Genomic DNA, 70,175 nt, shown 5'->3' with positions numbered 1-70,175 from the left:
TTTTTAAATTTGAGTTTACTTAAAAATATGTATAATCACAAGTTATAATGGTTTGTGTGTCCATATCTGTGGTTACTTTAACTTATACTTCCCAGAATAGTGCGAGTATAGTTTCAGTTGTCCCACTATAGCAAGTGGCACAGACATATTGATCAATAGCCTTTTTCTGCTCAACCTTAGGTTAGAATCCCAGGGAAAATTATCGACCATTGTGCAGGTCTCATGGATTCTACTGTCAAATTGCTTTCCAAAAGTATTTGCCCAGCTGTGTTTAACCCAGCATTCAGTGAGTTTATTTGAGTTCAATCACCCTGTAGTAATTTTAAAATATCGACTATATAGGTGAGCAAAACAGAAAATTGTTTTCATTTCTACAGAGCGTGAACAGATCAATATTTGAACAATTTTTATCTAATGCATTTATTTTGAACAGTTTCTCTTCTCAATTTTTTTCTAACATATACTTAATATTTTTAAAGTAGAGAGAATCATTTCTGAAAACAAGGCAAAGATCTAATGTTTTCTATAGAAAAGTTCTGACCTACATTCAAGGAGGTACTTTTATGATCACTGTTAGCAATTTGTAAGACTCCATCTTGATTTATGAGAACCCTCAAGCAGATTTTCTATTTATTCATACAGTGCTTTCTCTCTTCTGTACCCTTGTTGCCAGGCCTTGACATCTTATTTCAGCTCCTCACCAGCCTTATAATGGCCCTTGTCCGTCTTTCTTATCATTCTCATCTCTGCTCCTCAGGTGCCACGTTTAGAGAGCAAAATGGATTGTTCTTTAACTGTTAACAAAACGCTTTTTGTGGTTGCTCTTTCCATCCAGCTCCAGATTCTATTTTCTGACCATATCTGGGAAATACGTTTCAACACACCTTAAAATTCTAGGAGATTATTGCTCTTTCCCTGGTGCAGACTCAAGTTAAAGGGATAAAGTCTTAGGCAGAATTGGAAGGACATAGAGATTTCGATGTAGGATAGAGGAGGTAAGTCTGATTTTAAAGCCACCCTCCGCTCCAGGTTTATTGAGATACAATTGGCATATAACATTATGTAAGTTTAAGGCATACAATGTGATGATTTGATACACATACTAGTATGCATTGTCTAATGACCATAGTAAGGCCCCTGGAATCAGTATGCTGGCCTGAGCAGCTAGTTGTTTTCACCTCGATTGACCTACGTGGGATGCCAAGCTGTAAGACAGGGTTGATTGAATGAAGACATAAAGCTGAGTTGCAGGGGCGGGTGGGTGGGTGGGAAGAAATCAACCAATGAACTTGCATACATGTATGCATAACCCACGGACACAGACAATAGGGTGGTGAAGGCCTGGGGTGGGGGAAAAGGTGTACATATGTAATACTTTCAACAATAAAAATTAAGAAAAATAAGCTGACTCGGCACATTCAAATGAAGGATTAAGATATTTTAATAACACGAAGCTTGAGGTTTTCCTGCCATTGGTGTCTCAACGTTGGGCTAGAACGCCCTCTCCTGGACAGTGTTAGAATGAGCATGGACCATGTTTCTGGTTCATCTCTTCCAAGGCTGAATATGCACTTGATTTGTTTAATATAGATTTAAGATATTATTCTATGGGGAACATTAATTTAATGTTCTTCTCCATGTTTCATATGCATAACTCTCTATCAGTTTTAAAGGGTTGTCCTTTTTCCCCCCTGGGGCGTTGATTTGTTTATTTTTGTTTTTTTTATTTTTCGACCACAGTTTACATTCAATACCATTCCACACCAGTTGCAGATGTACAATAAAGGGGATGGAAAACCATGCAGTCCAAAGCATGGCCCTCTGCTGACCCAAGCACCCACCTCGGCCAGACCCAATTATCTTTTCTTTTCAGCTTCTCTCCTTCTCCTTCTCCTTCTCCTTCTCCTTCTCCTTCTCCTTCTCCTTCTCCTTCTCCTTCTCCTTCTCCTTCTCCTTCTCCTTCTCCTTCTCCTTCTCCTTCTCCTTCTCCTTCTCCTTCTCCTTCTCCTTCTCCTTCTCCTTCTCCTTCTCCTTCTCCTTCTCCTTCTCCTTCTCCTTCTCCTTCTCCTTCTCCTTCTCCTTCTCCTTCTCCTTCTCCTTCTCCTTCTCCTTCTCCTTCTCCTTCTCCTTCTCCTTCTCCTTCTCCTTCTCCTTCTCCTTCTCCTTCTCCTTCTCCTTCTCCTTCTCCTTCTCCTTCTCCTTCTCCTTCTCCTTCTCCTTCTCCTTCTCCTTCTCCTTCTCCTTCTCCTTCTCCTTCTCCTTCTCCTTCTCCTTCTCCTTCTCCTTCTCCTTCTCCTTCTCCTTCTCCTTCTCCTTCTCCTTCTCCTTCTCCTTCTCCTTCTCCTTCTCCTTCTCCTTCTCCTTCTCCTTCTCCTTCTCCTTCTCCTTCTCCTCCTCCTCCTCCTCCTCCTCCTCCTCCTCCTCCTCCTCCTCCTCCTTCTCCTTCTCCTCCTCCTCCTCCTCCTCCTCCTCCTCCTCCTCCTCCTCCTCCTCCTTCTTCTCCTCCTCCTCCTCCTCCTCCTCCTCCTCCTCCTCCTTCTCCTTCTCCTCCTCTCCTCCTCCTCCTCCTCCTTTTCCTTTTCCTCTCTCCCTCCTCCTCCTTCTCCTTCTTCAAAATAATTCTTTATTGTTGAAAGTATTACATATGTCTCCTCCCCCCCCACCAATGACCCCCTCCAGCCTGCCTCCACCCCCCCACCCCAGGCCTTCAGCACCTTATTGTCTGTGCCCATGGGTTATGCATATATGCATACAAGGTCTTTTGTTGATTACCTTCCACCCACCCACCCACCCTGCCCCGCCTTCTCTCTGAGATTTCCCACACTGTTCCATGCTTCCATGTCTCTGGATTCACTCTGTTCATCAGTTTATTTTGTTACTTAGATTCCACATATAAGTGAGATCATGGGATATTTGTCTTTCTCTGACTGACTTATTTCACTTAGCATCTCAAAGGGTAAGAGAGTCTTCTTTTTTACTGCTGCATAGTATTCCATGGAATAAATGTACCAGAGCTTTTTATATCCATGCATCTACTGAAGGGCACTTGGGCTGTTTTCAGATCTTAGCTATTGTAAATTGCGCTGCTAAGAACATAGGGGTGCATACATTCTTTCTGATTGGTGTTTTGGGTTTCTTAATATATATTCCTAGAAGTGGATCACTCAGACCCAGTTATCTTGACATCATTGACTATATTCCCTATCCTGCAGACCACATCTCTGTGGCTCTTCTGCAACTACCAAATTGTACTGCTTAATCCCTTCACCTTTCCCACCCAGTGCCCCAGCCCCATACCCTCTGGGAACCATCAGCTTTTTTCTTTGTATCTATGAGTCCATTTCTATTTTGTTTATTCTGTTCACTAGTTTTCACATATAAGTGAAATCATATGGTAATTGTCTTTCTCTGACTGGCTTATTTCATGGTTGTCTCCAGCGTTGGCCCATAAAGTCAAATTATTAAAGGAAGAAGCCTTACTACATGAACCTTTAACAATATAATTCAAGTCTAATTGATTTGATTTTTGAATACTTATCATTTTTAATATTACACAAGACATCCAGGTACTAAAAGTCCTAACTTACCTATTACACTTTCAATTTAAAGGTAGAGTTCAGTTGGTGGAGGTGATTACTAAATCATGTTTCAAAAGCTAGATATGAATCTGTATGGAATGGCATTCCTATGTTACTTGACTGAGGGTATAACATGTACACAGGCATTAAAAGAAGAAATAACCATGTATATTGCAGCAACTGTAAGCAGTTTTACATAGAATGTAAAATTTAAGGTTGGGGAACAGGTAGAAAGCTTCTAGAAATTTCTAGCTTTTCCTGAGGTGCCAGAGAAGTAAGATCCTCTGAAAGGGGTGTCGGAGGTGAAAATAAGATCCGTTCTGTACTGATTCTATTGCATTAGCCACTGCCCTGACCATATGGGCTCCTTATCTGAAAAAGACCATTAGGATGTCTCTTCTAGGCTGTGACAGCTAATCTCTCTCAAAGACACAAAAACAACAGCAGTCATGTTGGCAACAAGGATGCTGTTTATTAAGCATCTAATACGTTTGTCTTCTTTCTAGCCCCTTTCCATACAGTATGGACTGGCTCAATGAATAAAAACTCAATTATAAGAACTACCCAGAGACAGGCATTTTCCCCATTTTACCCTTGAAGCAATGGAGTTCAAAGTTACATAGTGGGTATGCGTGTAGCCGTGTTGGCTTGCAAACTTAAACCTTTGGTGCTTCAAAGGCCATGTCTTGACATGCGTCCTGAAGTGTGATGCCCCAACAACCCATGCGCATCCCATTAGGAAACAACAAGAGAACCTGCTCTCTCAGTTTGGCTTCTCTTCTTTCTGCAGAATGGAATGTTAGGTTGGGAAGGTCAGGTTAAGATGTAAGGGAGATGCACTGCTCAACCCACAAGACCACGAGGTCCTTTCCTCACAATGTAAACCAAACTAGGGAAAAAGTCTGCCCTATCTAGTTTTTAGAGAATAGCCATTGATTTGTCTTAACATTAGTTCATGACTCTACCGTCAACTTCAAGTGCTGTAAGGATATAAAACTTCATTAGAGATTTACTGCGAGGCTGAGATCTAGTCTCGGGGATATTCTGCATCCCTTCTCTAGAAAGGCCTTTCTGACTTCTACTTGGTGTCCTTAGAATAGCTTCAGGGAGGCCAGCAACAAGTGAGAGCAAAAGTTAAACCCAAGGGATTAGACTCAATTAGGTCTGTCTCCTTAGACCTCCCTGGACCAACCCTGACGTGGCAGGGATAGCTGTGCCTAAATTTAGGTTTTGTGTCCATCCTTCTGGGACAAAGCCTGCTATTTCCTTCTCCACTGAGGGAAGTGAGAAGGTTATGAGTCCAGGTGGAATTCTCTCAAGCCCTGAATAGAATGCTTATAAGTGCCAGGCCTCAGAGGTATTTGCAGAACCCCAGGCTCTTGTTCTCTGACACTACCCAGCCCAGGTAAGAGCATCTTATAAAGGGGAACTGAGGAAAGAAACAGGGGTCATCAGGAAGAGTTCCCAGGCTGTAAGGATGAACAGATTGGGACACTTAGGTTGTGCTCCTGTATAAGTCTCCAAGATAAGATTGAGAAGGAATTCTCTCAGAGTGGGACTGAAAGGGGTGGAGTCCACAAAACCAAACTCAAGGAGGCTGAAAAGGCCTCTAATCTACCTACAACAGTGCAAGTCCCTCTGAAAACATCTCTGGGTGCTTTAAGTAGGCACAATATTTTCTTCTCATTCAACATAGGTAGGCACTGTGTTAGCACAGGGATTACACTAAAGAAAAAGACAAGGCATGCTTTCTGTTCTTATGGAACACATTCTGTTTGGGGAAACACACATATAATCAGGCAATTCAGAGCATTACGTGTGCAGTACAAAGACAGGTACCAAGCAGAGAGTAAGTGTTGGAGCAGGCTATTTAAAGGTGACATCTAAGTGGTGGCAAGGTGCATAGGTAAGGGATTAGCCAGGTGAAGAAGATGAGAATACTTCAACAACAGGAAAGGACATAGGTAATTCTCAGAAGCAGAAGACCATGATGCCATTAGGAAATGGACAAAATTCAGCCTTGTTGGAAGGTAGTAGGCAGGATGAGGAATGGTAAACGCTATGGTTGATGTTGGCAAATGTATCTGGGTAGAACTCAGGTGGGAGGTTGTCCTTCCGTAATTCCTTACACCCTCACAGTGACCTTGAAAAGGAGGTACAGTAGCCTCCTTCTGTTGTGTTTAAGGTGTGAGGGCTGCTCTGACTAGGGAGACATAAGATAAGGAGTGTTGGGATCATAGGGAAGAATGGGTGGTCACCAATGCTCAGCCTCCTACCCCCTAGCAGCTGAAGGACATCTCTCTAGTTGTGAGTGCCCTTTTCAGCTTCATGATGTGTTCTAGGAGATGGATGGGCAGAGGAAGAGATTAAAGGAGATGACATAACCATCCAGGAAGACAGCCTTGTATACTAGTATTTTCAAGTATGGGGAAGGAAAGTGAGAGATAAAGGGTAAAAATAAAATCTACCTCCTTGAGGCCAGTTCAGAGGATTGAGGATATTTGACTTGAATCTAATAATGTCTGTGATGTAGTAGAGGTCTGAGGCCTGATTGCTTTCAAGAGAACTCATACGCCCATAATTCATTATGCATACATTTAGCCTCATATTTAATTTGGGCTGTGAGATCCTTCTACAACATGACTTTTAGGTCCAAATCTAGAAGGGAACAACTGCCCCAGGGTGTGACTCAGTAGTGATGGGACACAAATGGCATCAGAAGGGAAGACAAACTGCTAACACAGTTTCCTCACTAACAGGAGAGTAATTTCTACAAGCATGGGAACAGAAGGCATAGTCACTTGGCAAGTCCTGCCTATTTTTCCATTTTAGGGACTCTTGTTGTTCTGGAGTAAAACAACATTCTCCACATGATTATACTTTTGCTTAGTATAACATCAAGTTGTTATAAAAGCCAGTTAATAACTGGTAAGGGTAAAGTAGACAAGTCCCCTTTTATTGTTCTTAACTTTTTCTGACCGAGTTATTTTGCTTAGCATGATATTCACAAATGGCAGTATTTCATCTTTTCTTATGGCCGAGTAGTATTTCACTTTACGGCTACTGCCAACACTGTCTCTATTTCCATTTGTAGTGATCTATGAGAACCTTGAGATGGACAAAACACAGCTTATGGAGAGGAATTCTGTGGGATAAAGTCACCACAACAGATGTACATAGGTTGCCATCCTCCCAGCATTATGGCTCCCTTCAGAGATAGACATTCCAGAGTTCTTTGAAGTTGATTGGATGTATTTTGGGTTTTACACATTATTCTAAAAAGATATAATGCTTGGTGTTATTGTGTCAGATTAAATGAGAATGCATTTAATGACTTCTCTAGGTCACAGTGGTTTAAGTCTGCTGTGGAATGAAGTCAGTTGTATTTATTAACGAGATAAAGTAACTTGTCTAAACTCCTATTACCAGGATCTGACACCATATCTGGAAAATTCTAAAGCCCAGACCACTGACTACTCTGCTCTGTTCAACCCAACTAGGTTCAAAATGTGGAAGACAAAGTTTCTTCCCTTCCTTGACATTCCTGTAATATACATAGGAACACATTCTGGTATCTCTTAGACCCTGAAAATAAATACACTGTAAAAATGACATGACATAATAAGTGCTGAATAAAATTAACTGCTATTTGTATTTCTCAACATCAATGTGTCTCTTCTTTCAAGGAGTCCTCACTTTGAAACCAAAAATGATCCTGAGAGATACTACCAAGTTTTGAAGAGTTAAATGACTGAATAGGTACCTGTCTGCCTTTGGTCATTTCATTCATTGATGCAAGAACATTACTCCTTGAGAACCATATTATAAAAAGGTGCTCAGCTGTTTCATCAAATACGTATTTTGGCCTGTGCTTGGTAAAATTGTGAGCACTATAATAACAATAATATGACACCTACACTGTCACATTTTGTAATTTCCTCTGAGAAAGAAGTTTATAACATCTTATCAATGATCCTATTCTTTATTATAGGACTTAAGAATAAAATCCTCTTGTCTTTTATTTCTAGAAGAAAAGTTCTACTGCATTTTTGGGCCCAAGTGAGAAGGTTCATTTATGAATAACTATGCTCACTTTTCATAATGTCTGCTCGGTTCCCAGCTCCTTCCAGCTCACTGGCATCCCAGGGCTGGAGTCTCTGCACATCTGGCTCTCCATCCCCTTCAGCTCCATGTACCTGGTGGCTGTGGTGGGGAATATCACCATTCTGGCTGTGGTAAGAGTAGAGCGCAGCCTGCACCAGCCCATGTACTTCTTCCTGTGCATGCTGGCTGTCATTGACCTGGTTCTCTCCACTTCCACCATGCCCAAACTGCTGGGAATCTTCTGGTTTGGTGCTGGTGACATTGGCCTGGATGCCTGCTTGACCCAAATGTTTCTCATTCACTGCTTTGCCACAGTCGAGTCAGGCATTTTTCTTGCCATGGCTTTTGACCGCTATGTAGCCATCTGTGACCCACTGCGTCATACCACAGTGCTCACTCATACTATGGTGGGTCGTTTGGGACTGGCTGCCCTCCTCCGGGGTATACTCTACATTGGACCTCTGCCTATGATGATCCGCTTGCAGCTGCCCCTATACAAAGCCCGAGTCATCATGCACTCCTACTGTGAGCACATGGCTGTGGTCACCTTGGCGTGTGGTGATAGCAGGATCAATAATGTCTATGGGCTGAGCATTGGCTTTCTGGTGCTGATCCTGGACTCAGTGGCCATTGCTGCCTCCTATGTGATGATTTTCAGAACTGTGATGGGGCTGGCCACCCCTGAGGCCAGGTTCAAAACCCTGGGGACATGTAGTTCTCACATCTGTGCAATTCTGATCTTTTATGTTCCCATTGCCGTTTCCTCCCTCATTCATCGATTTGGTCACCAGGTGCCTCCTCCAATCCACACTCTATTGGCCAACTTCTACCTCCTCATTCCTCCAATCCTCAATCCCATTGTCTATGCTGTCCGCACTAAGCAGATCCGAGAGCGGCTCCTTCAAATCCTGAAGATACAAACTAAGATCAGATGATTACTCCTTCCCCCTCTCTCAAATAAGTGCATGTGTTTAAATATGGGCAGCTTTCCAAATGGGAACTTCAAGAAGTCTGAGATGCTAGGCCCAGTGGTCTCCAGCTTTAACAATTCTAAAGGAATGCTAAGAATGTACAGCTCTGAATTCTAAGAGTAAAAGATATTTGTTTAATAACTATAGGATATTTGAGCCATGGAAGGTAAAACAAGGGCAGTATCAGTAACAGAAATAGCAATTAATGTTTACTCAACAATTACATATCGTGTAATTCTTACAAACGTCCTGACATCTTATGAGGTAGATAGTATTCACATTTGACACATGAAGAAATAGGACAGGATACTCTTGCTTTATAAACTGCACACAAAGTTTAAGCTGCCTAGATCAAATGGTTTGATTGGAGTTATAATGTGGTGTTATATAATACTTTCTACTCTCTTTTCTGTGCATGCTTTAATATAAGTCCTAAAAATCTGAGGTCAGCCTAGCCAGCGTGGCTCAGTGATTGAACATTGACCTATCACCCAGGAGGTCACGGTTAGATTCCCAGTCAGGGCATGTGCCTGGGTTGCGGGCTTGATCCCAGTGAGGAGTGAGCAGGAGGCAGCTGATCAATGATTCTCTCTCATCATTGATGTTTCTTTCTTCCTCTCCCTCTTTCTTCTTCTGAAATCAATAAAAAATATATTTTAAAGTAAATAAATAAATATCTGAGGTCATTTCATTAAAATGGTCTGAGCTACAAGAAAAGCATTTTTTGATTTAAGCATTTAATGATCAAGATGCTGCTAGAGCTGCATGTACTAATAAAGAATGAAATATTCTAGAAAAAAACCCCGACCTATATGCCTGACTGGCATGGGGAATTCCACTTATGAAAGAATGTGGCCTGGAAAAAATATCAGCTCAGTGAGGGAAATGAGACAAAATGACCACATCTCAACATTGTTCTCGCATTTTCTCTGCAGGCCTGATCCCATCGAGTGGCCTGAAACTTGTGAGGGCTCCATGGAAAGAAACACCTTCTCCTTCTCACAGAAACACTCCTTATCCCCTGGGTCCACCTGTAGGATCCCTGATCAGAATGTGCTTTTGTGAATGGGTCACAGAGTAAGATAAGGTTATGAGTTCTAGCATTTATAGGAACATTGGCTTTACCTTCCAGGTAGAAAATGAAAGGGCGAGGGCTAGGCCCTCCACCTTGCCCCAGGGTAAAGGCTACGCCCTCCACCTTCCCCCAGGGTAAGGGCTACGTCCTCCATCTTACCTTGGCCACGTGTTGGGCAAGGAGCTTCTTCACGGAAGTCTAAGACTCTGCTAGCCACACCCAGGAACGGGACATCGACTTGTGCCTGGCCAATCGGCAAAGCACAGTCCTTTCTCCTCCCTTACTCCAACCCCCCCTATATAACCGGTCTCTGGGCGGGGTTGGCCTCTCTCAGCCGCTTGGCCTGCAGTTGTGTCAGTGAGTCTGGTGGACGGGAGCCGAGCTAGCTCGAAATACAGATTCTTATGCTTTTGCATCGATTGGCTGGCTCCCTGATGTGGTTTCTTGGGAATCTTGAAATCTGGGCATAACAGAAAACAGAAAATATATATAAAGCACTGAGCTACTTAACTTCCATGAATTGAAAATTACTAACGTAATTCTATAACTACACTGAAAGGGCAGGAATTACTCTCCGTAAATTTCAGATGAAATTGACATTCCCAGAAGTGGTAAAACAATTAATTGCCCAAGGTAACTCAATTTATAAGAGGTAAAAATTAAAAATTAAGCCTTTAAAAAAAACACTCTAGATACTCTTTCTCTGATCCTCATTTCCCTTAACTGTGAAAGAGCTGGAAGGCCTTTTCCTCAAGGTCTGAATGGTTGTGCATTTAATATTTCCAACACAGCGGACATTAGCTGTTCCCCTATTCCCGGAACTGGGAGTGCACAGATCAACAAAGCAGTCTCCTCTCAGTGTTCCCTTCTCAGAGGGACGACAAAGGGCAGAGCTGGATTCATTACAAGTCTGATTACAAACTCCATAACACATTAAACAAAACAGGCAAGAAGACATTGAGATTATTGGGCTTTGGGTATGCAAAACGCTATCACTGGGCATGATACAAAAGACGGTAGTCAAGTGCAGAGGAAAGACCACTACGTAACAACCACAAAAGTGACTTCTGGTTTTGCTTTGGGTATTCCAATTACTTGCTCCACAGCTGGGATATCCAAAATGTATGATCACTTAGGGTTCCAATTATATTCACATTTCTTCTAATTCCTCTAATTTCCATTTCATCATTCCATCATGGTGCTTAGCTTTCCTGAACCTTATGTCTGAAATCAATTAAAAGAAAAAAAAACCATGAAAAAAAGAAACCATGGAACAGATGTAATAGAAGCCATAATTTTAAAATATACTCAATATTAAGACTAAAATATAAGTAAAATTTAATGAGATGTAATGTGAACATTCACTTCTCATTTTTTAGTGCTGCTTTTCATTCAAATATAAAATAAATATATGAGAAACATAAATTTGGAAAGTCAAATTAAATGCTCACTTAAATGTTGTTTGTATTTATTGGTTAGTTTTCTAGCAATGGATACCTTAAAGAAGGATGCATGTAGGGAGCTGGAAGTAAAGAATCTCATGACAGAAAGCCAAAGATCGTAAGAAATTGATGTGTCTCTATCTAAATCCTGACCTCAAGAGACTTGTTACACTGACCCAACTCTAAGGAGAATTATTCTGTCGAATGGAAAATTTGGCCGTCTTTTATAATAAAGAGACACTTTTTGTGAAGAAGCAACTGAAATCTTGTAGACTGTTTTCATTGGGTGGTATTGTGGCTGGGTCCTCGTGGCACAAAGTGAAATACTTCCCTGGAGTCCTAATGAAAAGTAGCTCAAGCGAAAAGGGCTGTGTGATTGAAAGTGGATGTGTGTCAACACTTGCATGTACATTTATGTACAAATGCAAACACACCTACATACAAGACTGACACTGGCCCTTATGCCTAGGTGGCATGTTCGAATAAAGCTTTGGTCTTATTATATTTAATCTTTCTTATTATATTCCAAAGGGTGGGAAATCAAAGATGTTGAAAGCCCATGCTTCTATAGAGAATACCTTTTCTCTGTATCATTGTTCTGTTATCTGGAGTTGCCACCCTTTTGGGAATGCTTCTTCTTCCTCTTGAAACCCTTCAGCCATGGTATTGGGTGTGGTGAGTTTAAGGCCACACCCTGTTCATGAGGATCCACTCTTGCCATTAATGCCTTAGCAAGAGGCAGGTTGAATCCCAGGGGGAAGTGGTCCATCTGTCCCACTGACACTGTCACAGTTTAGCCTCACATCATGCTCGGGCTATTTAGGTGGCACCTCCTTTGCCTTCATCTGATTGCCCACTTTTCCTATCAATGTTCCACATTGTTGTTTATTTATGCTTACGCTCTGGCCTGTTCTCTGAATTATCCTAAAGAGTTTGAACATTTAAGTACAGCAGTTTTGGGGACTAGTTCTCCCACAAGTTTGAAGACTGGACCTTCTAATAGATGATAAGCCTAGTAAATTGGACTTCAATCACCCACCTCCATTTTTAGGAATGTGATGGGTCAGGTTGAGGAAGACATGAAGCATTTCCCCACCCCCCCCAAAGGAAACAAAGGCCTCTCACCAATTACTATCACTAGTAACTATGTCTCCCCTGAGGACCTGGGGCACTGGGAGCAGGTAGCATCAACTCCTGATTTTTCATATTTCCATATGTCTCTATATCCTTTGCCATTATAAAATTAATTTTATATCTTGTGCTTGTTGCCTTCTTTCTCTTCACTTTATTTCTGCACTGTGATGCTGCCCAGGCAGAAGTCATGACCTTTAAAATATGAACCATGCACCTCATTTATTTCCTGGCCTCATTTATTTTCATTCTTTTTCAAGTACTTACCTTACAACTCTACCTTCTCTGGTTTATTCTCTGGAGAATATTTTGTCTTTTCGTATCTTTGCCCTTCCCTTAGTTGGAAAAGCTTATCTTCCTTGATCCCCTTACACTCTATTTTCCTTATTTATTCGAATAGGACTTTATAACAGAGAGTCATGAGAAATATTGAAACAGTGAAGCCTACCTCAAGGCCCCAGGCAGGACTGAGGAACTGGACTGAACAATGGGGTGGACTTTGAGAGATGAAGTATACTATCAGTCTGAAGAGTTCTACAACAACGAAATGAATTATGATTGCTAGAATTCGAATCCTGACTCTGGCTTACTAGCTTTGTGACCTTCTCTGTCCCCCAATTTCATCTATAAAATGAAGATGTAATAATGGCAGCTACTCTAGAGGGTTATGACAATTGAATGAGATCATCTTTGGGAAAAGCCTTTAGCAAGGTGCTTGGCACATATCAGGCTTTCACAAATCTAACTAATCTAGGTGTTTCCTTTTCTTTTCAGGATGCACTCTACATTCTTCTCACTCTGAGGTACCCCCTGAGGACTTGAAGAAACAGAGATTCTTTATCCACTAAGCATTTGCCTCTTCCTGCAATCTGGAAAACCTCAGGGGCCAGAGCACAGAGAAAAGCCCGTCTCTGGAGGAGTTACAGTGTTTGGCTGTTGGGCAAAGGCCAAGGGGAGCTGGGGTGTCCATGGAAAAAGCAGGATGATAGAAAACCTAAAGAGGAAAGAAGGCTCCCAGCGGGACATCTTTGAAAGTGGCAATACTTCTCACCATGACTCTCTGTTTTTCATGTTTCATCTTAAGCTGCTATTTCAGCTCCCCCTGAAGGATCCTGTATAAATCTTCATTCTTTTGAGTAAAAGACGTGGACACATCAGAGGACGTTGAATAGAGAAAACTCCAGGGATGTGGGTAATTGACCTGGGACTGGGTGATGGGCTGATGAGTCTGAAAGCCAGTGTCACCCTGGAAAGGAGAGATAAGCCTTCCACTCCATTTAAAGGTCTGGGCAAGTCGGGTGGGTACTTGTGATGTCAAGATCACCTTCTGGAAATGACGAGAGGATGGGAGAGAGGGAGAGAGCAGGGGACATATGACAATTTTGGTTCAAAGCTGAGAGAGAAAGGGGTAAGTTCCACCATGGTATAATGGAGAGACAGTTTTCAGAGACCACAGGAATTATAAGGAAAGAAACAGAGCAGTAGGCCTGATTGGGAGTATCTTTATTTGGTTGTAGAGGGGAGGCATAAACACAAAGGCTCTGTAATATGCATTACTGCCTTTACTTTTAAACAATTTTACTTTAGATTGTATATTTCCCATCCTTTGATGAAAAATCCTCACATCTCCTATGATTCTTTTATTGGAGTTCAGTGACTTATCTAAGCTTTTCTTCAGTGATTGGCCTTCCAGGTTTTTATGTGAATGTCACGGCAGGGCTGAAGGCAGAGGCTGGTTCTGGGTTGGAAGTGTCTTAAGAGAACTCTTGATCAGAGCTTTCTGGAGACCATCTTAACAACCAGGAAGCAACTGTGTCTATATCTTGCTCTGGGTAGTGGTCATGTGTGTTCACTTTATAAAACATTATAAAGCTGCATACCTGAGATTTGTGCATTTTACAGCATGTAAAATTAAAAAAAAAATTGAAGGAGTAGGCAGTAATGGGAAATGTTTTGGATAGGTCAGGTAAAATTTAAAAAATGAAAAGAAATCAGTAGATTGGCAACTGGGCATGGATGGAGATCATTGTTGATCTTAGAAGAAACTTCTCAGTAACAATAGATTGAAGAGTGAAATAAAAAAAAATATGACCAACAAACCAAATGTCCTATCATTTAAAAAGACTAATAAAATATATGAACCTCTTAGCAGAATTAATTCAGAAGAAAAATTTTTGAGGAAAATAAAAGCCTCAAAGGAATGAAAAATATGACCAGCTAGAATTTGCCAGAGTGCCGAGAGGAGGGATGAGCAGTGCACAGAAGAAGAAAGGTAGATTTGTACAGGGCAGCCATCCAGGAGAGGGAGGTCCTGGAGATCCTGGCTCAGAGGCAGGTGTCGGGGGTCGGGGGTGGGTAGAAGGTTCCTCAGGCTCTTTTCCAGCCCTCTAAGCAGTGATGCTCAATTCTGAGTGTGTGGCATCCAGAAAACACACAGCAGTCTTAAGGATAACCTGAATAATTTCTGATAACCTGACAGCTCTTCACTTCCATTCTATATCAAAAAGCTTTCCTTTGTCTTCTCATGATCTATCACTGAAGATGTCTATTTCAGTGACTATACACATCAAGGTTTTTTGTTTTTGTTTTGTTTACTTAAATATATTTTTATTAATTTCAGAGAGGAAGGGAGGAGAGATAGAAACATCAATGATAAGAGAGAATCATTGACTGGCTGCCTCCTACACTGGGGATTGAGCCCACAACCCGGGCATGTGCGCCTGACCGAAATCAAACCCAGAACACCTCAGTCTGTAGGCCAACACTCAATCCACCAAGTCAAATCAGCCAGGGCACCTCAAGGTTCTTTTAATCTGACCATGAAGCAGAGCTTATTACTTTATTCAGTCTATTCCATTATAAGGCATCTCTTATGTTTAGGCTTTGTTGTTGTTAGTGGTGGTTTGTCCAGTTCAATAAAGACCATGGTTTGCAATCATATCCCCCAAATTCTAAAATAATAAAGCTTTATTGTAATTTGGAATGTCTTTGTAGCTTATAAATCACGAAAGTTATTTATATTGAAGAATCATAAAAACCTATTGGGGGGGCATCTACAAAGGAGCCCTGAAGTTTTATTTGCAGTTATTTAATCTATTAAATGAACCTAGCTCAACGAGGACATCCAGGCTGAAGTAAAGAAAAGGTAAGGATTATAAATATTTCCAGATAGTTTATCATCTCCTATGAAAAATTATGTTGTTTCCTTATGACCTTGATGTGAATTCACCAATTCATTTTTTTAACCAGAAGGATGTTTCATTCATCTTTTGTATAGCACTATACTGGGGATACAAAATATGACATGTTCAATATCAGGAAGTTCATTGTTTCATTCAAAAATATTAAATATCAGGAACTGAACACACAAAGATAAAAAACTTCTGATTTCTCATTCATTCATCTGTTTGCTATAACGAGCACACATATCTTCTTTTAATGGACTTGCACACCACAGCCATGTATCACAAACTTGGTATAAGGTATAAGTCCATGACCAAGGCACATATGATTGAATACAATAAAGTCAAGGGTAGAGCATTGGAATTGTTAATTTAGGTCCCTCAGAGGTCCCTGTGAGATTCCATGAAAGCTCAGAAGGTACATAATTTAGCTTTGACATGGAATGGCGGAGGAAGTAGAGCCCAAGAGACTTCCAAAGGAGGTAACCCATCAGTCAATCTTTGAATGATGAATAATGAGGTGGATGGGAGGTGGGGCAAGATAACTTTATCAGATGTAAGTTTTCTAGTTCTGAGCTGACAATACCACCAGGCTTTCTTAACACCACAGCTAGGAGTAAATCTCAGAGGATTGCATCCTTTTCTTACATCATTTTATGCATTAACAGGAAAACAGTCTCATCTGTGATGCTGGGGACACCCTACAACCACACAACGGAAACCCCTGCCACCTTCTTCCTTGTGGGTATCCCAGGTTTGCAATCTTCACATCTTTGGCTAGCTATCTCGATGAGTGCCATGTATATCATAGCCCTGTTAGGAAACACCCTCATCTTGACCATAATCTGGATGGATTCCACTCTACAAGAGCCCATGTTCTGCTTCCTCTGTGTTCTGGCTGCTGTGGACATTGTTATGGCATCTTCTGTGGTGCCCAAGATGGTGAGCATCTTCTCCTCAGGAGGCAGCTCCATCAGCTTCAATGCTTGTTTCACTCAGATGTATTTTATCCATGGAACCACAGCTATAGAGACAGGGCTGCTGCTGGTCATGGCTTTTGACCGCTATGTAGCCATCTGTAAGCCTCTACACTATAAGCGTATTCTCACGCCTCAAGTGATGCTGGGAATGAGTATGACCATCACCATCAGAGCTGTCATATTCATGACTCCATTAAGTTATATGGTGAGTCATCTACCTTTCTGTGGCTCCAACATGGTTCTCCATTCCTACTGTGAGCACATGGCTGTGGCCAAGTTAGCATGCACAGACACCACGTCCAGTAGCCTTTATAGTCTGATTGGTTCTTCCATTATCGTGGGCTCCGATGTGGCCTTCATTGCTGCTTCTTATGCTCTGATTCTCCAGGCAGTCTTCAATCTCTCCTCAAAGAATGCTCAGGTGAAAGCATTAAGCACGTGTGGCTCCCATGCGGTGGTTATGGCTCTGTACTACCTACCTGGGATGGCATCCATCTACGTGGCCTGGCTAGGGCAGGACATAGTGCCTTTGCACACCCAAGTGCTGCTAGCTGACTTATATGTGGTCATCCCACCTGCTTTAAACCCCATTATCTATGGTCTGAGGACCAAACAAATACGGGAGCAAATATGGAGTTTGCTGATGCATTGTCTCTTCGACCACTGCAATCTGAGTTCATGAACACAGTCTATTCAGGTCTTGAGCATTCTAGCCTACTTCAAATATGTCTTAGAGATCTGAGGAGATGGTTTGGTTCATCTGGTGCCATAGGAGTTCTAAGATGAAACTGTAAAGAATATCCTTGTGTAACTTTTCAATTTCTAGCAAGAATGTGAATAAAATGGTTACTTTTTTTTGACAACATGTTTAATGGTTTCAATCAACTGGTATCTGAATTAGAGACAAATTTGGGCAGAAAAATAGATTTAGGGTTTTTCTTTTCTTAGCTTCTGACCCATATTTCCAACTTAATATCCTACCAGTAGCTCTGCAAAAGAAGCCAACTGTTTGGCCTCCCCACACCTGGCTCATTTGATCAGAATTGTTCATTTCCTCATGTGATTATATGGAAGCAGCTATTAATATGACTCTGTCTTCTGGCCCATTGATGAATCCATTCAACTTGGGCCATGTGCCCACCCCTGGTCTAGAGTCCTTCTCCAATAAAAATGGATTCCAATTTATCTCAGATGTAAACTTGGGATCACTGATGGTGGCCATTTTTCTAACACATGAACTTGGAAAGAGAAATCTGCTCCATAGCAGAAGCAGCAGATCTATAAGATGGGATGAAGAAACTGAGTCTCTGGTTCTCTGGTTTCAATTCATTTTGGATACTTGAATATACCTTTATAATTAAGTCCTGTAAGATCCTGCTATATCATTTTACTACATCCCCACTGTTAAGCTAGTTGGAGCCAGCTTAACATAATCATAAGCTTTTTATTTTTAAGCAACAGAGACCAAGGCAATGTGAGTTCTGTTTTGGACATCTTTCACTTTCTTCCCAGTCCTGCTTGTGTAACTTAACTGTAGACACAGAGGAGAGGAATCAAATATAAAAGGTCTTTCTTCTTTTGAACACCTCTCAGGAGGTGTGCTCTGGGATGAAAAGGTTAATAGAAAACAATAGCAATATTAATAATAAAGCTGAAATGTTACTACTCTTCTCCAGCTCACCAGGTACTTGTTTTTATATTTTACCTTTTCAGAAAGTCTTAAAGTGAATGATCAGTATAAGCTAAAAAAAAAAGTTTCATATGTAGGAGTACATATATTTAACTCTGATACATTTGAAAATCTTAATAAAAGATAATTTCCTAATAGTGTTGATAACAATTGTATCTAAATATTATATCTCCTTTCTACTGATGGGAGAACCAATGATAATTTATAGAGGGTATTAAAATAAAGGATAGCACATAAGAGTAACATGTTGTATATATTTAAAATATATACCCAATAGATCTCTTTTAAAAAAATTATTTGAACTTAGAGACAGAGGGAGGGAGAGAGAAACATTGTTTTGTTGTTCTACTTATCTATGCATTCATGGTTTTTTTCTTGTATCTTGTATGTATCCTAACTGGGGATGGAACCTACAATCTTGGTGTATTGGATGATGCTCTAACCAACTGAGCCAACTGGCCACGACTACACAATAGATTTCTAACTCAATAATTTTAGGTACTATTAGAACTGCAGTATAATGATCATTCATGTGATAATTCTTCCAAACAGACATGCTGTATACATACCTTTTGCTAACATCGGACTTGTCTGTCTACTAGGATATATTCTGTTTCTGAATACTAGTGGAGCAGAAATCAGCCTCTAAAAATCTGATAATGGCCCTAACCAGTTTGGCTCAGTGGATAGAGCATCGGCCTGCAGACTGAAAGGTTCCAGGTTCGATTCCAGTCAAGGGCATGTACCTCGGTTGTGGGCACATCCCCAGTAGGGGGTGTGCAGGAGGCAGCTGATCGATGTTTGTCTCTCATCAATGTTTCTAACTCTCTATCCCTCTCACTCCCTCTCTGTTAAAAAAAAAAAATCAATAAAATCTATTTTAAAAATCTGATGATGCATTGAGCTCCCAGAGTAGTAAAAAGAAATTCTCCTCCTCTTGCAAACCCGTAATATAAAAACAACTCAAGATGAGGTAGTTAAGCATATTTGATAAGATTTCTATTTTGAAAAGTCACACTATTCTTTCTTCATAAACAAACCAAAGAATTGACTGTATCTGATAGAAAGAAACAAGGCACAGTCTAGCTTGCACCCAAACCAGAAATGTCTTCATAGCATTTCCTTTAGAAGCCTACCCTGCAGCTTTGTTTCATTCACATTAGTATTCCCTGAAACTGGGATCCACTGTTGGCACTCAACTCTTTACTGAACTATATCCTTTCCAAAGTGGACTGGTTCCCTTCTATGGCTATTCCCCCAACAGAAAATCCCATGCTTTCCCCAATACATTCAGTTACAACTCCTACCCTATCACATGAAGCAGTGTGTGCTCATTTAACTGGTGCCTGTGATTCACAGCAGACTCTCAATGTTTAAGACAGTACAACCAATCCTGCTTGAAAAAAGGTAGACTAAATTTCCTGTGAGTTGTAAACCTGATTTGCCCTCTGTCTCTTCCTTTTGCAGAACTCAAGCACTTCACCCTTTTAGTAGCCTTTCCCTTCAAGGCTCAGGCACTGCACCCCTTGGTTTCTGTCAGTAAAACAAAAATAGGCAAATCTCATGCCTGAACCCTGCCTTGTGGTGAATTATCACATCAAATTGGAGGTGCCAGGGTAGACATTTTCAGGGGATATGCAGGCACTCTACCCTCCCCACATGGCTATCTGCCTCTTCCCCTTCCAGAACACTTTTATAATTATTCATCAAATTAGTTTTTGAATAAGATTAAAACTAAATATCATCTAGTTTTGAGACAAGGGGAGCTTATTTTTGCTTTGATTCTAGGAATAAGATAGAAAGTTCCCTCACTTGTTTATCAAAACACATACACACACACACACACACACACACACACACACACACACTGCTACATGGAGGGTACAATGGTGAATCAGACAAATAAGGTCTTGTCTTCATGGGGTTCTTAGAAGATAAGTGCACATCAATACCCTAAAGAAAAGGGTTTTCATATGCTTAAAAACTCCAATCTTCTTGCCTGGTCTTAATAATCAGAAAATATGAAATAAACGGTATGACATCATTTAACCTGTAATTCTTCTAACAAGCAATCATAGCTCCAAAATCAGCTTATAAATGAAAAACAAAAACAAAAACCCAACGCCCCCAAATAGTACATAACAAATTAAGCCATCCCACTCCTTAGTTCATTCTAGGTTTGAATGAATTGATCAACTTTTCTCTGACCCTTCCAAGGATTGTCCTAATAAAACAGTAAAAGAACAATATTGACTTTTCCCTAGCCTCTTTTGCTAAGTGTCTATGGACATCTAATGGGAAGCACTTCCTACAGATCTATCAAGTCTGTAAACAATTCCCCAGGCACTCTACCCTCCACATGGCTACTTGCCTACCTGCCGCTTCCCCTTCTGGACCACTTTGAGTGTCCCCCACAAAAAGACACAGAGCCCCTCTACTTTAGGTCAGCTCAGCACTTTGCCAAGACCAGGTTGGGTGGCTTAATAGTCCATTCCCCTTCTGCTAATGCTTAAGAAGTGACTTGGAAGCGTGGTGGGCAGAATGAGTTTATTTTTCCATTTTGGCCTTTTTTACCTCTTTCATTTATTAACAATTCAAGTAGAAAGACAGTTTTTGCTATTATTTATTACAGGAGTAACTTTGCCTCTGTCCATACACCACCTAGTATCTTCTTTGCTGCTCATTCCTACCCCAACATCACTACCTTCACGTCTAAAGTACATCAGAAGTTGTGTCTTAAGTCATGGTGACGATATGTGATGTATATGTTACAGCCCCTCACAATAGGCAAAGCCATGAACTCTTCATGCTAGTCTTGCAGTTCATTTCTTGACACAACCTTCCCACATCACACTCTTAAGGCCTGCAGTGAGTTACTTTAGCCACACACAGCAATCACTCATGTGTCAATAGCACAGATACACAGTCTTAAGTTCCCCTTCACTATATATACGGCTCCCAAACTGGCTTTCTGTGCCTAGTCCTACTCTTTCCCTCACACCGCCTCCTATTTCTCCTTCTGCCACAGATTTAGAGAAGAAATAGGCAGGGAGAATATGATGTAGTTACCAGAACGATTCAGACTCCCTTTGTGACACAAAAAGATCTAAACTTTAGCTCAACTAGCTTGTGGGCGAGTGAGTCTTTTTCCTGGGCATTTTGTTTTTCATTTTAAATTATCTTGTCTCTATCCTGCAGTCACAGTCCCAATTCTAATCCAAACAAGACAAACGTACAACAGATACACAGTATATTACAGTAGCCCAGAGTTTGCCCTGGTAGGGCCACGTTCTGTCTAAAGGGCTCTGGACTGTGAGGTGAGGCCCTGAGACAGAGGCCCTGCTGTCAGATGCTGGCCGAGAATGTGAGATAGGAAGGTAACATGGGCAATATTCTCAACTTGCCTTCCTCTGTCCCTGAGAAAGGAACACAAGTATGGGATGGATCTGAGATCCTCACAACAACCCTGTGAGGTAGGAGAGTATACAGCCACTCCACCCATTTCTCCAGAGGCTGAAAAATCTTTCAATCGGGTGGGAAGTTTCAGACCCAAATGTAATGAATGACATGCAGACATGTGACCTGAGAAGCGAGTCTTGCCAATCTTGTTTCCTTCGAATGTGAGAAATACGTTAAAATCTCTACAATCTTTTTTCAACAGCTTTGTGAGAAATAACTTGCTCTATTAAGGCCATCTCAGTTTTCTTATCCATAAAGTGAAACTAAAAACAAGGCTCACAGGTTTTCTGATCCTGCCACTCAGAGAAGGGCAGGGCCAGGACACAGGTCTCCCTGGAGTCTGAGACAGTGGTGTGCCCAGCTCGTGCTGAGGGATGGCCACGGGAGTGGTCTAGACGATCTGCAATGAATGCCTCTAGTTTGCAGGTCGGAGAGCAGGGCTCAAACATTTTGCTCATCGGCAGCAAACCTAGGGGAGGCCTCCCCCGACTGGCCTCAGCAGAACAGCCAACTCTGGATGTGAGCAGGATTCTTTGCCAACAGGTTTCCAGAAGGTTGGATCTACTTCATTGTCCTTCGTGACTTAGTTATGGCACCAACAGGGACTGAAAAAGAGGGGCCTGAGCTACAGAAAGGACAAGTCGTCCTTGTGAGAGTCACTGGGATCTTCACCGTCAGCCCTGTCACGCTTCCCTCACAGGGACAATGCTCATGTGACTGCGCCTCACCTCCTTCACGAGTGGTTTAGAGAGAGGTGCGGGCTGAGGAGCAGCAGACCACTGGGCCAGGCAGAGGAATCCCAAATTCTAGGCTCAGCTCAGTTTCAGGGAACCCTTGTCAGGGGCGGGGCCCTGTAAGACCCCTGGGGCTGAGGTGAGATTCCGTGGCCTCTGGCTGGATGGTGGGTCTCAGTCCTTTCCTTCCAGGGAGCAGATGGCCAGAGGGGCAGTGTTGTTGGCACCGATGCTGTAGCAAGGACTAAAGTAGGGCAGGAGGCGCCCAGGAAAGGGGTGGTGGGGGAAAGTGAAAATGTGCGAGCCATTGTCGGTCACGTTGTAGAAGGAGATGTCCTGGGCCTCATAATCCAGGAAGACACCCACCCGCCGAGGAGGGACTGGCAAGGGCAGGAGGGGGTATTCATCAGTGCCTGCCCGGTACTCATTGCCCTTCCTCAGCCTTATCACCCAGAAGCCATAGTTGGGGGATAAATAGACCACCTCCTTCCGGTCGACATCTTCCTTGCACACTCCCAGGCCCCATTCAGACCTGTCTCCCACCTCCACCTCCCAGTAGTGCCGGCCTGAGGAGAGGCACTGGCTGCCCAGGACGATGTTATAGCGGTAGAATCTCTCAGGATTGTCGGGCAGTTTCTGGTTGGTGTCTCCATAGCGCACACACTTTCTGTCTTCAGACACGATGAGGCGGGAATAAGCAGTGTCTGGATCAAGGCGCACATCAGCTAGGGAAAAAGATCCTGGTTGGCAATGCTGGAACAGAGCGAGGGGCCATGGGCGAGGTCTCCCTGATAAATACAGCCCCGGATTTCTCAGTGATGGGTGGGAGTGGGGCTAGTTGAGGCATCCAGAGGACACTGAATGGTTTTATTTTTCTGGGCGGGGCCCCTCCCACTGCCCATCACAACCTCCACCAGCACTCATTACCTGCATACGTCTTCAGGATCTCTCTCAGGCCCGGCACCCGGCAATCTGTCTTCAGTTCCAGGGAGACTGGTTCTGGCCGCTGGAAGCTCCAAGACTTACTCCTAATAAAGGAGGGGTAAGCCTTGGGTCAAGGAGTCTTAGCTCAGACACATGGACCTTCCCGTAGTACAGGAAAGAGGGGGTTGGCAGGAAGGTGCCATTCCCCAGCATCAACAAGCAAAGCTGTGATGCTTATTCGACTGAGAGGAAGGTTTGTGGCACAGAAAGAACATTCACCTGATACGGGGAGAGGAAAAGGTGTGCCACAGTCAGAGCTTAGAGACTAATGGACAGACACATCTGTAGTGTTTTTCCCTCCTTGAGAGATCTGACACCACATATTTTATAACTTTTCTGAGATTCTTATTGATAACACTTGAAATGAATTTGATTAAATACAAAGAAAAAAGAAAGGTGAATAAAGCTTCTTTGGCCAATGCAAGGAAAGAGGGAGAGGATTATGGAGCAGCCCCTGGTTCTCTACCGCATGGGTCCCTGTTTCTTCCCCACTTCTGGCCAGGCCCCACTATCCCCCCTGGGTCTGCCAGGGGCTCCAAGGATGGGAACGTACCTGTTTAAGACCTCCCGAATACCCTAGAAGGAGAAAAAAGTGCAGCACATGAGTATCTGCTGTTCCTCGGAGGGACCACACAGACACTGAGCGCTGGGAGGGGGTTTCTCTAAGGGCAAGGGAGGCGCAGAGCTAGGCTGGAGAGAAGGTGTGCAGAGGAGGAAGGGAGAAGCCTACAGGAGGGGAGGATAGGCTAAACTGGACTGGCTGACTCTCAACTCTTTGGCCAAAGGAGGACTGGTATGATGCCAGAGCTGCCTGAGCACCGCCCCACCTACCTGCCTACAATGGGTCAGGTCATCCAACCAGGCAGGGGCAGGAGAAGTGCGGGGATGGGGGTGGGGGATGGCTATGGATGCACTCACCTGCAGCATCCAGCGGACAGGCCTCTGAGACCGCTCTTCCAGCTCTGCGATCAGTCGGCACAGGACCCGGCTCTGCTGGATGAGCGCATCGTGATTCAGCTCCAGTTTCTGTCTCGTCTCCCGCTCCTCCCGCTCCAGGCTGGCGAGAGCTGAGGCTGCCTCTACCTCCAGCTGCTGACCCGGTGGCTTGTGCTTTAGTAATTGCCGATACTTCTCAAACTCCCACACGATACTCTGCTTTCGGGTTTCCACCTGTATCTGCACAGCCAGGATAGGAGAAAAGCACCGATATTGTTCATGCAAGGGCCGCCAGGGACTGTGCGCGCACACACACACTCTGGAATGTTTTGGTACCAACTGTATGCCTGGCACTGTAGAGGCCAAGATGAAGGCTACTATTTTTCTTATCTTCTGTTCTCACATGCTTCTGGGGCCCTATTACCTATCCTTATTGACTCCAGTAGGGCCCAGGATATTATCTTGGTACTATGTGCTCTAGACTATTTCCTATTTTCAGAATGGTATATGCTATTTTCAAAATAATGACCAGAGCATTACACTTGAGCCTCTAAGGCAGTGTAACAACTACACTGGTAGATGCTTTTGCTTCTTACTGGTATTATCTCAGTTCAATATGTTGTTTTTGACTGGTTCAGTGTTACCTTCTGCTGATCTAAAGTTCTGATAGTTGGGTAGTTACGGCCTCAAATTTATTTCAGAGGTGATTTTCCAGTGTATGTGAGGTGTGTATGAGGACATATGAGGGCACTAGGCCAGAGGTTATGCCTACATCACAATCAGGAAACTGGAATGAGAAGTCCATGGCCTGCCTAGGGCTGCACAACCTGTGGAGGAAGCTGGTATGAGGATCCCTGGCTCTGATTTCAATCCCCACATTCTGCTTCATAGAGATGAGGAAGTCACCATGGGCCAGCTCCAGGACAACACCGGAACCACCCAAACTCCTTCCCCAGGCGGCAACCTGCCTTCCAGGTGGCAGTTCGTTTCCTCTCACCAACTTCCAGCTTCCAGGCCTCTTCTTGCTCTTTCCTCAGGTGTTCCAGAGCCTCGTGGAGTTTCCACTGAAAGAGATAAAAACCTCAGCCGGCTGATAACGAGGCTTGCTAGGTAATGGGGAACAAAGTGTCCCTCAGGTGATGAGCCAGAAGGAATGCTGGGAGCAAAGGGATGCCCAAGAGGGAATGGAATCCTGCCCACATGACATCCAAGGTAGCTCTCGTTCTGAGAATCATTTCAGCTCCCACAGTCTCTAAGTTTCTGCGGAATGAAAGAAAATGTCTGTTTCCAAGCTTGCCAGACCTCCTTGGGCTTCCTATCCATGCCTCTTTATACTTATCTTCCACATTACCCTATGGCAGTGATGGTGAACCTATGACACGCGTGTCAGAGGTGACACGCGAACTCATTTTTTTGGTTGATTTTTCTTTGTTAAATGGCATTTAAATATGTAAAATCAATATCAAAAATATAAGTCTTTGTTTTACTATGGTTGCAAATATCAAAAAATTTCTATATGTGACACGGCACCAGAGTTAAGTAAGGGTTTTTCAAAATGCTGGCACGCCGAGCTCAAAAGGTTTGCCATCACTGCCCTATGGTCTCCTGAAACCTTCCTATTCAAAGTGTGGTCCAAGTGGGTCGACAGCATCAGCACCACTTGGAAGCTTGTTAGAAATGCAGAGTCTCGAGTCCCACCCCAGACCTCCTGAATTAGAATCTGAATTTTGGCAAGAATTTGGGGTGGTTCAAATGCTCATTAAAGGTAAGAAGCACTATCCTAGAACACTCATGCAAGACATTACTACTGGAAAGCATGAAGTATTCTGATGATGATATTAACCATTTTGTTAAAAAGTTACCAAGTGCCACACATACGCTTAAGTACTAAATATACATTCAGTACTCAACCTCTTGAGACTGGTATTATCCCCATTGTACAGATAAGAAAACTGAGGCTGAGAGAGAGAGAGACATACTCAAATCTGTTCAGCTAGTAACTGGTTGGGCTGGGACTTAACACTGCTGTGTAACTCCATGCCTATGTGATACTGCCTCTCTATTCTAATACTCTCAAAATGAGCAAGTAAATATTTTTAATTGTGTAGAAATTCTTCTCACATAGAAAAACAGCTAATTCTGGGAATTTGTCTTACACTCTTACCTTCTAATCTCAATGTCCAGAAAAGAAATTAAGACTAGTATTGCATCACAGAGTTATTGGCATAATGATTCTGTAAAGATATGTCAACATGGACAACTGAAGAAAGTATAAGAAGCTGGAAGTCAATGAGGGTGGATAAAAAAAAGGAATAGCAGGTATGTCAGAGATGACTCCCCCTGCAGCCTCCCCCTCCACCCCTTCCCCCCTCAAAAAAATGGCTTGAAAGAAGAGAAAGAATACTGGCCCAAGAGCAAGACCCGAGTCATATCCTTTGATCTTCCTTTAACTAACTTAAGGTAAAATCAAACCTAAATGACTCAGCCATAGTTTCTTCCATGATCTCAAATTTCTAAGCCTCAGTTTTGTCTATAAGATGAGGGGATTAAAGGGACTCACAATGTCAAATGACTATTTGTGGCATTGCTAGGAGTTTGCAGGTTCTGATAGCTGTAGCCTTGACTACCCCATACCAGATTCATTCAAGGCACCAAGAGCTCCAGCTAAACCAGACTGCGTCTCCTTCAAATTCTCAGTAAGGAAGCATCTTTTGGTTAGGCATTAAGCCATTTTGGGGTTAGGGATGGGGCATGGAAGTGGGAGGGAAGGAAGTCAAAGGAGGTCATTGATGCAAGGAGATGTGGCTCTCTATCAGGTCCCAAGGCTCGGTGGGCATGAGGACCAAAGGAATCAGTTCTCATTTTATCTCTGGGGCCGCTGGTCAAGTTCCTAATTTAGACACAGCCAACTGAGGGGCAGAGAAGAGATTGGGGTAGCTAGCCTCAGCCCCCCACCTTGTACTCCCAGGCGACATCCTCCATGGGCACGACGCTGTGGGCCTCATGCTCAGAGGACCGGCTGCAGGTCTCACATGTGATCAGGCCGTCCTCTTTGCAGAACATCTTTAGCTGTTCTCCATGGAGCTCACACACATCACCCTTCAGCCCCATTCCTGGGTGCAGGCCTAGCAGACAGACTTTTTCTACCACATTGGCCAGCTGCCAATTAGGCCTCAGGTTCCCTGGTTGGACAGGAGTCCGGCAGAGGGGACATGTGTAACCCCAGTTCTGGGATTCCCCTGGGACCTCCCAGAGACCAGCGAGACAGGTGTGGCAGAAGCTGTGGCCACAGTCAATGCTCACGGGCTCCCTCAGGTAGGCCATGCAGATGGGACAGGCCAGTTCTTCCACGACGGCTTCCACCAGTGCTGCCGGATCCATGGCTCCTTTTCACACTCTCCTGGGAACACGAACAAAACCAGGCGGAGGTACTGAAGGCTGAGAAGAAGAAAAGAAAACAGGTAAGAGGCAAATGTAACAGGGGAGCAAAGGGATCCATAAATGGGAAAATTCGTGTGTGGAAGAAAAACAAGTTCTTCCTTTCCATCCTTCCTCGGTCCTTTATTGACCCTGCTTAGTAAGCACTGGCCTTCCCAACTGAAGTTCTGACCGGGACACATTACTCACACCACAGAGGGCCATCCGGGGATGCTGGAGCAAGCGAATGAGGGGAACTCTCACTTTTCATTCATTCAGTCATCTCTGACCCTCCTCTGGGGTCATGAGACCCACCTCAATCATGCTCTCCAAATCAGCATTATTCCTCTTGAACTTGGATAAGGTCACAAAAATGGGATGTTTCAGTACCTAAAATAAGGCCAGAAATACCCCTAGTCTCACTCTGGGGTATGTTTACATGTATACTTATATACTTCAAGGGGCAAAAAGAGGCTATGCCAGAAACCCATTGCCTACATGCTCAACTGGTTTCTTGTGTTGCACACTAAAGTGTAAAGTACAAGAGAACCAGCAATCCTTTCCCCACACCCTGTAAGCCCCTGCTCCCTTCTCCACACCAGCATTCATGGAGATGCTGACACTAGAATATTAGAAGGAGAGAGAAAACAACAGCCCTTGGCAGATAAAAACAAAGGTCATCTGATGGTAATCAAACCCATATAACCGAAGTCACTACCCCAGCAAGAAACCTGAGATTTTTGCCAGGGCCACATATGGGTAAGTAACCTACACAGCCAATGGCGTGCTCTTGGCACGGTTGTCAATATCTACTCCTTCACTTTGCAAGTTTGTGTTAGTAGCTAGAGTCTGTACATGGAAGAGCCATGTTGGTCTTAGTAAATGCTGTATCCTCAGCACCTAAACAGTACCTGAAATGCAGTTATGACTGAATAAACTTTTCTCAAATAAATAAACCAGCTAGACATAGGAAATAGTTCCTAAACTCAAAATGCTTTTTTATAATTTGTTAGAAAATTGAGAGCATATACTAATCATAATAGCAAGCACTCTTTGAGCACTTACACTATCCTGAGCATTTTACATGGGCTAGCTTATTTCACAACCTTAAGGAGAAACCATTATTCTACTGTTCTCATTTTACAGATGTTTGGTCCTGGGCCCCACCATTCTATCTTGGGCAAATTACTAACCTCTACAGCTTCAAGGCATGATAAAAATTCAAGAGAGAGAGACATCACTGTGGTTTCGAGTAGTGCAGGAAGTCTTTCTGGAGGTAATGAAAAAGCGAGCAGGTGGTCCAGCCTTCTCAATGGCCTCCCTGTCTCCTGCTTCCCCTCCCCCCACTAACACTACCAAACTGTGGGATCTAGTACCCTGAAACCTGTTTTATGAAATCACTAACCCACTGAAGAGCCTATCCTGGCTCCCCAGCACCCAGGCCAATAGGAAGCTCTTGTTCTTCATCCTTGAAACAGCACCTGTGTCCAGTCAAGCAGAGAGAGAAACTTCCACACTTTCCTACAGACAGACCCCTGCAGACTTTCCTGGTCATTCCACCCCACTTGGGTTCCTGCTGTTCTCCCAGCGTGAAATGACTTCTCCATGATCCTGTTCGACACATCACTGGACATGGATGTGGTTATTGTCTTACTTGCCCACTAGAAGTTTCAAGAGGATAGTGACATCACCAATTTTGTTCAGGCCTATATCCCCAAGGCTAAGAACAATGCCTCCAACATTTTTTTTAATACGTAAGAATTAAATGCCACTGTTGAGGTCCAGCTGATCCTAGGTTGGAAGTGGGAAAAGTGTCAACATCCTCACCTAAGACAGAGGGGCACCAAGAGCTCCCACAACACAGGTTGAGATCTATGATTGAAAGCTACCAAGATCAACAGAAGAATAAAAAAAAAAAACAGAATGGAAAACTGGTGGGAGTAGGGAAGTGAGGGAAAGAAACAGCAAAATGATAAATCAAGAAATGCGGTGTAAGTATATTACTTACATTTAGTAGGACCAAAAAAAGATTTCAGCATGAAAAAGTTAAAAGCGGTGGCCTCTGTAAAAAGGATTTAGAGGTATTGCTCTTAGGATGTAAAACCTGCTTCACTGTTTTCTTTGTTATACATAAGTTAGTTCGACAGAACTTCATTAAACATTTAATTGCTTCGAAATTGCCTTTGGCAGGGCGGGGAGTCAGTCTGGGGAAGACCTTGGAAAGGAGGGGGCGGAGCTTGGAAAAGCTTTGCAAGGAGGGACCTGAGAGGGGTGAGGGGTGAGTGGAGGCGGCGATCTTCCGGGTTCGAGCAGAGGGGCGGGGGTGGGAAACCCCAGGCCCCAGGGCGCGGGGCGGGGCCCCAGGGCAGCGGCAGAGTGAGGAGACCTGGCAGGACCTCTGGCTTCAGCAGAGGCACGGCTGTCTCCCCACCTCCCCCCTGAGCCCGGACTGGCGCCCCGCGGCGACCGCCGGAAGTGGAGCTGCCAGGTTCCCACGGCCGAGTGTCCGCAAGGTCAGAAGCGGCTGGACCGCAGCACTTACCGCCCGCGGGCAGACGGTCCCCGCTGCCGCCGGCTCCTCGCCCTCTCGCCGGCTCTTCGGCCTGTCGCCCGCCCTCAGGCCCCGCCCACGGGGCCGAAGCCAATGAGCGGCGGGCAAGGGCCCGGCGCCGGAATTCGTCCAGCCGCATCTTTGTGGAAGCAGCCAATCACAGTCAGGGACAGGACAACCCTAGCCAATCGGAGGAGGGGACGGGCCTCGGCACGCCTCTGGGCATGCCTGTTTTTTCTCTGCTATCTCGGTTTTTGGGTCCCTTTCCCAGCTCAGAGCCCTTGGAGGTGTGAAAGGGCCGGGAGGCTGTCGCCGGACGCATCGAAGGCGGGGGCTCTCGGAGGTGGGCGCCCAGGCTCGGTGTTAGCGGCGGCCCGGTCGGTTCCCGGTCCCAGGAACCCCTGACGGGCCACGCTTCAGCCCTGGCTGACCAGCGGCTCTCCCGAGCGAAGCTCGTTCCTTCCGGGTGCCGAGGCCTAATGCTGTTCATGTGCCAGTTTCCTGTGTTAAACTCCCCAACATGTGAGATCAGCCATGCTTGGCTCAGTGACGCAATTTAGCGCAGGGCCGGGCACATGGCGGGGCTCTGCCGTTTGCAGCAAGACGAGCGACCTCTCCTGGCTCCAGGCGGCGGATCCTGGGTTCTTATAAAACCCCCTCCTGCGTATTTTAACAGGCACATTTTTCATCACTATTGCTGCCACACGCCTTAAAGTTAGAAGCAGATACTGGGAGCTGGTGGAGTGAAGGTGAAATGGATCCCTGATCACAAGCTGTCATTAAAAAAAATTAAAGTTTTGTTAAACAACTGATACCCCTCCCTCACCCAAACAGACACAGACTTATATACAGACATACAGCTTCTAAAGGGAGTGAATTGGATTTTTCTTTGGACTCCCTGCACCTTGTCCTTTTCCTGATATGTAGGTGTTTACTGAATAAGCAAATAAAGGCACATCCAATCTACATGGAAAATAACAAGGAAATCCTCCAAGTGAAGCTCATTTCCATTGTTTGGATTTAAACTCTTTGGGTCCTCAGGCCAATGTCAGGGCCCAGGACATGGTTGAAATTCGGAAGGGTGAGGCCCGGAAAATTCCTGAAACAAATGGGGGAGGAAAAAAAAAAAAAAAAAAAAAAAAGAAGAAGAAGAAGAAGAAGAAAAGAGGTAACTGAGGTCTGAGCTGGATCTTCTGTTTCACCTGAATCTGGAGAAATGGCTGCCATGACAGAATAGGGAGTGGGTTCATTGAAACAAGCCACTTTAAACATTTATTTTACACCAGCTTTTTGCAACACTTTGTGCTGGATGCTGGGATCACAACTGAGGCACACAGTCTCTGCTCCTAAAGATCAAGTTAGTTGTGTTACAGGGCAGCAAGGAGCTCAGAAAATTCCAGGGCAAGTGGAATAGGGAAACCGAGACAGGAAAGTTAAAACAAAGCCAAACAATCTGGGCAATTTGTAGCCGGTTTATAAATAACAAGCCATTATCTTCCCCAGCCAAGGACACTTGAGAGCAAATGGTTAAAAATCTCCCTAAGGAGAGAATGCAGAAAAGGAAGGTGAAAGGAAAGGCCAGTTTTACTCCCTAAGCAGAAAATCCAGCAGTTTCAATGCTTGACAAGATAAAATGGCCAGGCGCTTCTCATGAATTCTGGGAAGGCCACAATACAGTAAAAAGGGACCTTGATAATTAATCTGTGTCAAAATATTCAGCAGAGGAATTCTGAAACCTATAGATAGAAGGATTTTGATGGTTTCAGGTATTACATTTAATCATTTAATCCATTTTGAGCTTATTTTTGTATATGACATAAGAAAGTGCTTCAGTTTCATTTTTTTCTATGTGTCTTTCTAGTAATCACTTACTGAAGATACTGTCTTTACTTCATTGTATAGTCTTGCCTCCTTTTTCATAGATTAATTGACCATATAAGTGAGTTTTATTTGGGGGCTATTTTGTGCCATTGACCTATATACATTGTATCTGTTTTTATGCCAATACCATACTGTTTTTTTAATTGAATTTGTTGGGGTGACATTGGTTAATAAAATTATATAGTTTTCAGGTGCACAATTCTATGATACATCATCTGTATATTGATTGTATTGTGGGTTCACCACCCCAAGTCAAGTCTCCTTCTAGTACCATATGTTTTGATTATTGTAGTTTTGAAGTATAATTTAACATCAGGGAGTGTGATACCTTCCATTTTGTTTTTTCTCCAGATTTCTTTGGGCTATTTGGGGTCTTTTGTGGTTCCATATAGATTGCAGTATTAGTTGTTTTAATACTGAGAGTACCATTGGTATTTTAATAGGGGTTGCATTGAATCTATGTAATGATTTAGGTAGTAAGGACATTTTAATAATGCTAATCCTCCTAGCTGATGAACAAGGTATATTCTTCCATTTATTTGTATCTTCTTTAATTTCTTTCTTCAATATCTTACAGTTTTCAGAGTACAGGTTTTTCACTTTCTTGGTTAAATTTATTCCTAGGTATTTATGCTTCTGATGCAATTGTAAGTGGGGTTGTTTTAGTAGTATCTCCTAATTATTCATTATTTATGTATAGAACACAACAGATTTCATATAATCTGTAACCTGAAAGTTTGCTGAATTAATTTATTAGTTCTAATAGTTTCTTGGTGGACTCTTTAGGATTTTCTATACTAGGGTATTATGTCATCTGCAAATAAAATTTTACTTCTTTCTTTCTAATTTGAATGCCTTTTATTTCTTTTTCTTGTCTGATAGCTGTGGCTAGAATATTCAATACCATGTTGAATAGAAGTGATAGTGATAGTGGGCATTCTTGCCTTGTGAAAATATTGAAACAAAAATATAGGGATAGAGTATTATTTTAAAAGCTGTACCATGGTCTACCTTACTCAGTATTCTTTTTTAAAAAATATATACATTTTATTGATTTTTTACAGAGAGGAAGGGAGAGGGATAGAGAGTTAGAAACATCAGTCAGCTGCCTCCTGCACACTCCCTACTGGGTATATGCCCACAACCAAGGTACATGCCCTTGACCGGAATCGAACCTGGGACCCTTGAGTCCACAGGCCGACGCTCTATCCATTGAGCCAAACCAGTTAGGGCTTTACTCAGTGTTCTTATTACTGTAACAAGAAAAACACTGTTTGAAAAGTTCCTTTGGAAAACAGCCATTTAAAAAGGGAACCAGCCATTTAAAAATGGTGCGTGATGTTGCTACCAAAAATGTAAGGGGACCTTCCCATTAAACATGTCTCAATTGAAGTAATAGAAATGTGAGTTATGAGTGAACATCAACAAGAAGACCAATAATCTCTGCATTAAGAGTGAATTAAAAAGGATCTGTAAACCTCCTTCTTTAAATATGCACATCAGTGTCCATCCCCCCCTACCTAAAAGGAGGGTATAATTACTCAGAGGTATGAAAAAAGATAATTCCATAATGTTAAACGTTTTCAGTTAAACAGAAGGAAAAGAATAAAGTGGTTCCATCAAGATCAGGACTCAGGAAAGATCTCCTTAAGCAAGGAAGTTTAAACAGACACCTGAAGGCGAAGTATTAATCAGAACAGGGAGTAAAGTTAATGTCCTTCCCATGGGTAAAAATATGTGAAAGCTGAAAGGTGAGAGAAGGCTTGGCACATTGTAGCCATAGGATAATTTTGGTACATCTGGGACTCCATATGCAAAAGGGAGGTAGACTTGCTGGTGATGGGATATAGACGTACACAGAGGTGACTCATGGAGGCTTATGAGCTGGGGTAAGAAGTATGATGCCTGATGTTGTTACCAAAACTTTTCATTCTATGTCACTGGGAAGACACTACAGACTGATTTGTGCTTTGAAGGTCACACTGGCCACAGTGTGGAGAGTGAATTGGTAGGAAAAATATTCAGGGAGGCTGGCCAGTGAGCGAGTTATTCTGATGATCTAGGCAAGAGCTTATTTTGACTTGAACTGGAGTAAAGGCAAAGGAGATGGAGAAAAATAATCGAATTCATGAGCTATCCAGGAGGAAAACAAAGAAGATTTGATGATTTTTAAAAATTATTTTTCAATTGAAGTATAATTTCAATATCATTTTGTATTGGTTTCAGGTGTGGTTAGACAATTATAGACTTTACAAAGTGTTCCTTTGGATTATTCCAGCACCCACTTGACAGCATACATATTTACTACAATATTATTGACTCTTTTCCCTATGTTGTACTTTACATTCGGTGACTATTTTATAATTACCAATTTGTACTTCTTAATCCCTTCACCTCTTTCACCCAGTCCCTCAATGGCCCCTCCTCTCTGGTAGGGGGAGTTCACTGTTGGGGGACTGGGCCTACTCTCTGTGTCTTCAATTTTGTTTGCTCATTTATTTTATTCTTTAGATTACACATATAAGGAAATCATATGGTATTTGTTTTTCTCTAATTGACTTATTCCACTGGGCATAATACCTTTTAGGGCTATTCATGCTATTGCAAATGGTAAGATTTCATTTTTTTTATGTCTGAGTAATATTCCATTGTATATGTACCACAGCTTTTTTTATTCACTCATCTGTTGATGGGCACTTGGGTTGCTTCCACATCTTGGCTATTGTAAATAACACTGTGATAAATATAGGGGTGCATATAGTCTTTCAAATGAGTGTTTCTTCAGATAAATCCCTACAGTGGAATTGTTGGGTCATAAGGCAACCCATTTTTTAACTTTTTGAGGAACCTCCATACTGTTTTCCATGGTGGCGGCATCAATCTGCATTTCCACCAATAGTGCACAAGGGTTCCTTTTTTTTTCTGCATCCTCGCCAATATTTGTTGTTTGTTGATTTATTAAGGATAGCCATTTTTTGCCGAGACCGGTTTGGCTCAGTGGATAGAGCGTCGGCCTGCGGACTGAGGGGTCCCAGGTTCGATTCCGGTCAAGGGCATGTACCTGGGTTGCGGGCACATCCCCAGTGGGAGATGTGCAGGAGGCAGCTGATCGGTGTTTCTCTCATCGATGTTTCTGGCTCTCTATCTCTCTCCCTTCCTCTCTGTAAAAAATCAATAAAATATATTAAAAAAAAAAAAAAGGATAGCCATTTTGACAGGTGTGAGGTGATGTCTCATTGTGGTTTTAATTTGCATTTTTCTAACAATTAGCCATGTTGAGAATCTTTTCATATGTCTACTGGCCATCTGTATGAAAAGGACTTGGTGCTTGACTGGATATGTTTGGAGGGGGAGGTGAGAGAGAGAGACAGGGAGAAGGAGGAGAAGATGGCTTCTAGATTTCTGGCTTGGGCAACAGAATCATTTCCGTGACAAGGAACAAAAAACACACACTGGGGGCACAGACTAGGCAGCAGGTTATATGGGTCTGGATCTCAGGACAGAGAAGAAGATAATGAGTTTAGTTGGAGGTGCTGAGTTTGAGGTGCCTTAGGGACACCTAAGTGGTGATGTCCTATAGACATTGCCATGCCTTGACTCAGGATGTTGGTCTGGATTGTTTGGGAGATAAAAACTATGGGAGCAGGTGATATTGCTCCCACTCCACTCATGGTTACCATGTAGAGAGAGAAAGACAGAGGGTCAACCAGGGTCATAGCCTTGAAGAACTCCAAGTGACACAGGTGTGCTTTCTAGTAATGTGAGAAGTAAAGGACAGAGGGACTCTCAACTAACTCCATCTTGTTGACATTTGTGTTCAATCTCTTCTAGCTCCAAAATACACATTTTAAAAACTCTCCTTTGATCTATCAATTCTTCACATATTGCCTATTTTACTGCTTCTCTTCATGTATAAAATTATTTAAAAAGTTATCTACATCCATGTTCTCCATTTCTTCCCAACATACTCCTCACTCTACTTCATTCAAGATTCTATTCCTACCAGCTTACCTCAACACTTATCCCAAGGTAACCAGTGACCCTCTCTATTTTCAGTCTATAAACTGCCTGATCTCTCAGCAGCCTCTGCACTGCTGCCCTCTCTTCCTTCCCAATGTATTTTCTTCCTCTGGCTGTTGTAGCACTATCTCAACTGGATTTTCTCCTATGCCAGTGGCTCTTCCAGTTGTTTTGAATAATAATAATGAGCACAAACATTCACTGGAGAGTTGCTAGTATTTTATTTTTCTCTTCAAACTGAGGCTAGGAGTAGTCATACCATTAGTAAGTGGTTGGGCTTGGATTTGGACACAAGTCTGAGTCCTACATATAAAAACAACCACGCTACATTACCGTGTGTGTGTGTGTGTGTGTGTGTGTGTGTGTGCGCGCGCGCGCGCGCGCGCGCGCTGGAGAACAGAAGCCAGCGATTAGTGGTTCAAGGAAGAAAGAGTTGTCTTGAGAGAAAGGGAGAGCTAAGGGGCAGCATAGTACTGTGGAATGAGTTGCTTCCTTAGGACCTTAAGGGGCTGCAACTCCCTAACACTACCACAAGAGGGCAGTATCAATAAGTGAGAAGCTGCCTGAGCAACAGCTCTGGATACCCTTGGATAGTATATTCTGAGCGTGAGTGAGAATATCCTTGTCTGTGTGTTTTCTAGTGTGTGCCCACACTGCCATTCCAGTAGCTCCGGGTCATTTCTCTTCGTCTGTCCAACCTACGGCACTTGCCTTCCCTCTAAGTCTCCTGAGCTGGCCTTAGAATGGTAACAGAGCGCAGCCCCTTTGGGTAGAACTCAGGGCTCAGCTTTCCAGGGGCACCTGAGCAGAGCATGGCTCCCAGGGAGCCTGGAGTAATTCACTCTTCATTATCCCTCATACTCCCTAGGGTTCCAGAAAAGCTATATATGGGCGGTGGCTTTGGACAGAGATACTGTAGGTGAGTGTGTTAGGCTCAGCTCAGGTAGGGTAGGTGAGGCTTGCCACAGAGACCTGTAGGATAGGAGGCATTTCTGAGGAAGCCTGGCCTTTGCTGAGAAAGCCCGGTTGCTTGGAGAGTCTGCCTGCTCCTACACCTCCCAGATCACAGAGGCCTGAATTCCAGACCTTGTTCAGGGACCTACCCAAAGAGGAATTTCTTCAAACCACTGTGAGACCTCTTCCGAACTTCCAACTCCCCAGTTCCAGCCTCCCACCCTTCACTGAAGAAACAAGGCAAGCGAAATTAATTTACCCAGGAAAAATATGTGTGGTGGTGGTGGTGGTGGAGATTGGTAATGAAGAAGGAAACTGATGGCTGGAAGGTTAAGCTGGAGCCACACTGCGCATGGCCTTTAATGCAGACCAGGTGATTTCAACTCTATCTCGAAGGCTTTGGGAGTCACCTGTAACTTACTAACTAGGAGCCTGACATGGCAAGTTTGCTGTGTAGGTGGCAGTGACGTGAAAGGTGGATTGACACAGACTGGGTTTAAAGTCAGGAAGGTGAGATAGGAAGCACTTTTCATAATCAGAGCAGAGTGGATGATGTAATGAGGTTGGGAGAGAGAGAGGGTGTGTTAAATAAGGGAAAAGGCCGTAATAGATTTATTGGTAAACAAAATCACACCTGGAGGTGAAAGAGCAGAGAAATCAAGCTGGGACTAGATGGGTCTAGATGACTTGGGTCACAGGGTGTTACCATTCAGAAAAGGTCCTCTTTGGGGCAAGATGGGTATGAGGATGGTCTATCAAGTAGACGTATGAAGAGGCAGCAGGTTATATGGGTCTGGATCTCAGGCAGAGGCTTAGAGCAGAGTGGTCTATGTAGAGAAAAGAAATTGAGCCTGGGATGTTGTGGGTTCACGAGGGAGAGTAGTGGAGGGAGAAAGGTGTGCCTGTGGACACCAGATTGCACCACCAACCACATGGACTGATGTTATTTCCATGTCTCAGGTGCACCTGGTTTACATGTTACACCCCAGACAAGCAGAATCTGGGTCTGACTGTTATGTGGGCCTTGAGAAATCCTGATGAAAGAGTCTGTTCTTTTTTTTTGAGTTTGTTCTTTCTCGGGACTAGAAAGAACAGTTTTTCTTCACCCTCATCTCCCTGAGAACTCCAGGTTAGCTCTTCCCAAACTTCTCAGATTAAAAACAAACCAGCTTGGGAGAAGGGTATGTTTTTTTTTGTTGTTGTTTTTTAAAATATATTTTATTGATTTTTTACAGAGAGGAAGGGAGAGGGATAGAGAGTTAGAAACACTGATGAGAGAGAAACATCGATCAGCTGCCTCCTGCACACCCCCTACTGGGGATGTGCCCACAACCAAGATACATGCCCTTGACCGGCATTGAACCTGGGACTCTTTAGTCTGCAGGACGACGCTCTATCCACTGAGCCAAACCAGTCAGGGCTGTTTTGTTTTTTAACTGGATTTCTGGACCCCTCCCCTGGAAATTCTGGAGTAGGACCTGGGGGTAAGTTCTCAGTAACTGCTTCAGATGAATCTATCAGGGAAGTCTGAGAAATGCTGCTCAGGCCTAAATAAAAATTTGTCTCTTGAAATCTAGTCCCAGACTCAATCCCTGATTCCTGCCCTAAATCAGATCAGAGTAGGTAACTACAGCCTGAATCTCAAACTCTAAATTCAAATCAACTCTAACCCCACATGGGCTAGAAGAGCTGGGGTTAGTGTAGATGGGAGGTTCTGTGCAAGCCAGTCTACTCTGTTGGGGAAGTGGCCAAGAGCAGTGCCCCTGGTCAGCTGTGGAAATGAAGAGCTGTTGAATATGCTTTCTGAGTGCGTCATCACACACTGAGATTAATGGGACCTCCAGGGAGGGATGCACAAGGAGGATTAGAGTAGAGGGAAGATGGAGTTCAGAATTAGTGTACTAGAAATACTCAGTCTTTCTCTTTGTTACTTCAGTATTTCAGTGCCCTGCCCTTATGTTCCTTCTCTCTGCTGAGCCACTAACTGAAAATGTTTCTTTTTCACTTTCATAGTTGTTGGAATTGGATGCAAAAGCCTCAGCTTTTAGGTCCTGTCATGGCTACTCCAAATGGAACTGTGGTCCACCCAGCATACTTCCTGCTGGTGGGCATCCCTGGCCTGGGACCTAACACGCACTTTTGGCTGGCTTTCCCACTGAGCTTTATGTATGCTTTGGCCACCCTGGGCAACCTGGCCATTGTCTTCATCATCCGCATAGATAGGCACCTGCATGAGCCCATGTACCTCTTCCTGGCCATGCTTTCTACCATTGACCTAGTCCTCTCCTCTGTCACCATGCCCAAGATGGCCAGCCTCTTCCTGACAGGCATCCAGGAGATTGAATTCAATGTTTGTCTGGCCCAGATGTTCCTTATCCATGCTCTGTCAGCCATGGAGTCAGCTGTTCTGCTGGCTATGGCTTTTGATCGCTTTGTAGCCATCTGCCACCCACTGCGCCATGCTTCTGTGCTCACAGGGCCTACTGTTGCCAAGATTGGACTAGCTGCCCTAACCAGGGGATTTGCATTCTTCTTCCCACTGCCCTTCATCTTGAAGCGGTTGTCATACTGCCGAACACATACTGTCACACACTCCTTCTGTTTGCACCAAGATATTATGAAGCTGTCCTGTACTGACACCACGGTCAATGTAGTGTATGGACTCTTCATCATCCTCTCAGTCATGGGTGTGGATTCCCTCCTTATTGGCTTCTCCTACATCCTCATCCTGAGGGCTGTGTTGGAGCTGTCTTCTCGGGGGGCAGCACTCAAGGCTTTCAACACCTGCATCTCCCATCTCTGTGCTGTGTTGGTCTTCTACATACCCCTCATTGGGCTCTCAGTGGTGCATAGGCTGGGTGGCCCTACCTCCCTGCTCCATGTGATGATGGCTAATGTCTATCTCCTACTACCACCTGTGGTCAACCCCATTGTCTATGGAGCCAAGACCAAGGAGATCCGTTCACGGGTCCTCCACATGTTCTCACAGGGTGGCAGGTGAGCAGGTTAACCTTCTCAGTGCCCTATATTCCTACCAAATATGGGAGGACAAGGATCCTGTTCACGGTCTTGGTGATTGGATCATCCATCCCATTGGGCTGTCATTTAGTTATCTAAATGGATGTTGAATTCTGTTTCTAGGAATGTGTCAATGAGAACTTATGACTCAATCTGAATCAGCCATCCTGGAGAATGGTTACCCTAGTGCAGGGGTGGGCAACCCCTGGCACGTGTGCCAAACATGGCATGCCAATAACTTTTGCTGGCACGTGAAACCCTCTCTTATAATCTTCCATTTACAATTTTTTTTCTTAATATCGACTTTTTTATTTTTCAGATAAATTCAGTGTAGGTGCATCTTAGATAAATAAATAATTTTACATAACATGTATACATTAAAAAATAAATGTATTTTTCATCATCATATATTGTGTTTTTGTCGCTTGAATGAATTTTATTATTTCTTCAAGGTTCTTCACATACATACACCTTAAGAGATATCAAGTAGGCGTAACATGTTCTCAAAAAATTAGGGTTGGCATGCAGAAGAATTTTGAGTCAGAGATTTTGCTGGTTTTGGCACGCACTCACAAAAAGTTTGCCCACCCCTGCCCTAGTGTCTCTGCTCTGGTGGCCTTGCCTTATATCCCTCCTCCAACTAGAAAACATACAGTTTTTACACAATAAGGCTATAAATGCCACAGCTCAGGATAATTCCAGTTTTGATATATGATTTTAATTATTATTGCTCCCATAAACTCATGTCATTAAAGCTGTGTTGGTCATAAAGCTTCTTTTTTGAACCGAAAGTGGGATGGGGGAAGGTGATAGTAATTGAAGAGAGGGGAGGGAGATGGTAACAGGAGACGAGACAGCTCACATGAAGTATTTATATTTCTGTATGCATGTGGATGTATTTATGTGGAAACTGCCAATGCTCATCTATGTGGCCCTACTGGAGATTGCTTTTCCATAAGAGTACTGTGTATTCTGAATGTGGTAATGAGTGTGTAGGTGTATTTATGTGGGTGTATATGATTTTTAGTGTGTGTGTGTGTGTGTGTTGGGGTGCGTGAGTGTGTGTGTGTATACATAAGAAATGGGCCAATTGTGCAGTTGGTGAGTGTGATAGCTGTGACTTGGCATATATATTTCATGAATAATAGATCTGATTGTACCTTTATTGTGTTTTTGTGGCCTCTGTTAGTTGGTATGTGATATGCACCTATTTGAGAATGTTGAATATCTTTATGAATACCTGATGAAAATGTTGCCTTTATCTTTTCTTCATATTTGTAATATGGAAAATATAATATGTAGAATGTAAAATATTATATATTTGTAACAATGTAGAATATGTGATATGCATGAGTGTATGCAATGTATGATTTAGAATGGCTATGTGATGTTTATCTTTGGGCATATGTCTGTCGTGCATAGTACTAGTATTTGTGATGTGAAATCATTTTGTGTAATACATGTGTCTTTAGTCACACATAGGTGGAAAGTAATGTCTGAAGGATGTGTGTATACACACGTGTGTGTGTGTATGCACTGTTTGTGAATACTGTATTTTAGGGCATATGTCTAGTGCATATACTTTAGGATACATTTCTTTTTTTGTTGTTGATCTTTTGAACTCTTATTTTTTCTAAGAAAAATGAACCTGTTATTCCTGAAATGCTTGTATCTTCCTCTTCTTTTGCTCATATTCTCTTCTACACTGAGATCCAAAAGGAAATTGAAAAATTCTAATCATGCTGTTGATGCAGGTGATACTTAGAGGTCATGGGTCTTGTCATTTTTCTCTTAGTGAATAGGTACCTCTTTACTGATTCCCACCTTGTGTTCTCACTAATCTCATTTTCTCTCTTCCTATCCCTCATCAAACCCTTTTCTCAGAGCTCCTCTCAATGCCACTTGAAATGAAACTTGATAAAACTATAAATGTTGGACCGCTCAAAGATATATGCATTTCTTTAAAAAAAAAAATCTTTATTGTTGAAAGTATTGCTAGTATATATGTCCCCTTCCCCCGGCCCACCAACCCCCTCCAGACCACCTCTGCCCCTCACCCCAAGCCCTCACCACCCACTGTTCACAGGACACATTTCCTTTGTGTGGTAGGTGTGGATTATATGGCACAAGAATGAGTACACTAACTGTGTGTCTGGGCAGTGATTATCGAATGATGTCTCTATGTATTAGGAGTGGCAATAGGAGGTTAAGGTCCTGATTATGGAAGTAATTTCCAAATCTGAGAGCAATCTCAAAGGCCCAGTTTCATGGTCTGGGCTCAGCATGGGTATGGCTCAGCCTCTGGAAGTGATAGGAAAGGAGACTGCTTCCTCTTTACATCTTTTCATAGGCCAGACCACACCTTCTTTTTCCTGATCGCAGGATTTTAGGTGCTTCTGTTACCACTTCCCATCTTTCCTCCCACACGTCCTGCTCTTCCGGAGGTATTGATCTCTCTAAATCCCTGGCCTCCTGCCTCAATATCAGGTCCCAGTATCGTCTCCTCTCCCTTCCCTTTCTTGCTGGTCTATCAAACATGTTTACATGTCATTGTTTCTAGGGAGGCTCTCTCAATCCCTTTGGGGCAGGGGTTGGGGGCACCGATATGAGACATTGTAAAGGCTCTGGAATCTCCTAGAAATAAAAAATGTTTACATTGATGAAAAAATAAAAAGTAAAAAAAATTTTGAAAAATGTTCACAGTGAAGAAAACAATGTAGGTTCATTTGCAGCAGAGGAAAGAATACTAAAGTAGTACTTATGAGGTTAAAATCCTGAAAATATCATGAAGTGGTATACTATATTGCCGGAAGCCGGTCCATCCTTGCTGCTTGACACAGTCGCTGCAGGAAAGAAACATCTGCACAGCATATGTTTCAAAGGACTTGGCATATATAGCATATTGTTCTTAATATGTTTGCTCTCCTTAGTGCCATGTGTTTTAACCAAGGTCACCTCTCCGAGAAAGGTTGTTTCCCGGGTGGGAATCTTTCCCTGAGGTTAGGGAGGGGATACAACCCCTTAATTAAGTGCCAGGCGGGTAGTTAAGCTACATAATCTTTACTCCCTGGAATGGAGATAAGAAACGCCCTAACCTTTGTAATAGAAATTGACAGGATTAAAATCGGCTGGTATAAATACGGATGTAACAAGACAATAAACATCAGAACCTCATCAGTTCCTAACCAGAGCTCCGACCAGAACTTTGGCTGGAAATCCTGGCTATAGGTCCTGACTAGGCTGCTGATCAACTGAAGGCTGTCTTCGTGTCATTCCTTCTTCGTCGACTCCGTCCACACCTTTGGGGACCCCTGGACCCGCTGGGATTGGACCCCAGCAACTGGCGCCCAACGTGGGGCACGAACCCACGACCCTGAGATTAAGAGTCTCATGCTCTATCTGAGAGGTGGCGAGGAGATGCTTGTATGTTTCCACAGGATGCAGAATCACCTGTGTGGATTCCAGACCGTCTAATCCGACCTTATGTCACACGACCCTCCATCTCCGCCTCCTCCTCCTCCTCCCCGGTATCATCCATATCGTCCGACCCAGAGGGCACAGCTGACTCCTCCCTGGACACCGACACCACCATCAAGCACGGCCCTGATGGACCCTTTGATGCAGCCCTTCAACTCGCTGACGCTTCGGGAAGCCCGTCGCCAATGACGCTGCCCACTAGCCAGATCAACAAGGACAACCAAACCCCCGACTTGAGGACAGCTGAAATCCCTAGACTGAAGAGGCCAGCAACCTTCTACAAGAACAAGGCTCCTTGTGCACTCCATCCACTATGTTTATAGCTATGCTCGCTATCAGATCATCATCAGACCCTCATCAGATCCTAGTCAGATCCTAACCAGAACCTAGCCAGAGAACATGGCAAAAGATCCTGGACAGAACCTGGCTACAGAACTTCACTGGAGAACCTAGACAGAACATGGCAAAAGAACCTGGCTGGAGAACCTAGCGAGAGAACATGGCACCAGAACTTGGTTGGAGATCCTGACCAGAACTTGGTTGGAGTTCCTAACCAGAACTTCGCTGGAGATCCTGGAGGGAGAACCTCGCTATGCTGATGAACTGAAACCAGTTTCCATGTCATTCATTCTTCGCCGACTCCGTCCACACCTTTGGGGATCCCTGGACCCGTTGGGGTTGGACCCCAACACTATATAACCACCCTGGATCTCATTTCCTCTTCTGTGTAATGAGAAACTATAATAGCAATGATGTTGTAAAGCTCAAATACTATGAACATCCTTTGTAAATTGCCAAGTATTGTAAATGTGCAATAAACTATTATATTCATGTTTGTTTTATTGCTTTAGGAAACATCCACCTTGTGGCTTTGTGAATGGTGCCTCAGAATTGTGCATCACCAGTTTGGCCTGACTTATTGTCATTAATTAAAACAACTTTTTATTTATTTATCCATAAATTGTTTTCATAGAAGTTGAAATTCATTTCCCTGTGAAATTCAAATTTACCAGTGCAATTCAATGAAAGCATAACCTTGCCAAGAAATTCCTTTAAATGTGGTTGGTATATATATCAAGAAAAGAGACATTGTGGGGTTAAAATGAGATGCCATCTAGGTTAGGATCACTAGCTTTGATATTTAGGCATGTTACTTAGTTTATTGAACCTCAGTAATTTTGGAAACTATAAGCACTGTAAAACAGAAACATACTGTAGCTCCTGTGGGTGGTTGTGGGATTAAATAGAATAATAGATGTGAAAACACATGGAAAATAGAAAGTGATCAATAAATGTTGGTGCCAATACAGTCATTCCTCACTTTAAGTCATTGGTAGATCTTGTGACTTTAAGTGAAACGCTTGTAATGAAACGGATTTGACCACAGGCTAATTGACATAAGCAAGACTTAAGTTCCTGCAGCATCTCATCAATGTTATAACGTTGTTATAACATCAATGATGTTCAATAAAATGACATTATTTGAGGACCTGCTGTAGTTTTAAATAATAAAGTGAATAAAATAAGATATGCTTATTTTATTATGGGGGGAAAACATTTAAAAGTATAGTCATCTTCACTCTTTATAACCACATTCTGTGCAAAGGCCAGAGCTCATCCCTGATCTATATTGCAATGTCCCTGGTTTTTAGATGAACTCATGGCCTTCTTTCTCAGGAGATCTGGGGATATCTCTGAGTCCCCTAGAATCTCTATATTTAAATAACTGGTGGTAACTGCACTAACTGTTGCCTGTTGGAAAACCTGGCTAATTGCTCACCAGATGAAAGGCTTCCTCAGGCTCCCACAGTCTCTGTGCTTCCCTCTATCATAAAATTAGTGCTCTATATTCCAACTGGATGTTTACCGCTCTGTCACAGAGCTTAAACAGTTATGTAACCGTTTGCTCATCCTCTGTTATAGAACTTAAATATCCACATGATAGTTGTCTGTCTCCCTTGAGGACAAGGACTAGGTTTTCATATCTGCAGCTCCAGGCATATAAGGTGCTCAGTGGCTGTGGGGCTGGGCCTTTCAGAGAGAGGGAAAGGCTGAACGCTTTCTTCGCTTTACATAAACAAATTCTCTCTTATTCCCCCATCCACTCTCATCTCTTCTTCTTTTCTCAATAAATTATAGTCCTTAGTTTGACTTGTGCTATTTTATAAAGTCCACAAAGTACTTTCTGCAGCTATTAATGATCAATTATGATCCAAACATAACATTATATTGTAGACAGAGTTTGGTTCAATATTCTCACTTCTGAGGCAAGATCATTTCGTATTCTCCACTCATTATGTCATGAATCTTAGAGTTTTCTTGTCTGGCTGGAGTCACTATGGTGGACCCTAAGTGAGCACTGGATATGCGACATCTAAGCTTTTCTGGTGGAACTTTCCTCAGCTTGCTCCCATGCATGTGCTGATCAGTATTCAGCTGAATTTTTGAGGAGGACCCTCTACATATCTCTGGAGTTCTCTCTCTGTGTAGATCTCTCATCTCTAATCCTCTGCATTCAAATTCTAGCTAGCTTGGTCTTCCTGAACTCTCAGCTCCATAGCCTCAAGTTCAGGTGTCCTCTGTCTGGGGCCTCCGCTGCTGTGCCACAGCATGAAAACTCTCTCAAGGCTGTGAACTGAGGAACCACAGGTTCACCTCACATGTTTCCCATGTTTCAGGGCTCACTGTCCTTCGTTGCCTGATATCCAGTATCTCACAAACCATTGTTTTATATATATTGCCCACTTTAGGTCTCTTTGGGTGAATGTTACTTTCTGTTACTCCACTTTGGCCAGCAATGGAAGTTCCTGGAGTATTTTTAAAGTCTTCACACAGAGTAAGTTTAAATGGGAGGTGGTTCAAGGGTGATGACAACAAGTGTCCGGCTGCAGGTGTGAAGGTACTCGGAGCTCTTGTATTCCTGAGTTTTGATGTGGTCTGAGTTGAAATGACATTATCTGTTTGTGCACAGCTTAAAGTCAGCACACCCTGTGTTGTGAATTTAAAACTTCCAGTTGTAAAATTAGTCAAGAAAAAGTAAGAAGAAATAAACTAGAATTCACTTTGCTTTATTTATAGACATGTTTTTTTTTAAAAAAACTTATTTAAATATGTAAGGTATTTACTTTCACATTCAAATTGTTCTCCAACTCCCTAGAATGTTCTCTCACTATTTTTGTCCTTAAGAGAGAAAGCAGATGTCCTTGGTCTTATATGGCTGGTGTTGGGGTTAGGGGAGAATTAAAGAAATCACATCCTTCTTCCTCAGCCAGACATTCAGAAACCCAAGACTAAAGAAGAAGGCAGAGGCATGATCCCTGGGGACCACTGGTATGAGTTAGCTAGACACAGGACCCCAAAGGCTGGAGACAAAGAAGATGAGCTTTGGGGGAAGGCAGATGGGGCCATTAGGCTTAGTAAGGACCCAACCAGGTGCCACCAGGGGAAAGAAGGTGGAGGACAGAGAAAGCTTCAGGAAGGTGATGAGCTGGCACTTAATCATGGGGTCTCTCTTAAAGCATATATAGCCTTTCCTCTGGCTGAGTTTGATGAATCTCGGAAGAAACGTGGAGAAAAGCCCCTCACAGAGACCATGGACACACAAATGAGTTTTTTTTTGTAGCCTTCCCTTGCTCATTTCCTCTGTCTAATTTCACATTTGGAACTGGTGCAGGGCCCATCTGAGGAGGACTCTAGGGATCTCAGCTCTTTCTGTCCCTCCTTTCCCATCCCCCAGGCATACCTTCCCCGGACACAGAAGCCAAGAAGGACTCTAGGGATCTCAGCTCTTTCTGTCCCTCCTTTCCCATCCCCCAGGCATACCTTCTCCGGACACAGAAGCCAAGAAGGACACAGGACCCACGGTTGTTTAATGAAGGGTACCTGCTGATAGACCCTCTGGGCAGTACTCCCGCCTGCAGCAGGGAGAAGCAGAAGGAGGAGGAGATAAGACAGGGAACAAATAAATAACCCTGATCAGAGAGGTCCAAAGGAGGGGGCCGAGACAGAGAGGGCTGCACTGCAGTGTAGCTGCCAGACCTCTGCTGGAAAAGTACTGGAGAAAAGGGCACAGGTTTCTGCAGTGCAGCTGAGGTGAGTGCAGGGAAGCAGGGGTACATCCGGGCATGAGGGCTGCTTGTAGCTAGGGGTCTCCCATCAGACCTGCTGAGTGAATGAGAAATAAGACTGAAGAACCAGAAGTGTAGGGGTGGGGCTGGGGATATGAAGGTGGTCCCTGACTCACATGACAGACAGCCCCAGCAATTTCTATGTTTGTGTGGTAAAGGGAAGCACAGATGGTAGTTTTCAAGCAATTTTCCAGTGATCAGTTTACTAGGTGCCCAGCTAGAGCCTGGCAGGAGATGGCCTAAATGAAGATGAAGAGGGACAGAGAACAGATGGGGTTGGAACTGGGCTAGAAATAGATTGGGGTTTGGTGTGTGAACAGGGCCAGTTCCAGGTTGGTAGTGTGGTCCAAGCTCAGTTTGTGATTAGGGGGTCACACTATAGCTCTGTTTGGGGTGTGAGCTCTGAATGGGGTCCAGGCTAGTTGGATGCTCTGCGTCAGGAGTCAGGCTGTGGCTGAGATTGAGATTTAGCAATCTTCCTGGGGCTCTGTGCCTAGAATCAGATCAGGGTTTAGTCTTCAGCCCATGTAGAAAGTGAATTCGTGTCTACACTGCAATGTCCCCTGGCTTATACTCAGTCACTTCCAGCTTCCCAAACAGGTATGTTCTCTTAGTTTCTGGGTCTTTGCATTTGTGAAAGGGCACTTTTAAAACCAAATTGGATCAGGTCTGTTGCTTAATTTCCTCCAAGTCACTCAGAATGAAATCAAAACTCCTTGCCTGTAAGCCACTACATGATCTGGTCCCTTCCTTCACTCTGCCCTCATCTAAAACTCCCCTGTGATCTTGATGCTCCAGCCACAATGACCTTCTTTCTGTTTTGTGAAACCTCAAACTCATTCTTGACTCAAGACCTTTTCCTCTTGCTGTCTCCTCTGTCTGTAACAATCTGTCCCTAGATCTTCGAATGGCTGGCATATTTCATCACACAGCTCTCAGTTTATGTGCCACCTCCTCAGAGAGGCTTTCACTGACTTCCTTCTCAAATATGGGTACCTTGTCCCTGCCCTTTGCCTCCTATTGCTCTGTCTCATCTTCAGTGCTCTTATCTTTGTCTGAAGTTTTCTCACTTATTCATTTGTTAATTTTTTTGTTATCTCCCTCTTAGTGCATGAGCTCCCTGAGAACAGTGATCTTTTCTGTTTTATCCATCATTTTATCTCCAGTTTGGGGCAAATAGTAGGCACTTTACATGTTTTTGTTGTCTAACTGAATGTTGCCATCTCCATGCCCCTGAGCTTGCCTGGTTAACTGCTACTAGCCCCCCAAGTCTTGGCTCAGATGTTACCTCCTTAAGGAAGCCCCCTGAGCATGACAACTTGGTGAGTTATTGTCTGTTTGCTCCTGAGGTCCTTGTAGTTACCCTGGTCCTGGCATTTACCATGACATGCTGTGATGGCCACATCATTCTCAGTTTCTCCCCACTGTTGGAGGGATGAACTATGACTTATTTACTCTGTATCTTAATATCTCCAGTCTGATCCACAGTAGACAGCCAATCAATAATTGCTGAAGAAATCAGTGTTTCAATCAAAGTCTCAGATCTGGCTTTCCACTGCACTATATTTCCCTGTGTGCAGGCAGCAGCCAGAGTAGCTGTGATGGGCACTGACAACTAGGTCAAGCTTTCCAGCTCTTTGGGACTCTGATTGGCTCTGGTCCTCCTTGGGAAGTAGAGGGGCAGGAACCAGAACCCTGGGGCTCTGAAAAGGAGTGATTTTGGAGGGCCAGGCTGACTTGTGTGAGTAGAGTGGGGCTGGGAGTCTCACTTTCTATTGAGTTAGAAATTGCACTCTCCTATCTTTCTATTCTCATCTTGGCCATTCTAAAAAGAATGGACAAGACCTTGCAAGGGTTCAGCTGCTTTATCAAATACAAGAATATGATAATTTGGAGTGGATGTGATTCTGGGGCTACCACCCTGATGGAGTACTAGGAAAAGTGCTTCTCCACAAATTGGGTGAAGAACTCCAACCTCCTTGCTGGTCACAGCATTGCCCCTGAAGCTGGCCTTCCCTCTCTGGGCTTGGGAGCAGAAGCTAGAGTTTCCCAGGTATTTCTGGACTTCTCTCTGAAAACATTCTCTGACAGATGTTCCCACAGAGGCTGGCAGCGGTACCTGAGACCTCCACCCATTGTTCCAGGCTTTCCAACAGGCTAGGCTACTACACTGTGCACAAAATTAGAAGCAGCTAAAATAGGAGAAAATGTATAGGCCTTGGAGTTAGACAATCTAGGTTAAATTTCTGCTTTACCAGTCAACCGTTAAACCCTGGCAACATTATTTTTCCCCTTGGGATATCAGTTTTCTCACATATAACATAGAGAAGATACATAGACTTGCCATCATGCAACATTGTTCTTGGGTTAGGGATACACGATGCAGTGCCTGGAATTTTGTAGGCGCTCAATGATTTCTGCTGTTGTCATAAAAACAATAAAATCAGTGTTGAGAGTGACCTTGTTGTTCTGTTAGGTCAGAAGAGATGGAGCTGAGAGCCCCGGCCTCTCTCCCTGACTGCTTTTCTGTGGGTCTCTGAGAAGGCAGGAGCTGAGAGAGTTCTGGGGAAGAGTGTGAGGAGGGGCTGGTCATGGGGGCTGAGCTGGCACTGGGGGAAAGAGTCTTGGAGGCCAGGGGTAAGGAATGAAGAGGACTGAAGGCCTCAAAGTGGATTGCCACTCTTTGTAGCTGGGGGTTCCTGCTCCCTCATCCTCAAGAAAAGGCCAAGATGTCCTTCACAGTTCTCCAAGAAACATTCCTGGGACTTGCTAAGATAGTGCGACTTTTTCAGAGAAATATCTCAAGCACAAGATTATTCCTTAGAAGTGAGAACAGTGTGTGTGGGCTTTCTAGAAGAAAAGAAACAAGAGAAAAGAAAAGAGCTCCTTTATTTTTCCTTGATTATACCTTATTTTCAGACTAGAGTGATTTAGTTCCAATTTCCTCCAGCTCTCCAAAGTTCTATCTCTGAGTATGTGCCAATGGCTCTAATTACCAACAGTTGCTCAGGCTGTAAGTCACTGGGTCCTTCTGCCTGCCTCCTGGTGGGACTGTGGGAGGTGGGGATGCTTCAGGGAGGGGCGGTGTGAAGGGTGACACTTGGTCCCTCTGGCTGGCTCCCTTGCCCATTCCTTTATTTCTCTCCTGCTACAGTCTTCTGAGGTGTAGCCCGATATTTTACCTCCAGCGACAGCTGCCTGTGTCCTGCTGCCGAGGCACCTCCCTTCCAGTCCAGCTGAATCTTCCCCTCTGATTTCTCCATATCAGTGCCTAGGCTTTGCCATTGTGAGGGACTGATTGCTAGTGAGCATGTGTGTGTGTGTATGAGTGTGTGCTTGAGGTGGAGTGGCAATGAAGGATGATGAAACATTTAACACAATGCCGGGCACATAGTTAATGTGCAAAAAATCTTGTCTGTTGTTATTAACTGTGTTTCCTCAAATAGGAAGGAAATAAAACATTTTTAGAAACTTCATACCTCTTTAGAGATCTTCTTTCCCATTTTTATGGGAATGTTCAAAGACAGTGCTTTGCAGTTTTTGCAATGCCTTTTGACACGCCTTATCTCATGATTTTGCAGCAGCACTGTGATTTCTTATTCTTGCCCTCTGCATTTACTTATGGCTGAGACTTGCATTCCTAGCCCCCGGACGCTGCTCATTACATCATTTTACCCTCAGAATATGGCAATCCATGGCAATCCACAATACTTTCCCAACACATCTCCTAAGGCAGCACATTTTAATCCTGGTCATTCATTGCACTGCACTACCATGTCTGTTCATGTGAAATTGCTGGATGATATGGATATCAGAGCCTTCTTGCTAATGTCTCCAGGTGAAGCATCTAGGTCCCCTCCTCTCTTGGGCACACACTGTATGTATGTCCACTTTACATGTATTTAGAGCCAAGACTTTGCACCTGCTCTGTTCTCTATGCAGCTTCTCATGCCCTCTGGCTCCCTGGGTAAGAAAGATCTTTTCTGTTTGACCTAAAAGTTCTTGTTCTGAAGTTAAGACCACCCCACCTGAACCTTCCAAACATTCTTTTATTCTTCTCAAAAGTCTCTAAAGTTCAGACAACTAGAAATCCTTCCTACACTCTTGACCTTGTTGTCCTCATTAGATGCCTATTGAGGGATTCTTCTTTTGAAAAAACTCATCTTACTTTTTAAACAAGCATTAACTAAACACTTAATAAATATGGTAGGGTTTCTGCCCTTAAAAATTCATAATTCAGGGGAAAACGATAAATATGCAATAATTATAGTTCAGGAGGATAAATTCATAAAATGCGACCTAAACAAAGATCTTTGGGAGCACATAGCAGGAAATATTTAATTATACCCAAGGGAAAGAGAGTTAGGAAAATAACATAGGAGAGACAGTTAACCAGGATGTGAACGGTGAGTAAGATTTTGCTCTGTGGAAAGTCAAGAAGGCAGGTCTGAAAGGACCTTGACAAAGGAATAAGAAGTAAAAAAGACAAAAAGACACAGGGGCACGAGAATCATTGCTACTTTATGAAACACTATGTACTTTAACATGGCCGAATCCTAGGGGCCATGATGAGAAGTGGGAAGAGAGAAACCTAGGGCCAGATGCTGAAAGACAGATTTTTACCACAAGTTAGTCTTTATTTAGATTGAATTTGGAGCTTTCAAAGGAATTTTTTGTTTTGTTAATCCTTACTGAAGGATACTTTTCCTTTGGTTTTTAGAGAGAGTGGAAGGGAGGGGGAGAGACACACAGAGAAACACTGATGTGAGAGAGACATATTGATTGGTTGCCTCCCGCAAGCACCCTGATTGAGGTATGTGCCCTTGATCAGAATTGAACCTGAGACCCTTCAGTCTGAGGGCTGACTCTATCCACTGAGCCAAACTGGCTAGGGCTCAAATGAATTTTTTTAAAAACATGGCTAGTGACCTGATTTCTTTTGGTTAGAAGACTATTGGGATTGTGCCAATGAAAAAGATTACATGAGAGTCATGGCAGTCAGAATTGGAATAGCTAGCTTGTGTGACTGTTTCGGCCACCCTAACAGAAAAGAGGAAACACAGTTAATAACAACAGACAAGATTTTTTGCACATTAACTATGTGCCCGGCATTGTGTTAAATGTTTCATCATCTCATTTGATCCTCACATTGACATTTACTAGGCAGTGACTGTTATCCTCATTTTAAAGAGGCTTAGAAAGGTTAATTTAAACGGAGGCTTAGAGAGGTTAGTTGGTTTGCCCCAGATTGCACACTTAAGGAGGTCTTTGACTGGGATTTGAATTCAGGATTAATTTCATACCTCATATTCTTAAAAGCTATACAACTGTGTGTCTGTAAGAGTTTGTTTTTGGACAGGGAGAATTTGATGTGCTTGAGTGACAGACAGGTAGATCATTTAGTAAGACTTTAGAATTATGAATCTGGATCATAAAAGATAATTCAGGGCTGGCTAAATAGATTTGGGGATCAATAGTTTATACATAACAAATGGAAAGGAATGAGATGGCCCCAGAAGGGGGAGATAGAACAAGAACCCTGAGGATAAAATTCTCAGAGCATTATCATTTAAGAGTATGCTTAATGATCAAGCAGAGGAGACTGAAGATCCAGAAAGGAGACCAAGAACTAGTGATCAGAGAGAGATGAGGAGCAGAGGGTGGAGGGAGAAGTTCTAAGAAGGAGGGATTTGCTCCCAGTGTCATGCTCCAGAGAGGTCAGGACAGAAGACTTAAATGACTTTGCCTCTTTGCCTAAAAATCTAGGTTAAATATGGCTCCTTATACCTTCTCCCTCCAGCAGTTTGAATTAAGCTCTGTTACTCTCTGTTCTAAAACTTGTGCTCCTAGTGTTCCCCTGGGTGATAGCTTAATGGTAGAACAAAGATGATTGACACATCCTGAACCCAGTGTTAGATGCAAGTCCCTCCTGATGCTGGCCATGAGCTCTTCTTCACACTCAACTCTTCTCTGGTTACCCATGCAGAGAGGCCCTACCCTTGTTGTCAAGAGCCAGATCTTGTAAATCTCCCCTTGCTAATTTCTTCCCAAGATAAAACTATCTGGAATATACCCTAACAATAAGTGGCACTACTTCCATAGCTAGCTCCCAAATTATAGCTGAATGTGTGTGTGTGTGTGCGTGTGTGTGTGTGTGTGTGTGTAAATTTATACAATTTACATAATCTCATAGAAAGTAGGAGCACGTGAATATTTATGGATGGTAGAAAGGAAAGGAGGAAGTTAGTTAACTCTACTTGTTTTAACTGAGAGAGATGATTGAGCAAACTCACTTCTGACATTTTTCACCTCAGCACTCTCTACTTACATCCCTCACTTTTGCAGCCAAGGGCGGGGTTGGTAATCACGGCTGGGTGAATTATCTGAACCTTGACTTTTGAAGGATGGTTAGGTTGAGTTTAGAATAGGCTCAGAGGGTGGATAGACAATGATGTTAGAGTTTGGGTCAGAGAACAGGGCATCAGCATGGAGGGGAGAGGTGTGGTGTTGTGATTCAGGAGGATGTGACAGTTGTTTATCTTTGCATTCTAGCTTCCTCAGGTCTGGCGTTGACTGCAACTCAGCTTCTTCACTATGGTGGGCCCTAATGGCAATGAATCCAGTGCCACAAATTTCGTTCTAATAGGCCTCCCTGGCTTGGAAGAAGCTCAGTTTTGGTTGGCTTTCCCTTTATGCTCCCTTTACCTTATTGCTGTGCTAGGTAACTTGACAATCATCTACATTGTGTGGACTGAGCACAGCTTACATGAACCCATGTATATTTTTCTTTGCATGCTTTCTGGCCTTGACATCCTGATCTCTACTTCATCCATGCCCAAAATGATGGCCATCTTCTGGTTCAATTCTACTACCATCCAGTTTGATGCTTGTCTGCTACAGATGTTTGCCATCCATTCCTTATCTGGCATGGAGTCCACGGTATTGCTGGCAATGGCCTTTGACCGCTATGTGGCAATCTGCCACCCACTGCGCCATGCCACCGTGTTAACATTGCCTCGTGTTACCAAGATTGGAATGGCTGCTGTAGTACGAGGTGCTGCACTTATGGCACCTCTGCCTGTCTTCATCAAACAGCTGCCTTTCTGCCGCTCCAATATCCTTTCCCACTCCTACTGCCTACATCAAGATGTCATGAAGCTGGCCTGTGCTGACATCCATGTCAATGTCATCTATGGCCTCATCGTTATCATCTCTGCCATTGGCCTGGACTCAGTTCTCATCTCCTTATCATATCTGCTTATCCTCAAGACTGTGTTGGGCTTGACACGTGAAGCCCAGACAAAGGCATTTGGCACTTGTATCTCTCATGTGTGTGCTGTTTTCATATTCTATGTACCGTTCATTGGATTATCTATGGTGCACCGCTTTGGCAAGCGGCAGGACTCCCTCCTGCCCGTCATCATGGCCAACACCTACCTCCTTGTCCCTCCTGTGCTCAACCCTATTGTCTATGGAGTGAAGACAAAGGAGATCCGGCAGCGCATCCTTCGTCTTTTCCATGTGACAACCCTGACTTCAGATCCCTAGGTGTCAATGATAAAACTTACTTTTCACTCAAAGTTCTTTAATGCAAATTTTAATATCAATATTTTGGGAGACAGTATTAGGAGCAAAACATTTTCCTTAATGAAAACACAGCTGGTCCTCCAAAGATGAAACTGGTGGGAACATCTCCTGTGGATAGGGGCAGCAGAACAGTATACTCCCAATCCCCATTTTTTGAATATTATTTTCCCTCTAGTTATTTTCTATATATAATTATTAAAATCCTGAGGTGGTTGTAGTTGTAGGATTATTATTTCCCATTTAACCATCCAGTCCAATTCCCTAAACCTCTTGTACTAGTCCACAGTACAAGATAAGGGTGCCACATCGAAAGCATATTTACCAAAGGCTTAAGTATGGAAAAAGTGAAATAAACTCAAGAATACAATACAATCAGATACTTTGGCTTAAAACTATGATTTTTTTCTCCCCAGAAACCATATTGGATCTCAGAAAAGAAGATATACCTGGATTTTCTTCTTCAAAATGGTCTCCACAAAGAATATATAATTTATTTTCTTTTGGTCACCAGCCCTTAAGAGGGAGATTGGAAGTAAAACCATGCAAAAACCACTGTTACCTGCATTAATGAAAGATGACACACTGTTCTGAGAGTTTTCACAGCCCATGGACACTTCCTTTCAATCTGAATAGGAATATAATTAGTACCCCCATTGTACTAATGGGGAAGTTGATGTTCAATGGGGACTAATAATTTACATGAGGTCACACAAAAAAGTTGTCTTTTGATACCTAATCCTATATTGTGAAGAGGAATTGTTAGACCAATGGGATAGTGAATTAGACATTTCCATAGTCTTGCATTTTCTGGGGGAGGTATTTAATTTCCTTTCTTACTCATCCAGTATTGTATTTAGAAATTCCCCATTAATATTGTTGGTGGCTTTAATCTCAATAGTTTCTGGTCCATTTACCACTGAACTTGTGAAGTAGCAGCAGGAGTGTGTTTGGGTAATTCCTAATCAGTAGTTAATTTGAGAAATAGCATGATTAGCAGTGAAGGCATTCGCTGGGTATCTGGAGAGGCACTTCATAAAGAGATGCATCAGAAAACACCTTGAAGCTCATGGGAGAAATAGCAGGTCTACCACAGACCAGGGAATCAAGAGCACGACACATCATGAAACTGAGGAAGCCCATGGGGCTGGCCATGAAGCAAGGCTAAGGCAAGCGTGGGTCCACAGAAACAGAGTAGAGCATATAGGTGGACAACTACATCCCCAGGGCTCTGAGCTGCCTTACAGGGGAAGCACACAACATCAATGCTTGGAGAACAAATCTACAGGAGAGACCAATAAAGCCTGCACTCCTGCCAGCTGTACGTAGCATAAATGTGGTCCCAGCGATCCCAGGACCCCCACAAGCTAGGTAGCATAGCACTTCCAGAAGGAAGCTGAATGGGAAAGAGGGGTTATGGGCTCCACAGGAGTGCAATAGGAATAAACAGGGCAGAAACGAGACCACTACCCATAGGGGGAGTGCTCAAAGAGAAGTAGCTAAATGTGAGAAGCAGGTAGTATAGCGGAGAACATGGCACAGGGCCAGCCAGACTTTTCTTAGCACAAGATTACTTAGTAGAGAGGATATGGAGTCAGCATATCTGATTTCTTCGACTGGAATCCAGAAGACGAGAGTTGTGAATAGTATGGAATATGATACACCCAGGTGAGTGGTGGCCAGCAGAACTAGGAGCATAAACTTGAGTCATTGCAGGCTTTATTTGGAGGGAATGAAGGATTAGCCCATTTCCCAGTAGAGTCCAGACAACTGGGACTTGGGACTGAGAGAAAGAGACAGAATGAAAGACAGAGAACGACATATCATTTTTTCTTATTAGGAAATCAACACATGATTACTATAAATATAAATCTTAGACATTGTGAAAATATTAAAAAAGTAACAATATGATTGTAATTATAATAAAAAAACTCCAATAAACTTGTCACCTTAAAAGAAAATAATTATTAGCATTTTGGTGTTTATTTTTTCAGGTTTTTATTAAGTGTTTGCATGCATGCTTCTGTAGGGGCATATGCTAAATGTGTGTGTCTGTTTTATACTTGAAATGCTATTGGAGACATAGATAGATGAATAATAAGCAGATAAATATAGAGATGTCAAATTCATTATTTCAGATTTTAGTAGGGATTTCAAGTCTATGGTACTTAATATGCTCTGGATAACATTTCATAGATTTTATCCTAAACCACTTAAACATTTTGTGAGTGTAAATACACACACACACACACACACACACACACACACATTGGGTTACTTGGAAGGGCCTGGAGTTAAGAACTAGAATGAGAGGAAGAGGCTGCTTCTTTTTAGGAAATTTGGCTGGAAGTTAGGGTAGTTTCTGGACAAAGACCTTCATCATATGCCTTTTACACAAGCATCCTTTTACCTTCCCCATTTCTTTTGTTTGTATATTCCTGCCTCCGGCCCTACCATCTCAGCCACTTGGACCTTTTTGAATCCTGAAGAAGTCTGAATGTTCAATCTGTCTATAAGTCACTTGTTCATTTTTTTGTAGGTTTTATCTGTTTATAAAACAGTTTATGAACTGTTTTATAAACATGTCTTGTGTTCTCCATTCACCAAACCTAATTCCTCCCCATTGTGGACACAAAGCTAAGCATTTCTCAGCCTCTTTTGAGATGGGTGTGATTAAATGCTAGCCGTTACTTTCAGTGTGAGTGGAAGTGACATGTGCCACTTCTCTGCCAGGCTCAAAAATCTTCCCATGTTCAATCTTCCACATTGACATCAAACGTGACTTGGGAAGCCATGAGTTGCACATGGTAAACCACAAGCAGCCTGGGTTCCTAAAAATTATGTAGAAACAGATCCTTCATACCTGCCACCCTCCATCAACCCATATTTACACGAGGCAGTTGAATAAATAAAAAATAAAGTACTAATGTGTCAAGACTTTGTACATGCTTTTGTTGTCCTTAAGTAGCCTAGCCTTGTAACAACACGAAATAAATAGTTATTGAATAAACAGATTAAAAACTAAAGGAAATAAAACCTGGAAAGTAAGGAGCTGAGGTAAGACTGCTTTTTATCCTTTTAGATAAAATACTGGATGTATAAATTTATCAAAGAAGCAGATATTTATTTACATTAATATAATTATCAAAGGTCTTAATCAAGTTGGGTCTCATATAGATTTTCTTTTTTAATTTACTCTGGGTCAATACCTTCTCACCTTCTCAGGAAACTTACATTATTGTTCCTTCTCCCTATTAGATATTCAACCTCACTATCTCAGTCATTCTTAGCATTTATTATATTCCAGTTTCTTCCATATTAAAAATGACAATGAAAAGTATAATCCCGCCAAGATACTATACTCCTCTTTTATCTCTTCCCTTTCAAAAAATCTCAAGAGAAGTTAGCTGTAACTTATCTCCCACTTATGTCTCTCTCATCTAGCTCTCCCAATGCTCTGATATAACCACGGCCTTGGTGGAACTGCCAAAAGAACTTTTACTATCATCATCAAGGTTTTTTTTTTTAAAATAATATATTTCATTGATTTTTTTACAGAGAGGAAGGGAGAGGGATAGAGAGTTAGAAACATCGATGAGAGAGAAACATCACTCAGCTGTCTCCTGCACACCCCCTACTGGGGATGTGCCTGCAACCAAGGTACATGCCCTTGACCGGAATTGAACTTGGGACCCTTCAGTCCGCAGGCTGATGCTCAATCCACTGAGCCAAACCGGTTAGGGCCCATCATCAAGGTTTTTAGTCCTTATCTTCTCTGACTTCTCAACAACATTCAACACAGTTGACCACTTCCTCTTTCTTGATATGGGTATGATTCCCCTTTGGCTTCCATGGCATCACACTCTTGGTTTTCCTCTTATCTCTCTTGATACTTCTCCATTTCCTTTGCACATATAGTGTTCTCTGCCTGATGAAACAACATGTTATAAGAGAGCCTACAATCAGACTTTTAATTGTTATGCAATCACATTTGGGTTGATGGCATCTATAGTAGGTGCTTGTGGCAGACACTGACTAGTTTCCATGACTTAAATTTTATCTTTAGACTAGACCATTCAGCTAGTCTAGTGCCCCTTTCCCTATTCAAATTTATTTCTACATTCAAAAGAATTATTGAGCCGCTATTATTTCATGAACACCACTAGACACTGAGTATATGTTGGCACCCTTGGAGTTATGGAATAGTTGAGTGGCAGAATATCTCACAGGTGCAGGAGACAAATAAGTTCCAGTGGGTAATATGAAAAAGAGAATTAATTAGACAAGATTTTCTGAGAAATTAGGCTGATACTTGACAAATGAAGAAGGTAGCTAGAAATGTGATGTAGAGTGGGGTGATGAGAATGTTGTAGGCAGAGTAAATGGTGTCTGGGTAGACGCTGAGACCAGATAAAACTGATTGTGTTTTAAGTTGCAATCTGCAATTCATATTTCTAAGTTATTTTATAGTAAAAATATTTAATAAATAATTTGTATGTATTAGATACAAACCAAATTACTTAGTATAGTATGTGCAGTCTTTTAAATCTATCTTTCTGACTTTATCCCCTACCACTCCCTCTTTAAACCCTATGCCACAGTCATAATGGTTAAGATATAACAAGTGGTAGAGATGTAAAAAAGTGCAGAAATGCTCATCTTTCCACAAACACATGTACTTTTTCAAAATATGAAGCCTTTTTTTATATTTCTCATTCCCCCCCCCCCCCTACTTTTTTCTCTTTTTTACTCAATGCCTATGTTGCCTGGGGAAAAAAACACACCATCCTACATTTTTTTCCAAGATGAAATGAAAAGCATCCTCTTCCTTGTAGAGGTTTGTCCAATCTTTCTAGGCAAGATCTGGCAACTACTAATTTGCAGTCTTTAGTAATTTCTTGCAAAGAACTTTATTATGATACTTATAAATCTGTATTCTAGTTGTGTATATACATGTCTTGGCACAAAATTGTGAGTTTCTGGAGAAGACCACATTTTATATATTTCTCAGTTTTTATTTTATTTATTTATTTTTTATATTTTATTGATTTTTTACAGAGAGGAAGGAAGAGGGATACAGAGTTAGAAACATCGATGAGAGAGAAACATCGATCAGCTGCCTCCTGCATACTTCCTACTGGGGATGTGCCTGCAACCAAGGTACATGCCCTTGACTAGAATCGAACCTGGGACCCTTGAGTCTGCAGGCCGACGCTCTATCCACTGAGCCAAACCGGACAGGGCATATTTCTCAGTTTTTAATCTTGGCACTGCTTCCAGTACAAAGCAAATGGTGAACATAAATTTGTAATAGGAAGAAGCCTGATGGTCTTCCCACTGTATTAGCATAGACTAGGAACTTTCAGTGATCGCCAAGGGTAGCAGGTTTCTGTGAGGCTATAGCAAGTGTCTTTTATGGTACCCAACCCTGTTGTATTTCATAGTTTCATCAGCCTTGGCCCTTTCCCCTCAGCACTCTGAGCATGGCCTCCCTGATGGGCTTGGATTTCACACTGTAGATGATGGGGTTGAGCACAGGGGGCACCATCAGGTACACATAGGCAACCAGGGCATGTACAATGTGAGGCAGGTGCCTTCCAAAACGATGGATCATGGACATAGTGATGCCTGGGATGAAGAAGACAAAGACAGCAAGGATGTGTGAGACACAAGTGTTGAGGGCCCGGATGCGCTCCCGGGGAGAGGCCAGCCCAAGGACTGTGCACAGGATGAGAGTGTAGGACAGGATGATGAGCAGGGAGTCTATGCCCCCAGTGGACACAACCACAAAAAGTCCATAGCAGATGTTGATGGTGATATCAGCACAGGCTCTTCTCATTATATCAGGATGAAAACAGAATGAGTGAGATAAGAGGATCTTGTTAGGGCAGAAGTTCAAACGTTTAAGCAGGAATGGCAATGGGAAGAGAGAGAACGTAGCACGGGCCACAACGGCCAGTCCAATTCTGATGATGACATTGTTTGTGAGGACAGCTGCATAGCGCAGGGGGTTGGAGATGGCCACAAAGCGGTCAAATGACATGGCCAGGAGCACCGAGGACTCCACCACAGAGAAGGAGTGGAGGAAGAACATCTGCACCAGGCAGGCATTGAAGGCGATGAGACGATGGTCAAACCAGAGCACAGCCAGGGTGGTGGGCATTGTGGACAAGGTGAGGCCCACATCAGTGAGGGCCAGCATGGACAGGAAGTAGTACATGGGCTGGTGCAGGCTGGGAGTCCTCCTCACAGCCAGGAGGATGAGGCAGTTTCCAGTGAGGGCCACAGTGTACATGCAGGAGAAGGGAATGGAGATCCAGCCATGAATGGCCTCCAGCCCTGGGATGCCAATCATCAGGAAGGAAGCTGGCTGGAAGAAGGAGATATTGACATAGGATTGGGAAGAGAGCATCCTTGGAAGGCAGAAGAGGTCTCCAGAAAGATGTGACCTCTTCAATCTGGGCAGAGAAAAGACATCGACAGGGCACCTGTCATTAGGAAAACATTTATTTATGCTGTATAGTCTTTTAAATGAATTATTTCCCATTTCTCAGTTCTTACTTTGTATTATAAGTAGTTATAAAAATATGCATACATTAGTGAATATGTCCTCAAAACAAATATAAAATGTAGGGGGTAGTTTAACTTCTTCATGATTACCAGAAAATAAGTGACTGAAATGGATTTAGAATTTAGTTGTTTCTAAATATAAGTTCTATGCTATTTTTACCTTACCATGCAGAGTCTTCATTCAATAAAGTGATGTTTATTAATCTATTTTAATATATATAGTACTGTCTAAATAATCATTAACACCATCATCATCATTATCATCATCATCTTCATCATCGTCATCATCATCATCTTCATCATCGTCATAGCCTTTGTCTTGGTCGTTACCATTATTTTATTAACGCTGCATTTTGCAGTGTTTCTAAGTGCTTTCACATAGTTTTCTCACTGTTGTCTTACAATTACCTTGCTGATAGAGAAGGGAAATATTTTAGCTAATGTGAAAGGAGAGAAATTATGTAGCCCACCATAGGGTGAGAGCTTTCCCTTGGACCAGTTTATTAGAACTTCAGATCTTTTTGTGTTTGAGGGGTCTGAGTACAAATCCTAGGACATTCTCTTTTAATCAAGTCCCAGTAATGATAAAGTCCCAGGATGAAAATGAGAATAAGTACTAGGTTAGTTTTGGTAAATGAAGAGACAGTTGATTTTCCCCAGGTCACTGAGGACACTTAAATAAATGAGTTCAGCCCTAGCTGGGTAGCTCAGTTGGTTAGAGCATCATTCTGATACACCAAGGTTTGATTCCGTGTAAGGACTCATAGAAGTAGCAACCAATTAGTGCATAAATAAGTGAAACAACAGATCACTGTTCCCCCCACCCCCCATAGTGGCTCTCTCTTTCTCAAATCAATAAATACAAATTTAAAAAATATGCTGTCAAATATGCCTTGCCCAGAGAATATCAGCCAGGGTCACTGGATGCCAGTGTAACCCAGGCTACACATTACCTTTTTAGGAATCACCCCTCACTCCATTTATTTAGCATTCCCCACAACTTTACAATACCAGCAAACGCTTTGTTCAGCCCCTTCCCACATTCAATTGAGGCCTTGACTTGCCCTTGAATGTGCATCCCTGTAAATCACTCAGCACTGACATCTGCTCTAGCTGGAGGTCCACAGCTGCAGGGCCAAGGACCCAAAGTTAGAATTTCTACAGACACCAACTGAAAACATGAATCAAAGACATAAATGCAGGCACCTATAGTGATCAGTGGGGTATGTTCTAATTTTAGTGTTTGATGCTGGGCAAATACATTTATTAATTTATCAATCATTGACTATCTCTCGTGTTCCAGATATTAGACTTCTCATTTTTGGTTGTTTGTTTGAAAATTCAAAATCAGAATTAAGGTCTATTTGGCTTAATCACTTTGAAGTCTTATACTGCCTGTATAGGCCATGGACAGTACTAGATGCTGGAGATTAGTAAAGTGCGGAGCTGGTTGGACCAGATGATCTGAATGAGCTTGTTCTCTTTGCATGTTCCATGGTGACATGACTTGAGGCCCTCAAAATAAAACCGCTTCCTTTTTCTCTAAAAATCTCCTGCTTACCCCTCTGTCATAGTGAGCTTTTGAGTTCTTCCTACGGAGCCAGTCATCGTGCTATTCATCTTCTCATTTTTACTATTTATTGTCACTAATCCAAATCACATTTCTTCAGAAACCTCATTAGATCTCATTTTTTTCATTTTGATGATTATATAATTTCTGTCCTCTTTTTTTTCAGTTACTATCAATGAATGAACAAGAAAATGAAGAGCTGAATGAAAACTCCCTACTCTTTAATCTAGTTCCCTTCCATCCCAACTCGTAGTACAGCATCTCTTAGATGCATATGTTTGTTCATAATTTATACTATGTTGTTTGTATAAAGTAAAGACTAGTGGCTCTTTCAGATTAATACAAGTGATATTTATTTTTATCCATTCTTATTTGGGTTTTCATAGGACCAATCAGGAAATACTCCCTGTTATTGGTAGTTTAAAGCAGAATCGCAGGTGAATTCTGCCCTCTCTATGTAACTTGCAGAAATATGAGGATTGATTTTTACCTGGGATGAATATCACAGTTCTTTTTCTTTTATTCTGTATTGATTTATCTATTATTGAGTAATTCACAAATCCTCAATCCCATAGGTTAGAACTTGTCTAGTTGTTCTGTAGGTCTGATGAACTGTTAGATATTTGTGTGATCTATTGCTCTTGGCCGTGTTGGAAGGATCCAAATGCTAAGTTAAGCTGAATATTACAAGAACCTTAGAGCTCACAAGGGTGAAATTATAGAGCACCATTTAAGACAAGTTGCCAAAAATTAGGGACAACTTTTATACAATCAAGCTAATTTTCCCCTGGTATCCAGATGATGGCTCTTTCCTTTTTATGTTTTGTGACTATTACAGTCTTATGAGGGGCCTGGCATTGGGAAGGGATTCTGTGTGATAAAAGGACAGGATTTTTTTGGTGTGTGTTTTTACTAAAATGCCCATTTTGGTAGCACCGTTGGATTGCCATGTTTTCTGATTCCTGTGAAGTCCCAAAGCACTCACTTAAACCTGGAAATCAGATTAGGTTTGGCTTTATATTATTATCTCCAGGACAGTAAAAGGTCAAAGATATTTAAAAATTGTAAGTTTCCCCCAGGAATGAAATCATCTCCATTTTACTACTCTAAGATTCTGTTACCTTGTGACTGGGTGTGTCTGGGAAAGTTAAGATACGTAGAAACAATCATGATTTCTTTACCCCAAGCCAAGTACTTTTCTTTTTTCACAAATCAGAAATGGTAAATATGTTATATGATGGAGGTAGTATCTAATGCTATATGGTGGTAATTATTTTTAAAATACATATAAGCCAAATGCTTTTCTAAAAGGCTCTTTTTAATTGGAAGAATTGAAGGACAATCTCATAGTGAGGGTTGAGACACCAAGCATTCAGGTCACTGGCTGATGCTATCTTGGATGGGATCTTAAGATAACCTCAGACTGTGGCCCCAATTAGAGAAACAAAGGGGTAGTAATTTGCTTGGACACAGAGTCTGGGTTTCTGATAATTATCTGATGAGAAATCTCTGTGCTTCAGGAGAGTAGCCTTCTTCACTTCCTGTTCCCTTTTCTGGGGCCATAGACCTGACATCCATGGAGGTCTATGACCCTAAATAGACCTCCTTACTTCTCTTCCAGCTTCTGCCATCGGCTCATCCACCATCTGTCCTGCACATGGCAGCAGCTGACAGAGAGCGGATGTCAGACTCACTAACCTGGACCCCATTCTTCTAAATAATATAGATGGGACTGTGCCTGAGCCTCAAGTTACTCACCCTGCTTGTTGTTGCAGCCGTCTCTGCCTGTCCACATTCTGAAGGAGCCCAAGAAAACTCTGCAACTAAGATGTTACCTTTATGCCACTGGCTGGATGCCTTAGTGAGTTGCTGCTCCCCAGGGATGTCTGAGCTACAGGTCACAAAGGAGGCTCTGTGCTTATGTTTTCCTGAGCAATGGGAATGTGTGGGCTATGTGTATTGCCAAGGAGAGTTATAAGGAAATACAGAGATGTAATTTTTAAAAATCTACATTTTTTCCATGACTTTTGACACTCATAATTTTAGCTTCCATTGTCTTTTTTTTCTAGACTCTTACAAAACAACTCCCAAAATGTTTTCCTTGCATTCTTTTTCTCTTCCACTTTTACCTTTTCAATCCAATAGACACAGTTAAACTGGTGCAACATTTTACAATGTAATAGCATTTCCATGCCTGACTTCTATATATATTTTAAATCCTTACACAAGAATATTTTTCCTGCCAAAACCGGTTTGGCTCAGTGGATAGAGCGTCAGCCTGCGGACTGAAGGGTCCCGGGTTTGATTCCGGTCAAGGGCATTTACCTGGGTTGCTGGCACATCCCCAGTGGGGAGTGTGCAGGAGGCAGCTGATGGATGTTTCTCTCTCATCGATGTTTCTAACTCTCTATCTCTTTCCCTTCCTCTCTGTAAAAAATCAATAAAATATACTTTAAAAAAAAAAAAAAAAGAATATTTTTCCATTGATTTTTAGAGAGTGTGGATGAGAGAGGGAAAGATAGAAACACATTCATTGGTTGCCTCTTGAATGTGGCCTGACCAGGGCTGGGGCAGGGGAGGAGCCTGCAACTGAGGTAGGTGCCCTTGATAGGAATTGAACTTGTATCCCATAGATTCACAGGCTGATGGTCTATCCATTGAGCTAAACCGGTTCAGGCTCCTTGCCTGACTTTTAAACAAAGAACAAAGGACAAATGTTTCAATCAGGTCTGAAAGACCCAAGAAGCCTCACCACTGCCCATCATCCTTAGCTCATCTCCTGTTCTTCCTCCAAGACTCACACAAATTTTGAGCCATATATGCCTATTCACCTTTATGCAAGCAAACCAAATAATTCCACACCTCAGTTCCCCGCCCCCTCTTTACTAGGTGTGCCTTCCCCTTGCCCACCTTTTCTGCCTGACTAACTGCTCCTCACCTTTCAGCCTCCTTCTTACCTGTTCGCTTTCTGATTTAGTCTCAACAAGGCAGTAAACCCTCTTTGAGGTCCCCCCAGCACTTACTGTGTACCTATTGCAGCCTCATTACACTTGGTTTTAGTTGTGTATTTACAAGCCTCTGTCCTCCAAAGAAGGGGAGAGATTGTGCACAGTTCATTTTAATATATCTAGTAATGAGCACAGATTCTTACACAAGTAAACACTGAATAAAATAGCTGAAATTAATGAGTGCAGAAAAAAATCAAGACTGTTCTCACCCATCAGTCTAAGGGTTTCCAATTGCCTGCCATACTCTTGATTATGTATCTGGGTCAAGGCTCTATACAAGGGTTTTCTGGACATAAGATATGACTGTTTGGCCATGTTTTCCTCAGACTCTGTGGCTGATTCTTGGTTTCATCAGCCTTGCCACTTCTCCCTCAGCACTCTGAGCATGGCCTCCCTGATGGGCTTGGATTTCACACTGTAGATGATGGGGTTAAGTACAGGGGGCACTACCAGGTACACATAGGCAATAAGAGCATGTACAATTTGAGGCAGGTGCCTTCCAAAGCGGTGGATCATGGATACGCCTATGACTGGGATGTAGAAAACCAGAACAGCTAAGATATGAGAAACACAAGTGTTGAGGGCCCGAATGCGTTCTTTGGGAGAAGCCAGACCAATCACTGTATGAAGAATCAGGGTATAAGATAGCACAATAAGCAGGGAGTCTACACCCACCGTGGACAGAACTACATACAGTCCATAAAGGATGTTCACAGTAATGTCAGCACAGGCCTTTTTCATGACATCAGCATGGAAACAGAATGAATGGGACAGGAGCATCTTGCCACGGCAAAAATTCAGTCGCTTCAGTAAGAAGGGTACTGGGAAGAGGGACACAGTGGCTCTAGCCACAACGGCCAGTCCAATTCTGATGATGACATTGTTTGTGAGGACAGCTGCATAGCGCAGGGGGTTGGAGATGGCCACAAAGCGGTCAAATGACATGGCCAGGAGCACCGAGGACTCCACCACAGAGAAGGAGTGGAGGAAGAACATCTGCACCAGGCAGGCATTGAAGGCGATGAGACGATGGTCAAACCAGAGCACAGCCAGGGTGGTGGGCATTGTGGACAAGGTGAGACCCACATCAGTGAGGGCCAGCATGGACAGGAAGTAGTACATGGGCTGGTGCAGGCTGGGAGTCCTCCTCACAGCCAGGAGGATGAGGCAGTTTCCAGTGAGGGCCACAGTGTACATGCAGGAGAAGGGAATGGAGATCCAGCCATGAATGGCCTCCAGCCCTGGGATGCCAATCATCACGAAGGAAGCTGGCTGGAAGAAGGAGATGTTGACATAAGACTGGGAATGAAGCATCTTTGGAGGACAGATTAACTCTTGAAAGATGTGATCTGAAACTGGGCAGAAAAATAAGGAGATATGACAAAATTAATGGAAACACCCCAATTCTAATATTAAGTGACTGGGTTCACAAACAATACCAAATATAAAAGGTATAGATTTAAAAATATACTGCAATCTTATGGTCCTTGTCTCCCCCCCTCCCATCCCCAATATGTGGGATATAAATCATAATGCAACAAATAGACAAATAACAAACAAACAAATTCATAGATTCAGACAATAGAATGACGGTTACCAGAGGGGAAGAAGGGTGTGTGGAGGATGAAGAAGGTAAAATGGGTCAAATATAGGATGATGGAAGGACTTGAGATGGTTAGCACATAATGGAATATACTGACACTGCATTATAAAGTTGTACATCTGGAATTTATCTGATGTTATTAACCAGTGTTACCCCAATATATTTAATATAACAAAATGCTGCATCTAAAAGCAAGCTAGTTAATAACTATATTTTAACTTATTGACTATAAAAGTATCATTTCATAGTGTGAAACACTGATCTCTTCACACATAGATTAATAAAACAACATACGAGAAACTGCCACCAAATACCTTTTAGCAGAGATTTCTTTAGCAACCACCAAAAATAGGTCTGTGAGCAAAAAGAATTTTAGTCTGAACACTGGGGTGTTCAGTTATACCATATTTAGCCAATGTCATGGGCTTGCTCTGAAGGTAGGAATGACTCTTTTTTTTTTTCTTTTCTTTTAATTTAGGTGTGTGGGGGTTGCTTCTAGAGCAGAGGATTATGCATATTCTGGTTGAAGACTTTAAAAGGAAATAAAGTTGCCCGTAGTATCAGTTTAGCATCCTCCATTCCTTCTCTCTCAGATACTATTTTGAGCAAATATGAAGCTCTGGTGGAACTCACCCCATTCAAAGATGAGCAGCAAGCAGGGAAGGCCAATAGAATTTGAGCGGATGTATTTTGTAAAAACTCAAAGGGATAAAAGAAGTTACAGATATGTGAAAATACTTTTGGAAATAAAGAATTATTCAGGAAAGAGAAAAAAAGTTTCTGTCCAAAATTTTCCTAAATAAGAAAATGATTAACCAAATTAAACTTAAAAAAAATATTTTATTGATTTTTTACAGAGAGGAAGGGAGAGGGATAGAGAGTTAGAAACATCAATGAGAGAGAAACATCGATCAGCTGCCTCCTGCACACCCCCTACTGGGGATGTGCCCGCAACCAAGGTACATGCCCTTGACCGGAATCGAACCTGGAACCTTTCAGTCCACAGGCCGATGCTCTATCCACTGAGCCAAACCAGTTAGGGCCCAAATTAAATTTTTTTGATATTAGAGTATAAAAATAATCTGGAATCTAATGAACAAAATAAAATGATGAACAAAATAGAAACAGATGCCTGGATACAAGGAACAGACTGATAGCTGTCTGATGGGAGGGGGAAGGTGAAGGGATTAGCCAAAGAACATATACGCATAATGCAGACACAGACAACAGTGAGGTGGTGGCCAAAGGGAAGGGGGATGTGAGGGATGCATGGAGGTGAGAAAGGGGGTGGAAATAGGGACATCTGTAATAGTGTCAACAAAAATAAATAAAATAAAAATAACTGATGAATATGCCAGATGGGAAGAAGACTTGACACATTGTCTCATCCACTCCTTCTCTTCTCTCCCCAGAATGTGGTCTGGGATTCCAGTTCATCTCTGACCCGTAACTCTCTGAGCCTCAGCTAGGCAGCCTCCTCAGGCCGCCCCCCCCCCCCCCACCCCTTTTTTTTCAAGCAAGGGATGAGACCACTGTCTCTTTTATTGTCCAAGACTGGTTTTTCTTCTTCTCTGCATTATTTCCAGACCTGCCCACTGATACCTCCATCTGAGGCTAAGGTGCTGGCAGTCACCCATCTAAGAAGTGAAGAGGCAGGTGTGTTGGGGCCCCAGTTACTCACCCTGGCTGTTTCCCAGGCTGCTCTGACACTCCACATGCTGCAGAAGTCCAGGATGTCTTTGTGGCAGAGGACTTGTTTTATCCCAGTGCGCAGAGACGCCTCAGCAGCAGTGCCCAATCTCCAGGGAAGGCGAGGTTTGGGCCACAGAGGAAACACTCCACTCAGGTTCCTGGGGAATAAAAAAGTTGGGAAGTCTTTGGAATCAGGGGAATTGTGTAGAGGAAGTAAACACTAAGTGTGAAAGAGAGACAGAATCACAGACTCTACAATACCCCACGAGGTTTAAATGATGATATTCAGAGATTATCAGCTTCAAAGGCCCATCTGCATTTGAAATCTTTCCAGGACAACATTCCTGGTGAGGCTTCAGGACGAGTCCTACAGGAGTTCCCGGTCTTTGTAGTGGGTAGGGATATAGAGTGATGTGTTGGGAGCCTAGAAGTGCTGG

The 70,175-nt window shown here is 42.9% G+C and overlaps 7 protein-coding genes across 9 annotated transcripts; 4 read left to right on the top strand and 3 right to left on the bottom strand.

Annotated features, from left to right (window-relative positions):
* Positions 1-7,663: 7,663 nt before the first annotated feature.
* LOC139018175 (olfactory receptor 52M1) lies at positions 7,664-8,617 on the top strand. Its single transcript, XM_070426824.1, has one exon. It carries the CDS (start codon positions 7,664-7,666, stop codon positions 8,615-8,617), a length of 954 nt encoding a protein of 317 aa, XP_070282925.1.
* A 7,501-nt stretch (positions 8,618-16,118) lies between these two features.
* LOC139018174 (olfactory receptor 52I2-like) lies at positions 16,119-17,145 on the top strand. The gene has a single exon (XM_070426823.1). The coding sequence runs from the start codon at positions 16,171-16,173 to the stop codon at positions 17,143-17,145; it is 975 nt and encodes a 324-aa protein (XP_070282924.1). The 5' UTR covers positions 16,119-16,170.
* A 3,538-nt stretch (positions 17,146-20,683) lies between these two features.
* Positions 20,684-30,301, bottom strand: TRIM68 (tripartite motif containing 68). Of its 2 annotated transcripts, XM_070425468.1 has the most exons (7): positions 30,226-30,301; positions 27,222-27,704; positions 25,235-25,330; positions 24,249-24,506; positions 23,884-23,906; positions 23,274-23,374; positions 20,684-23,071 (listed from the first exon to the last, which is right to left on the bottom strand). In XM_070425468.1, the coding sequence occupies exons 2-7, from the start codon at positions 27,645-27,647 to the stop codon at positions 22,521-22,523; spliced, it is 1,455 nt and encodes a 484-aa protein (XP_070281569.1). In that variant the 5' UTR covers positions 27,648-27,704; positions 30,226-30,301; the 3' UTR covers positions 20,684-22,520. The 2 variants fall into 2 exon arrangements, with proteins under 2 accessions (XP_070281569.1, XP_070281570.1); XM_070425469.1 differs by lacking the exons at positions 25,235-25,330; positions 27,222-27,704; positions 30,226-30,301 and adding an exon at positions 25,039-25,213.
* An 8,814-nt stretch (positions 30,302-39,115) lies between these two features.
* LOC139018173 (olfactory receptor 51D1) lies at positions 39,116-40,090 on the top strand. The gene has a single exon (XM_070426822.1). It carries the CDS (start codon positions 39,116-39,118, stop codon positions 40,088-40,090), a length of 975 nt encoding a protein of 324 aa, XP_070282923.1.
* Positions 40,091-47,643: 7,553 nt separating this feature from the next.
* LOC139018172 (olfactory receptor 51E1) lies at positions 47,644-57,168 on the top strand. 2 transcript variants are annotated; one of them, XM_070426820.1, is made up of 3 exons: positions 47,644-47,676; positions 54,264-55,259; positions 55,712-57,168. In XM_070426820.1, the coding sequence occupies exon 2, from the start codon at positions 54,306-54,308 to the stop codon at positions 55,257-55,259; it is 954 nt and encodes a 317-aa protein (XP_070282921.1). In that variant the 5' UTR covers positions 47,644-47,676; positions 54,264-54,305; the 3' UTR covers positions 55,712-57,168. The 2 variants fall into 2 exon arrangements, with proteins under 2 accessions (XP_070282921.1, XP_070282922.1); XM_070426821.1 differs by lacking the exon at positions 47,644-47,676 and adding an exon at positions 48,246-48,311.
* Positions 57,169-60,740: 3,572 nt separating this feature from the next.
* On the bottom strand, positions 60,741-61,707 carry LOC139018171 (olfactory receptor 51I2-like). The gene has a single exon (XM_070426818.1). The coding sequence runs from the start codon at positions 61,705-61,707 to the stop codon at positions 60,745-60,747; it is 963 nt and encodes a 320-aa protein (XP_070282919.1). The 3' UTR covers positions 60,741-60,744.
* A 5,087-nt stretch (positions 61,708-66,794) lies between these two features.
* Positions 66,795-69,755, bottom strand: LOC139018170 (olfactory receptor 51I2-like). Its single transcript, XM_070426817.1, has 2 exons — positions 69,728-69,755; positions 66,795-67,798 (listed from the first exon to the last, which is right to left on the bottom strand). Exon 2 carries the CDS (start codon positions 67,755-67,757, stop codon positions 66,795-66,797), a length of 963 nt encoding a protein of 320 aa, XP_070282918.1. The 5' UTR covers positions 67,758-67,798; positions 69,728-69,755.
* Between the last annotated feature and the right edge of the window lie 420 nt (positions 69,756-70,175).

The sequence above is a fragment of the Myotis yumanensis genome, unplaced genomic scaffold (genome assembly GCF_028538775.1).
Source record: "Myotis yumanensis isolate MYYU_CA2020_CCGP unplaced genomic scaffold, mMyoYum1.0.hap1 SCAF_10, whole genome shotgun sequence".
Classification (NCBI taxonomy): domain Eukaryota; kingdom Metazoa; phylum Chordata; class Mammalia; order Chiroptera; family Vespertilionidae; genus Myotis; species Myotis yumanensis.
This window is presented reverse-complemented; position numbering and strand designations above follow the sequence as displayed.

What these genes read in the sequence shown, in the direction of transcription:
- LOC139018174 (XM_070426823.1), top strand. Translation starts at nt 16,171, where the DNA reads ATGCTGGGGACACCCTACAACCACACAACGGAAACCCCTGCCACCTTC.
- TRIM68 (XM_070425468.1), bottom strand. Translation starts at nt 27,647, where the DNA reads ATGGATCCGGCAGCACTGGTGGAAGCCGTCGTGGAAGAACTGGCCTGT. An exon ending in AACGAACTGCCACCTGGAAG is followed by an intron (nt 24,507 to 25,234) that starts GCAGGTTGCCGC and finishes CTGGCTGTGCAG; the next exon opens with ATACAGGTGGAAACCCGAAA. An exon ending in ATTCGGGAGGTCTTAAACAG is followed by an intron (nt 23,375 to 23,883) that starts GTACGTTCCCAT and finishes CTCCTTTATTAG; the next exon opens with GAGTAAGTCTTGGAGCTTCC.
- LOC139018170 (XM_070426817.1), bottom strand. Translation starts at nt 67,757, where the DNA reads ATGCTTCATTCCCAGTCTTATGTCAACATCTCCTTCTTCCAGCCAGCT.
- LOC139018172 (XM_070426820.1), top strand. Translation starts at nt 54,306, where the DNA reads ATGGTGGGCCCTAATGGCAATGAATCCAGTGCCACAAATTTCGTTCTA.
- LOC139018175 (XM_070426824.1), top strand. Translation starts at nt 7,664, where the DNA reads ATGCTCACTTTTCATAATGTCTGCTCGGTTCCCAGCTCCTTCCAGCTC.
- LOC139018173 (XM_070426822.1), top strand. Translation starts at nt 39,116, where the DNA reads ATGCAAAAGCCTCAGCTTTTAGGTCCTGTCATGGCTACTCCAAATGGA.
- LOC139018171 (XM_070426818.1), bottom strand. Translation starts at nt 61,707, where the DNA reads ATGCTCTCTTCCCAATCCTATGTCAATATCTCCTTCTTCCAGCCAGCT.